The sequence below is a fragment of the Parasteatoda tepidariorum genome, chromosome 1, assembly GCF_982258835.1.
Source record: "Parasteatoda tepidariorum strain Cologne lab strain chromosome 1, Ptep-v5.0, whole genome shotgun sequence".
NCBI lineage: Eukaryota > Metazoa > Arthropoda > Arachnida > Araneae > Theridiidae > Parasteatoda > Parasteatoda tepidariorum.
This window is the reverse complement of record NC_141755.1, coordinates 47605072-47677160: the sequence shown is the minus strand read 5'-3', so window position 1 is coordinate 47677160 and position 72089 is coordinate 47605072. Positions and strand designations below refer to the sequence as shown.

At 29.6% G+C, this 72089-nt stretch overlaps 3 protein-coding genes and 2 long non-coding RNA genes across 8 annotated transcripts in view; all 5 read left to right on the top strand.

The window, feature by feature from the left end:
- LOC107442340 (uncharacterized) overlaps window positions 1–1573 on the top strand; it is an 11821-nt gene extending 10248 nt beyond the window's left edge. For all 4 annotated transcript variants that reach the window (XM_016055881.5, XM_016055882.5, XM_016055883.5 and 1 more), the window contains exon 7: window positions 1375–1573. In XM_016055881.5, the coding sequence (XP_015911367.1) occupies window positions 1375–1449 (75 nt within the window). In that variant the 3' untranslated portion in view covers window positions 1450–1573. The remainder of the gene's footprint in view (window positions 1–1374) is intronic.
- Window positions 1574–19209: 17636 nt separating this feature from the next.
- Window positions 19210–21395, top strand: LOC139425503 (uncharacterized). The gene is made up of 2 exons (XR_011636696.2): window positions 19210–19311; window positions 21248–21395. It is a non-coding gene; the product is annotated as an uncharacterized LOC139425503 (long non-coding RNA).
- A 557-nt stretch (window positions 21396–21952) lies between these two features.
- On the top strand, window positions 21953–32760 carry LOC107442344 (uncharacterized). Its single transcript, XM_087165750.1, has 6 exons — window positions 21953–22018; window positions 22725–22832; window positions 26257–26298; window positions 30592–30609; window positions 31376–31390; window positions 32584–32760. The coding sequence occupies exons 1-6, from the start codon at window positions 21980–21982 to the stop codon at window positions 32665–32667; spliced, it is 306 nt and encodes a 101-aa protein (XP_087021876.1). The 5' UTR covers window positions 21953–21979; the 3' UTR covers window positions 32668–32760.
- Window positions 32761–35390: 2630 nt separating this feature from the next.
- LOC139424792 (uncharacterized) lies at window positions 35391–48092 on the top strand. Its single transcript, XM_016055893.4, has 7 exons — window positions 35391–35547; window positions 39510–39631; window positions 41251–41312; window positions 43101–43208; window positions 44286–44327; window positions 46435–46452; window positions 47901–48092. Exons 2-7 carry the CDS (start codon window positions 39523–39525, stop codon window positions 47973–47975), a joined length of 414 nt encoding a protein of 137 aa, XP_015911379.1. The 5' UTR covers window positions 35391–35547; window positions 39510–39522; the 3' UTR covers window positions 47976–48092.
- Window positions 48093–63651: 15559 nt separating this feature from the next.
- On the top strand, window positions 63652–70929 carry LOC110282532 (uncharacterized). Its single transcript, XR_015433549.1, has 3 exons — window positions 63652–63783; window positions 66675–66739; window positions 70733–70929. It is a non-coding gene; the product is annotated as an uncharacterized LOC110282532 (long non-coding RNA).
- Window positions 70930–72089: the final 1160 nt, after the last annotated feature.

The following is a 72089-nucleotide window of genomic DNA, read 5'->3' as shown; positions in this document are numbered from 1 at the left end:
AAAAACAGCAATAGAACTTTTTGGATTTATTAAATGGAATGTAGAACTGTGACGGAAAAGTTATCATTTGTTTAAAGCTAGTTGATGTGATGAAAGATCTCAGAATTAAATTTACCGGAAAGCCGACCGGATTATGAAGAGGTCAGGGAGCTTATCTTATATCAGATATGTCCTGGGTTCGAATTCTAGACAAGGCATGGTTGTTCTTTCATTGAAATGTCCTAACTGTAGGAGCAACGCTGGCCCTCCTAATATGGTGTCCCTGAAAGAGTGGCCAACAAATCTGAATGCCGAATGACAATCGGGTGAGTTTTGGAAGAAAAAAAAAGGATTCACCAGAAATGCTTGTTCAAGAAACTGGAATGTTAAACAGTTAAACGTCAATACTGTTAAAAATTGCTTGTTGACCAATTTAATATGGCTATGAGCTCCTCTTTTCCAGTGTGGAGATTTTCGTTCCCCTGATCACCATTACTCTTATTTACTAAAAACTGTCACTATCACTGTTACTTTATTATGTTCATTTTATGTTCTGTTCTGTTTTGTCATGCATGATATTTCACAATTCAGTTTGTCTTATCTTTTCCTCCTTATAGGGGAAAATTAGTCATTTTCATTTTTGATATGCATCTCAACTACGTACTTTGCTTACTTTAAAATTTTATTTATTTACAAATCGCTGAGAAACGTGAAGTAAAAAAGAAAAACTGCACAGAATTGCTACTTATAAGCTCAAATCAACACTTAAGAAAGGGAAAACTAAAACTTTTTAAATGTTTGATCATTTATTCAAGTCGATGACTAATGATAAGTTCGGTTGATATCGGGTCGTTGACAAGTCTTATAGATGGCATCTATATCTAAAGATATGTCGACTTTTTATATATACTTGACTCTATATCATTTTTTTTTTTTGAAGCCAATGAAATTTTTTTTATCAAATACATCATTCAGGTCATTAAAGGTAAGCTTTTTGCTGCATCTACAGTTAGTATTTTGATAGTATATTAATATATTTGCTTTTTAAATTTTTTTAGTAGCTCAGTTTTTTTTCTGCATGCAACTAAATTAAATGCTACTAAATTAATCGTGACGCACTTATAAGAGTAAACAAATGCCTCTTCTCACCCATTTGTTATGTTCTTGGTGTAATGAGTAAATATTTATTTCTGCTAGTAGATGAAAACAGCATGTTTTAATGGGACATTCCCGATGCAGGTTCATTGAAAGGTTAACTGATAGTCGGCACTGAACACTTCTTATATCAAAACGTACTGTCGTTACTACTGACAGATATTTCTCTGACATTTCTTATTTTTCTTGTAAATTTTCTTTATTTATATTCCTTTTTAATGTATATTGATTTTTTTTCAGAATTGCTTTGAAAAAGTATTAAAGAAGTACCATTTGAATGAACTTTTAAAGAAGTACTTTTCTCATGTTAACTAAAAAAATTAAAATTTCATTGAATTGTTTTGTCATAGATTATATAATGTTTAAAAGTGTGCTAAATGCAAGATAAAAACTTATTGTAAAAATAAATAAACAAATAAATACTTATTCAACCGGACAATATGCCTTATTTATTTCTGTATTATTGCTTGCCTGATGTAATTTCTTAGATAATTCAACAGCAAACTCAATATTCATGCCTCTATCACTCAGTAGTTAAGGAGTTAAAATGTCATTTTGAAGAACTGTTGTACAGTTCTTCAAAAGGAGTACAGTTTCAGGGAGTACAATTTGGGCTCTACTCCCAACAAGGACTTGAAGCCCAATCAACCTCAGATCAATGGGTACCAGCTTGTCTGGGAAGTAAAAGCGGCATGTGCACAATCCTGGCATCATCGTGACATTCATTCCATTGGACATTCCCTCGGTTCACAACGGATTACCACAGGATTGTTTTTAAACTCATTATGCTTTAAAAATTTACCATCGTAATAATCTGGGAAATCCGTGACTTGTGATTAACATTTATGATGGAATTCACTCATAACTGTTCTTATGGTAGATTCCAGTAATGACCATTTATTTAAAATTCAAATAAAGAATAACAAAAGGAGTGAGGAGTGTATTGCTTTTTGATCGCTCAGCTTAGGAGCCAAATTATTTATCCTCATAAAATTTCTAAGTTGTTACCAAGTTCTTTAAAAGATTATACTGCTAGGAGCAAAAATCCATAATACGATATTTTTAAAATTCCCACTATAAACAGCAACAACTTGGCATAGCCTGAAGACAAAACTAGCAAACACCGGGGCAAAGGTTTTACTTACCATGATCTGACAAACAACAAAAAATATTCTTTTATAGTTTTTCCTATTTGCAACGTGATTTGCTGACAAACTTTGTAACTAATTTTGGAACTTGGAAGGAATAAACCATCTGCTTTCGTAGATATAAGCTTCTAAATGTATTATTTTTAAAATTGTATAGGTTTTATTGGGATTTATTTTACAAATAAGTTTAAATTTTGATTATAAATTGCATCACAACTATTTTAGCTAAAGTAATAAATTTTGTTAAATTCCCACGAATGGTAAAATTATGTATTAGCTGCAGCCAGAGGAGCTAGGACTCGAATCTTTATGTAGCACAGTGAAATTGGGGCTTAAATAGACATTCGAAATAATTCACTAAAACTTATTTGAATTTCACAGCGAATTCGGTTTTTTGTTATGACCGGAATTGGTTTAGTAAGTTTCGTAGTTTAGTAGTTTGTTTAGTAGTTTTTTAAAGTGAGGTTTCGCACGAGGCGAAATAAAGAAAGTAGAATTTTAAAGACTGATATTCAGACAAATACTGAATATATATACTATACTGAATCAGTTGTGATTAAAAATGAGAAAAAAAATCCTAAAAGGTAGCCTAAAAGGTTCTTAAATGCCTATCATATTTTGCCTTTAATTTTGATAATTTAAAGTCTCCGTAATTTTATCTGATATTTCAGAGCGTTGAAGTATGGGGATGCAATGAAGATTAAACTGCATCAATGCAATAAAGATTTTTTTTAAAGTGGTCTCGAATTTTGATATGAATTAACATTATGGGATTTTTGTTTATATTTTTATATATATCAGCTTTTCAATAACTTGAAACTTTTCTGAAATAAATAACTAATTTAAAGCTCAAATCATTATTGTTTTATAATAAACTGTATTTCTACCTAAAAAGAAATATGTAGTGGTCTTAAACTTTTTATACCGCAAACGTTTTTTTATGAAATTTCAACAGTTATAAACTGTATTTTACTTTCTGCATTTTTGAAAGCATATTTTTAATAACAAGTCCAGACATTTTTACTTTAAAGGTAAGGATTATTAAATTGATAAGAAAAATTTGATGTCAGACAGACAGCTCTAAAACAAAATTTGTATAGTTTCCTTGGGAAACTTTTGTTATTAAATTATTCATTCAGACTGATTTTTAAATTATAAATTCACTTTCATTATTTCATTATTTAAGTTACTTTCTCACTGACTGCAGCTGGGGAGAAATACTTATTACAGTGCAAAAAAAAAGAAAAAAGAAAGAGGCCGAGACAGCCGGGTCGGTAGGGCGCTGGGCCCATGTCCGAGAGTTCGTAGGTTCGAACCCCGTCGGCCGAAGACTCCCCGTGTAGTAAAGTAATTGATGCACGTTAAATCTGTCGAGTCGCAAAAGTCCCCCATGTTCCTATAACAAATCAATACCTCTGGGGGTACTGGATTGGAAATCGATCGTTCTCTGATTCAGGTCAAAAATGACGATCTGTGAATGAATGAATGGATGTATGAATGGGTCCGCCCTATAAACGGGTGTGACGTATGGTGTGGCAGAAGTCAAATTCTTGGCCATAGATGGCGCCACTGAAAAACAAGAAACGCGCACTCTGCATTAAATTTGCTCGGTTTTACCAAGCTGGCTTGTCCGTGTGGCAAGTGGCATTACAAACAACAACAGCAACAAAATAATATACACAATCTCCTAGAAATAAAATTCTCACTTTTGATAATTCTGTGCAATGCTTGAGCTGTATTCCGTTTATTTTGAGAAATATTTCGTCACGAAAGCACGTGATTTGTGATGAAACGCGAACTCTCAAGTATGTGCCGAATATGCTTCCTTAACTTCAAACCTCATTGCAGGGCATTATGAGAGATTGCTAACTATTATACCGAAACTAGGATGAAGAATAGATGATCGAAACTAGAATGCAGACATAAGTGACTGGTGTGTATAATAGTCAAGGAACTTATACAAAGAAGATCCTGAGTTTCAATCCCGCTTCGAACATGAATGTAGTTTTTCTCTTTGCTCTATCTGTCCTATTTGCGTTGGTGGGATGACGTTGATCCTAATACGGTGTAAATAAAAAAGTGATCAACCAAACCTTTTCTTGAAAAATAAAGTTGAAAAGTGAAAAATTTCTTTACTTTTGATGAAATAATTTTTTGAAAAGTAATGATAGTTATTTCGTCTCTTTTACAAAGTATTCGCTTGGTGGTATATACGGGGAAATGGTTTCGTCAAAAGCGAGGAAAGTTTCGTGAGATTTGAGTATCCATTTTTTGCCGTGCCTATAAATTTAAATTCTTATTTAACTGTTTTTCTTAAAAAATATCTTGGGTTATAATATTTCTCTTCGATTTATATCAAAACATTAAATTTTAAATTAGTAATTAAAACTAGTTTATCTACTTCCTCTAATATGAGATAAATGTTTTGACTGGAATAAGTAAATTATAAATTACAATTTTATGTTGGAAGTTATCATTAAAAATCCATTTAAACAGATATCGCCGATATTCCCGCAGATTAATTTTATCAAATCATATTAAAATATCGCTTATTAGTTTTAATAAGAGATTGCAATTAACGGAGATGAGGATTCTATTTAAATGTCATGACAAGACATTTTTTTTTTAAATAAAAGCTTTTGATATTTTTGAAACTATTATTTTTGAGAAAATACAAAGCGTTAGAGAAGCAAGAGGTAAATATTAGATTATTTATTATTTCAGTTGTAATAATGCTATAAAGTTTCATTATTTCATGATTTTATTCTATTTTAAAATGAAGTAAACTATTTTAAAATGACCTATCTCAAATAGAATGATGAAGTGATCTATCTTAAATAGAGTGTTTTTAAAATTTTTCTAAAGTGTTGAAGAATTATTTGTTTGACACTAATCCCCACATACGTTAATACTTCATTGCAGAAACTGCAGGAATGAGCAAAAGGAGTGCCGACAACACAGTTAGTCAATCTTGTATTAAATTTAGAAAGATATAAAATATTATCAACACATTTCCCCTAAAAGGATGTTAGTTATGGAATATGTCAATAAGGACACAGAAAAATAATTTGAAACCGTGATCATTGCAAAATCCCATTAGCATTAAAACTTAATAAACAGTTTTGTAGCATGACACTTCAATAGTTAGTTGTAACGAAAAAAGCAAGCATGACAAGAATTGCTAAAGAAAAATCAAATTCAAAATAAAATTTAAGATGACCTACATGTTGGTTCCAGGCAAAAAAAAAATTTAATTTTTAAAATTTTTTTTAAAACAATCCCTTCATTCTGAAATTTAAGATCAGGATTACTTTACTCTGACTGACCATTTGATTACAAAAGTAACATCTGTGTGAAGTAGCCAAATAATTCAAAATGTACTTTGTCTTTTGTGTGCCTATTATATCACTTATCCCAATATCCGAATTTTACGATTTCATTTATTCAAGTATACATTTATTATATACCGCTAGAACGCAGGCATTTCAGTCATTTTCAAGTAGTCAACTTTTCTTATAATTTATCAAGTCTTTCTTCTACCTTTTTTCTTTTAAAGTCACTATCCATGCTTCAAAAAGGTAATTCGAAAAATATGCTGTCATTTTCTAGAAAACTGTAGAATCTAAGAGGAAAAATTATTTTAAATAAATTATTCAGTAGTTCTAAATGAAGAAATAATTGGCTGCATAAATTTTTTTATAATAATTACTTTTAAAGCGCATGGCATTGGTATGTGGATTTTCCGTTTTTATTTTTTGTTAAAAGAAAAAGTAAGCATAAAATATGCTTACATCTAAATACAGTTTCTAATTCATAAACAACTACATTAAAAAAATTTACTTAGCAACAACGCTATTTTTATTCACAATTTTGTTTTATGTCGTAATAATGTTATGTTGTTTCGTTTTATGTCCAAAATTCTGCAGAATATACTGGGTGTCTCTTAAACAACAACAATTAAAAAAAAACTATTTTAAAAGCAACGGTAGGAGACCGAAATGTACAGTTTACTTCATTTTGTTAAGGATGGTATTTTGCTGTCAATGATATTCATCATTAGTTATAAATATTGCCAACAGATGACACAAATAGCTGGCATAATTATTATACAGCATTTTCCACTGCATATCAGACAATCACAAGAGGGACGATATTTGTACAGGTGATTTTCAATTGTAAATAAAGTTTATTTTTGAAACATGATTTTATAGCTTTTCCTATTCAGCGCGAAATATGCTTACTAGTGTTTAAACTTACTAGTGTTTAATATAAATTTTTTAGTTTACTAAGTAAGGAGCAGCACGCCTATAAAAAACTACAGTTCTATAGTTAAAAACCGTAGCAAAAAAACTATAATTCTGGTGATAAAAATCAAAATATACGGTATTTAGATTATTTTTTTGTTCAAACAGTTTACCGAAAATTTCGGTCTTCAAAATTACATTTCTTACCTCCACACATTTAATGAAGCATACAAAACTGAAAAGTAGAATTAACAGAATAAATGGTTTTTATGCCAATTTTTAAGGAATGATAAAATTATCAAATTTTAATTCAGTTGCATATTATCCCAAATTTTAAAGCCATATTTTATTGTTAATTTTACCAAAATCACTATCAAAGCACTAGGATAAAAATTATTGAGCTTTTTGGTGATCCCATAGAGCCTGAAACACGATAAATGTTATCCTATTCAGGTAAATTTGACCATATTTTTATTATTAGTGCAGATGTTCATGCTGGCATTTTTACATTTTAGTTTCTGAACGTTATAAAAAAGTGAGTTGACAGATATGGAGAAAAAGGTGCTATTTTTCCTCATTTTTGTTTTCGTTGTTGTACATGGAGGAGAGGAAGATGACACTGGACCGTATGGGCATTACAACTTATGGAGGAAAACCTTATGTGGCGAGTCATTTTTTTAAGCTCTTTTTGATATTACAGTGCATTTTTAAGGAAGAAATTACTTTTTATTTCAATTACTCTTATTACCAAGTTTACTGATCAATTTTAGTGTCTATTCACCGTATTTATAAAAGGTACACCATGACCTAGTAAATAAAACGATATCTTGGCTACTAATGTGTGAAGTCCATGAGGGAAGAACAATTTATGTCCATAAAAGCTGATTCAAAAATAATATATAAATTATTTTGCTCGTGAAACTGAAGGAATTTATTTTCTACAGTACGGTCTATTTTACCGGTGTAATAACTATCAAGGAGGATTTATTTTTCACGTCATATTAATTTGTCAAAACTTAGTAAACCTCAAAATGCAACAGATTGTGATCCAATCGTTCTTTCATAAAAAAAGGACAAAAAACCGCTCTTACCCCATGTTCTTCATTAAATATAAAGTATTTTATTCGGTAGCACAATACATGTTACTGAGAAACATAGTTCCCATTTTTAATTCCAATAATGTACACAAATCATATAATAATAATGAAACATTAAAATTAGGAGCAGTGAACTGTAGCTAAAGTATATATATATATATAAATATATATATATATATATATATATATATATATATATATATATATATATATATATATATATATATATATATATATATATATATATATATATATATATATATATATATATATATATATATATATATACATATATATATATATATATATATAATTTGAAAAAAATATTCTTCCATATTAAAGAAAATAAGGTTTGACATATTGCGTGGATCTGAAAGAAGATCAATGTAGAATCAAGTGTCCCTTGGTTTGGTGTAAATTTTCATTTTTAACTCTGTTTTAATAAGATCAAGTTTCTGGTTACCATGATATTATTTGCTGTCTTTCGCCTTAATATTGTCACCTTCGATTTACAAAAATTTTTATCTGCAGCTTTATGATTTATTCTTGATTTATTTTCAGGTATATTAGTTAATTATTAAGTCGCCAAATGTAAGAGGGGCCTTCAATTGAAAACTAATTTTTACTAAAGTGCTTCATCCAATACTTCCTCGTTTATACCACAGTTTATCACAGATTCATATTTAAAAATATACAATTAAATTAAAGAAAAACATTCGGAAATGAAAAAAATATAGAAAACATCGAATAAAATACTGAACACAGAAAAAACACTGATAAGCAAATTTTAAAAATTCCTAGGAATTTCTAATATCTTATTCATTTTCAAAGACAGTTAAAAGATACTGATTCTAAATATGGAAGCCATTTGCGTCTACCAACCACCATTTTTAGATATGCATTTTTAATCATTTATCTTTCACTAGCGGTATTACTATTATATAAAGCACTTATTAACTTAGCTAAAAATTAGCTCAGAAAACAGTCAGATTGAATCACATCACATATACACTGTTAAGAAATATCTGCACATATAAAATCCATACACACTGAAAATACATCTTTCATCTAATGTTTAATGCTGTATACCTTGTACGTCTAATTAGTATGGTAAAAAGAAAATTATTATAGGGAGAAAATACCGAAAGAAATCCGAAGAAAGTGTCTGCGAAAAAAAGTTGCGAAAAGAATCAGAAAAAAAAACCTATTTGGAAAAAAACACCAGAAAAAAAATACACTTTAATATTTTTGAATTTACCTCCAACTTGTTTTTACTGTGGGGAGAATTAATTTAGAATTTAAATTACTTAAATATTTATTCGAATAAAATTATATTTTAAATAAAATCAACTTAAGTAAAATGAATAATTTGAATTTCATGAAAGGAAATTTATTCACTTCATACTGTTTAAAAAAAATTTAGGACTTTTTAGCAGTTCCATAATATTTTCTATATATATATATATATATATATATATATATATATATATATATATATATACCAATATTTGGACACGTGTGATTGAAAAACAAACTTTATTCATAATTAATAGTTGGTAGAGCCTCCACGAAAGCAATTACCCCGGGGAATATTTTCCATAAGTCGTTGTGTGATGGCTAGTGGTATTTTCTTCTACTCGGCTTAGAGAAGACATGTAAGTTCCTTCATCGATTTTGGACGGATAGTACACCCCTTAATTCGGCCATCCAACCAGTTCCAAAGGTTCTCGACAATGTTCAGGTCTGGGCACTGGGCAGGCCAGTCCATCCGATTAACCCCATTGGCAACATACCAAGCCTTGGAGATCCTCGCAACATGACAGCTGGCATTGCGTCCTGGAAGTAACAGGAGCCCACCCCGTAAAACTGCCACAACGTGGGAAGCACTTGTCATCCAAAATAGTGCAGTAGGCATCTTGCATGAGACTAATGCCGATGTTGTTCCTTGCAAGACATATACCGGCGTAGGGCGTAACGTATGCAGGACTGCAGACTCGGAAGATCTCAGGACTGCAGATATAATCATTTGCATAGGTGTCCTAATAATTATTGGTAGATAGGGTATATATATATATATATATATATATATATATTATATATATATATATATATATATATATATATATATATATATATATATATATATATATATATATATATATATATATATATATATATATATATATATATATATATATATATATATATATATATATATATATATATATATATATATATATATATATATATATATATATATATATATATATATATATATATATATATATATATATATATATATATATATATATATATATATATATAGTGTTAGACCTATTTTTTATATATATGTTAAAACACTTAAAATATAATAGAATTATTTTAAACATATGTGGTTATTTTTTTAGAAAAAAATAACGACACAATGAATGAAGAACTCCAGAATTGCCTTGAGAGAACGCCTGTAAGTGTGTTGAATCATTAAGTCTATATACTAAGAGTTTGGAACAATATAATGATAAGCAACATTTCAGATTACTAATGAGAAATTCTTATGTATCTCTCAGATTCTGTTCTCTCTCAGATTACTACTGAGAATAATAATGACAAAGTAGTCACTGGACATTTGTATATATTGTGTTGTGTTATGTAATACATAATTTTCGTACTTTTGACGAAGTAATAATTAAATTATTTAAAATTGTCAGCTTGGGAAAAGCGTGGCTTATCACTATTTTGTTCTTAGCCTTTCATTTAGTCAAACTTATATATACAATATGAAAGTTTGAAAGTCGAATATTACAACGGAAAATGACTCAAACATATCTGTAACTTTATAAATAACTGTTGTGGCTGGGAGGTGCAGTTGGTTTGTCGTCGGCCTTCTGAGCCCAAGTCTGCGGGTTTGATCCCCGGCCCAGACACCGGATTTTCGGGATGCAGAAAATCCTCAGCGCCCATGTCGTATGATTATCCGACATGCACCCTGGAGTGCCTTATTGGCCCTTTTGCATTTCCGGCAAAATTAAATTCCTAGTCCTCTTTAGCACCCAAATAGAGTCTCGGTGCTGCCATCTAGTGTGGCAGAAACTAGACGTCCTTATTAACATGGCCAACGGTATCTCACCCATTGTGGTGGTCCTGAAAGAGTGGATACGACTTATGTTGAACGCACTATTTCTGCTCATTGGGAAGACTGATTGTGAAGCTCATTGGAAATGAAAAAATTTTAAAAAAATAACAGTTTCTTTGCAAATTTCACATGAAATAGCAACGTTAAATAAAAAAATTGTTGTTGAGAAACAAAATATAGCATCATCATAATCATCATTAAATAAGTAAAAATATTATATTTTACTATCATTTTTATTTTAATGTGTATATTAATAAAAAGATACTTTATAGATCATATTGTTCTGCTCTTGCAACCGATTTAAATTGGTTGATTTACAATAAACTATAGATAGCTTTCTCCTATTAAGTATTACCATACTAAACTAACCTATACATGAGAACTCAATCGTCAAAAAAATGTGTCGAAAATAAAATGGATTATCAATAATAAAATTTTTCTTCTTGTGTCACTAGCATCATAATGCATTCAAGAAGTGTTTAAATGAGGTCGTGCCAGCCACCAAAGGTTCATTCGTACTTTTTCAAAGAGAGGCGTGCAAGAATAAAGCAATTTACCACAAGGTAAAATAATATTCATTTTTACTATTCACCTTGGTAAAATAAACGTTAAATGCGTTTTAGACTTTATGAACTTTTTATTGTATTTTTAAGTAACGCGATAATAGTTTTTTTCTTTTAAATTTTAAAAATTCGCTTACAGGTATTTCCATTACCATTATTTAGCGCATTATAAGATAAGAATTTTATCACCATGTACTAAAGGTAACCCAAATGAAAAGTAAACACACGTGACAACACTATGAATGCAGAAGTGTTGGAAGAGTAACCATTCAGTGTTATACAATAAAGTTAGAAGAATATACTGCTAACTGTTCTCGTTGTAGTTCATTTATGTTACACTATAGCTGCACAATGGGCTATTAGCGACGGTCTGGGAAACATTCCTGAGGATGATCCGAAGAGATGCCATCCCAGACACCGCCCACCCTCGACCCCTACGCAGACTAATCCAAGTGGTCACCCACCCTCACACTAACCGCAGCCAGTGATGGTTGACTTCTGTAACCTGCTGGAAACCGTGTCTTAACGATCAGTCCACTGCAATACACGCACCGCTAACTGAGAATAACTGTAACACGGCCTATTGCATCAGTACGGATAAATCTTTTACTCGTATCAGTCAAAGTGCTCCATTGATTTCTCAAATTGAAATTCGTTAATTGCCTCGAATCATTTCATTTGCAGCAGCTTGTATTTCTATTTTCTCAAATTTAATATTATCTTAAGTTCTTTAGATATACTTTTTCGAAAGTAGCCAAGAGTGTAAAAAAAATTCTAGGTCAAATTATAGTAAAAATTACTAATATCCTGTGAGTGACCGTATTCCGTATATTCATTTAATTTCGTATATTCATTCTGAATCCTGCCGTATATTCATACAGAACTTTATGATACTCCTATTAAGAAACCGATTCAGAAATTTTTCAGTCTGCTAAATTGCTGATTATATTACAATGCATTGTGAAGGAAAGTAATCGTCTCAATAAACTATAAGAACCTTCAGACTGAAACTTTCCTTAATAGCATCCAAACTTTCAAATTTGTTTCCTACGTTTGTTCTTTAAACGTTTAAACTTAAAACAAGTAATTTATTATTTGCTTTAAAATAAGAAGATTTGTTAATTGAATGTTAATTTTAAGAAAAGTGTACTAAAATCGTCTGAAATACGCAAAAAAATAATTGTATTTCCAAACAAATACAAATGTAATTATTTAATTTTTTTTAGCGCAAAAGCCAGGGGAAAAAGAACGGATACTAAACAATTAACAAAGTGGACTTTTTAACTATGCCTGGCACAGAAGCTAAGTAAACTAAGGTGACAACAAACACAAAAAATACTGTATATAGTAAAAATTATTTGTTTACGAAACCTGGCGTAAAAGCTAATTACGTAAAAAGAGGGGGGGGGGATAAAAATAAAAGACAAATAAAAATATCGAAAAAAGAAAATTGATCTCAAGTATGACTTCAGTGTTTTCCAGATTACCCAATAAAAAACTATACACTGTTAGAAATTCCAGATGCGTACGGGCACTTTCGTACGGGCACTTGGGATGCATTATTCATAAAATCTAATTTTACCATAAAGTATTTAACCGTAATTTTCACAGTAATATTTATTTAACTACAGTGATTCATGAGTTTTAGGGAAAATATTGTTGTAAAAATTATGGAATATCAGACATTGCGTTCCCTAACATGTTTTGGTAAAAATGGATAGTATGGTAAAAATACCAGCACCCTAAGGGCCGGTACTTTTTACTGTAACTTGATACGGAATTTTTCACAGTTTGTCGAGTCTACAAAATGAGAAGAATAAAAAAGCCACGATTGATTCCGATATTTAATTGATTTTGGTAATGAAAAATAAACTTTACTCTTTGCATTTTAGATGGACGAATGCGCCGAAAAATACAAAGATGAACCTGATACGGTAAGATGAAAGTTTTAACTTTTATAAAAGAAGAAATTTTAAGTTCACTGACTTGTTAAAAAAGTAAAAATAAATTCCTCTTATTGCAGAATTTTATTTATAAATGACGAACAAGTCGATATTGTCTAAATAATACGCCAAAAGTAGCTTTCAGTACGAGAGCTGTTAGAATAAATTAAAGTTCAAAAAGGGGACTAAACCATAGTCATTTTTAATTGACACACATAAAAAAAGAATTAGATTCTTTGAAAAGATCATGCGTAAGCTTAATGAAATTCAGAAAAACTGTAATAAACAAAACTCAAAAAAAATTCACAATTTTCTTCTATAGTATTTTCGTGTAGTTACGTAACACGGTGCGAAATATTTGAAACCATAAGGTCTTATACGGTTTGATAAGGTTCAACATAACAAAATATTACGGTTGCAAAAATTTTTACATCATAATTCTGCACGCTGTAAAATTACATACAGTATACCACACTATAAATGTACCATTACCACACTACAAGTGCAAACCATACCAAAAACAATAAATAATGAACTAATTATAAAGATGAAAAATCTTAAGCTTTGTTTGTTGTAAATAACTGCGATTTTTAAAATATTACATTTCTGAATTAGAATAAAGATTTTTATTAGTCATTATGAGCACACTTACTATATAATTTTACTGTTCCATAAACGTTTTTAAACTGTTTTAAAAAACTTTTTCGAATTAAGACTTCTATAACTATATTTAAAAGTAAAAAAGAAAAGCAAAAAAAATTTTTTACTTACACAATTTTGTATTGTTTCGAACTTAAAGTGCTGCTATTAAGTTGCAAGTAGGATTTTGTTTTCAACCAATTTTAATAAAAATTCGGGTCTCACTAAAATCAGCATTGATTACAGTTACTTTTGACAAAATTTATGACTTTCATTAATAATGAATATTTTAATGTATGTAGAGATTTCATTCTAAGCATAATTAAAGCTACAGCAGTAATATGTAATCTCTTGAAAATAATAAATAAGTCAAATGAAAATTAAATACTTTACTAGTGACTCAGCTCCTGTGTGCTGCGCTCGATAACATCTGCAAAAATTAGGTTAAAATTACTGCACATTTCTGATAAAAAAAAATTATTTTGGTTATAAAATCCAAATATAGAATATTTTTGTTTTACTTTATAACCATCGTTGAACAGCCGACCCAACTTTTGGGTTTACGACCACTAATGCTCAAGTATATCAGAAAATTATTTCTTCAGTAATATGTTCTCATCATTTACATAATTGAATTTTTTTCCCTTTTCAGGAGGATCACAATTCTTCCGTAAGTAAATATAATTTTTTGTGATTTTACTAAAAATATGCACAATAAATTAGTAACATTTTGAATAGGATAATTGATGCTCTTGACAACTTAACGAAAAAAACAAAAGTGAAGTTTCAGAGTTAAGAGGACCATGTGATGTTCTGAAAACCGCACGAAACGCGTGTTTCAAAATCATGTTGCGTTCAATTGTAAAAACTATACAATCTGATAACATCAATATTATTTTAATAAAAATATTTTTCTGACAACCTATTGCACAAATCGGGGAATATCTTTATAGTAAAATGATATTCTTTGGATTTTGAAATTTTAAAATTTCTCTCTTAAAATATTTATTTTGACATACAACCATTTTCCATACGTAGCTCAAGTAATACACACTATAAAGAATCCCTTATTAAATAACGGTAAAAAGTACCGGCACCCATGATGCCGGTACTTTTCACCGTAAAATAAATTTTTACTGGAACACGTAACAGGCCAAAAATCTCATATAACGTAATTTTTACCGTAAAATAACTGAATCACTCTGAATAAATAAATATCACTGTAAAAATTAGTATATGTAATTTGTAATCGTAAAATGGATTACACCATTTAAGCACCCAAAGTGCCAGTACTTTATACCTTAATTTTACCAGGAATTTTTTACAGTGCGATAAGAAATAGTGTAATCTATTGCATAGTTAAGATTACATTCAATTAAGAATATTTGTAATTCTTTTTATAAAGTTAATCCAAAACTATAACTACACTTTGTGTTATCTATATATTACGGCAAATGTCTTAATATACATGACGGTCAGCAATGACTCCTTTATATATTTTTAAAATCCTTGTCAAAATGAAATCAAAAGTAAAGGGTTGTATATGAGTAAGGTATAAATAAAAACGTTATCAAAACTGAACTTATTTCATCTGATTTGAAAACATCAACCTCTATTTGAATGTCGATAAAAACAGAGAGGAGATTAAAATCGAATATTATAAACATCTCCAAATTAAATCAGACCATCAAAACTGATTTCGGAATTTTTCACCACACCTTGCTCACAATCGATTTCAATGGTATTGAAAAAGCACAAACTATCAACAATAGTAAAAAAGATTTCTTCGCCTATGAAAATATTACCTTTGTTTCTTGGAAACTTTTTTATTTATTTATCAATTATCTTCACATTTTGTATTGATAATAATTTTGTAATGCATTTTTCTTCTGGGACTGTTTTGTGAATGTGTTGAAGAAGCACAATTTGCCAGAACTATTAAAGAAGTATTTTTTAACTAATTTCACATATCGGGATCACTACTAACTTTTTGAAATCTATTCCGTTTGATATAAAATAATGTTGAAAATTGTCAATGATTAAAAGTTTGTATGAAATCAAAATAAACTCTTAAATATGTATTTCATTTTTCTCTTTTCTGCTTGAATATAAATGCACTGAAAAAACTAGGCTTAAGTTATGAAATCAATAATATTTCCTTCTCAAATCCATGGAAAGAAAGATTTTAATTTGGTAATATAATGAATCATTTTTATTATAAAAGATTCAATTCGAGAGATTTATTATTTGACATTTACTGTCCATAAAAACTGTCGATGAATTTCTAAAATTTTAAAATTTTAAAGTTCGATTAATTTCTAAATTTTAAATGCACTTCCAATTTTCAATGCCAAAATTATTTCTACCCCAGACATATCAGTTCATCTTGATGCCCTGGAATCTTGCTTTATTCATATGAAGGCTGATTTCCTTGATATAACACTAGTTCCTCACCACTTTTACAAAGCGCGTGGAAATGCAGTTTACGCTGCTTTGTTCCTCTCGACTACTGTGGATTTTTTTGTTCTGATATCTATCTTTTTCCTCTCTCAGCTACTGCGGTATTTCGAGTTTTGTTTCGCATCTTTATTTTTCCTTTTACTCGTTGGCAAATTTATGTTTTATGTGTCAGATCACTTCAGTTTCTTCTCTTCACGTCTGGCAAGTCTTGAAAATGGAAAGCAGTTTTTGAGAGCTTGAAACATATCGACTGTCCAATTCGCATACTTTTTAATTGAATGAAGTTTTAAATCAAGAAATATCCTTCCGCTTTAGTTTTTGGATAAAATTTATTTAAATCAGATTAATATATCGTATCTAATGAGTTTTAATAAAATAATGCAATTAATAAAGATGACTTTTTCTTTTAACTATCATGATAAGAACTTTTATTTTAAAAAAAAAAGAAATATATTGATGTTTTTAAATGTGTCAGTATTGAAGAAAATAGGGAGCTCTTGAGCAGTTATGAAGCAAATATTAGGTTGTTCATAAAAATAATATTATAATAATATTATTTTTTATTTATTTATTTCATAAAGTATATTTCATTTTTATTATATATTTCCATTATTTCATTTATTTCTATTTTAAAATGTGAGTCTAGTAAAAACTTGATTACGTAGTGATTTTGTAATGAGCTAGAACTAATTATATGATACATTTTCCCTGAAGGTTTGTTGCTCATAGGTATAGGTATCGAAAGACACAGAAAAAAATTTAAAATATTTTGCTACAAAACATAATTATCACTAAATTACAATGAAATGGTTTGTATCAGTATGGTTTGTACTTCAGTAGGCGTGATGAAAAAAGGTTTGACATTTCGTCAATACGGGTATCTGAAGGGCTGATTTGTTGGTCACTCTTTAAGGGGCACCATATGAGGTGGGCCAACGTTGCTCCCACAGTAAGGACAGATAGTACAGAAAATGAATAAACAGCCTTGCCTTACCCGGGTTTAGGATCTAGAACTTTTCTGTTGCCTTGTGATGATTCCTTGTTACTTCCCTGACCCCTACATAGATCGGACCTCAAAATGAGAAAGTTGGACTCATAACAAAGAGCGTAAACAGAGTTTTATCTACTAACAGTATATATTTTGACCAGAACCTATTTACTCAAATGTATAAGTCAAATTGAATGATACCAAACTTGACTAAATTAGATAATAAGATTCAAAACTAAAAAGTTTCAAAGATTTTTATACATAAAAATTATTTTCGTTATGTAATAGCAAGGGTGAAAGCGAGACGTAAAAGAAGAAACACTGGTAATAAAACTATATCGGTTTTAACTAATTATCGGGAGGAGCAACTGTTTCCTCTTTTTTAAATTAGTCATCAATATCTAGGTTTTCATGAGAAAAAACAGTTCTATATATATGCTATAATTGTGAAAAAATCCTCGGTAGTTTCAGAAATTAAACTTTTCTCGAAAAAAATGCTATAAAGAAGTGTCTTTCGTATCAGTTCTTACTCTTTTCCGTCTTGATATATATACCCTTTCAGCCCTGTCTAATAGCTGTCTGGACAATTTACGTATAGATTCCAACGCATTGTTTCAGATTGAATTGTTTGAGATGAATCCTGAGTTTATTAGAATAAAATAACTGCTTAGAAGTTATAAGGATTTAGCTAATGCCAAGTAAATATCAAAACTGGTACTTTTTATACGCAAAATTCCTTGCAGTTTCTATAATATTTGTCTTTTTGCCTCAAGTTTGATCCTATTCAATTTAGTCTAAAATTTAAATTAGAGATGGAGCTTTTCTTATGTAGATAACAACGTCAAATGCACAAAAAGGAACAACTCAAACAATGTATTTTTATATCATAAAAACATGTTGCTTCAACTTTTTTGTGGATTGAAGAATTTTCTTGCAACAAAATTGGATTTTAGTCCATCTGTTCATCGTTTATTGGGTTGAAGTGTTTGATAACTAGATCGTAATAAACCACTGAATTCATTATAGTATTTATGAAGACTATATATAAATCTCAGTTCTCGCATTGAAACACCCTCATATCAAAACAAAATAACCTCTTTGAATGCGTTTTGATAGTTATGAAGTTTCTTGTTTTAAATAATGCCTGTAGTAACTTAAGTCATCCAAAAAGTCTAGATTTTTTTTCATCAGTAAATTTAAGCTTACCATAAAAATACCGTTCCTAAAAGGTAGCCTAAACATGGACGAAGAGCATGACGTCGAACATGGACGTAGTTTATCTCTTTGTTCTATCTGTCCTACTTGTGTTGGTGGGATGACGTTGATCCTAATACGGTGTAAACAAAAAAGTGATCAACCAAGCCTTTCTTTGAAAAATAAAAAAAAATAGTGAAAAATTTCTTTACTTTTGATGAAATTCATTTCCTCGAAGATGATGATAGTTATTTCGTCACTTTGACAAAATATTCACTTGGTGTATATACAGGAAAATGGTTTCGTCAATGACGAGGAAAGTTTCGTGAGATTTGAGTATCCATTTTTTAACGTGCATATAAATTTGAATTTTTATTTTACTGTTTTTCATAAAAAATATTTTGAATTATAATATTAGTCTACAAGTTATATCAAAACATTATAATTAAAATTAGCCATTAAAATGAGCTTATCTACTTCCTCCAATATGAGATAAATGTTTTGACGGGAATAAATAAATTATAGATGACAATTTATGATGGGAGTTATCATTAAAAATCCATTTAAACAGATATCGCTGCTTTTCACTTAGATTAATTTTAACCAATCATATTAAAATATCGTATAGTTGTTTTAATAAAAGATTGCAATTATCGGAGATGACGATTTTCTTTGAATGTCATGACAAGGCATTTTTTTGAATAAAAGCTATAGATGTTTTTGAAACTATTATTTTTGAGCAAATACAAAGCGTTAGAGAAGCAGGAGGTAAATATTAGGTTATTTATTATTTCAGTTATAATAATGTTATAAAGTTTTATTATTTCATTATTTTATTCTATTTTAAAATGAAGCTTTATATCTTAAATAGGGAGTTTTTAAGATTTTTCTAAAGCGTGGAAGAATTATTTGTCTGTCACTAATCGCGATGTACGATAATACTACATTGTAGAAACTGCAGGACTGAGCAAAAGGAGTGTCGACAACACAATTTGTTAATCTTTCATCAAATTCTGAAAAAATAGCAAATATTATCCATACATTTCCCCTAAAAGGATGTTAGCTATGGAATATGTCAATAAGGACACGGAAAATATTTTAAAAACATGATCATTGTAAAATGCCATTAGCATTAAAACATAATAAACGGTTTTGTAGCATTATACTTCAGTAGTTGTAATGAAAAATGCAAGCATGACGAGAATTGCTAAAGAAGAATTAAATTCAAGATAGAATATAAGATTACTTATATGTTGGTTCCAGCCAAAACATTTTTGTTATTTTTTTAAACTTTAACTTTATTCTGTAATTTAAGATCAGGATTACTTTACTCTGATTGGTCCACTGAATACAAAAGTGATATTTGTGTTAAGTGGCGAAAAAAATTCCAAATGTGCTTCGTCTTTTGTGTGCCTATTATATAGCTTATCCCAAAAGCCGAATTTAACGGTTCCATTTATTCAAGCATTCATTTATTATATACAGCTAGAACACAGGCATTTTAGTCATTTTCAAGTTCAAGTAGTCAACATTTCTTATCATTTATCAACTCTTTCTTTTGTCTTTTTCACTTAAAGTCACTATCCAAGTTTCAAAAAGGTAATTCGAAAAATATGTTGTCATTAAGAGGAAATTTTTATTTAAAATAATTATTCATTAGTTCTAAACAAAAAATAATGGGCGGTAAAAACATTTTTATAATAGTTACTTCTTAAGTTCATGGCATTGATATGTGGATTTTACGTTTTTATTGTTTACTTACAAAAAAGTAAGCATAAAATATGCTTACATCTAAATACAGTTTCTAATTCATAAGCAAATGTATTAAAATATAAACCTAGCAACGACACTATTTTTATTCACGATTTAGTTTGATGTTGTAAATATACTGGGTGCCTCTAAAACACTAACAATTCGAAAAACTATTGTAAAAGCAACGGTAGGAGACCTAAATGTACGGTTTGCTCCATTTTATTAAGGATAGTATTTGTTCTCAATGATATTCATTATTAGCTATAAGTATTGCCAACAGAGGGCACAAATAACTGGCATAATTATTATACAACATTTTCCACTGCATATTAGAACATCACAACAGTGACGATATTTGTACAGGTGTTTGCTATTTACAAATAAAGTTTATTTCGGAAATTTGATTTTATAGCTTTCCCTATTCAGCGCGAAATATGCTTACTAGTTTTAAACTTGGAAAATATGATTTTTTTAGTTTACTAAGTTAGGGGCAGCAAACCCATAATAAACTACAGAGCAATCGTTGAAAACTATAGCAAAACAACTTTAATTCTGGTAATAAAATAAAAATATGCGGTATTTAGATAATTTTTCTGTTCCAACAGTTTACCGGAAATTTTGGTTTTCAAAATTATTTTTCTTACCTTCACACATTTAATAAAGCATACAAATCTGAAAAATAAATTTAATAGAATAAATGGTTTTTACGCCATTTCTTAAGGTATGATAAAATTGACAAATTTTACCACATTTACATATTATCACATATTTTAAGGCCATATTTTACTGTTAATTTTACGAAAATCACTACCAAAGCACTTTGATAAAAATTATTGAGCTTTTTGGTGATCCCATAGAGCCTGAAACACGATAAATGTTATCCTATTCTGGAAATTTTGACCATATTTTTCCTCTTAGTGCAGATGTTCATGCTGGCATTTTTATATTTTAGGATTTAAATGTTATAAAAAGTTAGTCGACAAATATGGAGAAAAAGGTGCTATTTTTCATCATTTTTGCTTTCGTTGTTGTACATGGAAAAGAAGAAGATGACTATGGACCTTATGGGCATTCAAATTTATGGAGGAAAACCTTATGTGGCGAGTAGTTTTTTTAACTCTTTGCGATATTATAGCACATATTTAAGGAAGAAATTTTCTAATCAATTTTACTATCTATTCACCGTTATATATATATATATATATATATATATATATATATATATATATATATATATATATATATATATATATATATATATATATATATATATATATATATATATATATATATATATATATATATATACATATATATATATATATACATATATATATATATATATATATATATATATAAGGTATATATATATATATATATATATATATATATATATATATATATATATATATATATATATATATATATATATATATATATATCTGTGTACGTCACCGCTTCAGGATATTTGTATATATATATATATATATATATATATATATATATATATATATATATATATATAATATTTCAAAGGTATTAATGACATTCTAATAATAATTTTTGTTGCTCATTCAATTTATTTCGTATTAAGACTGTTTTTTATTTATGTTAAAACACTTGAAATATAATAGAATTATTTTACTCATATATGAATATCTTTTTAGAAAAAAATAACGAAACAATGAATGAAGAGCTGCAGAATTGCCTTGAGAGGTCGCCTGTAAGTGCTTTGAATCCTTAATTTCATATACTAAGGGTTTTGAACGATATAATGATAAGCGACATTTTCAGTCGAAAATCTTATGCATGAAAAATAAAAATGATAGGAAAGACACTGGGCATTTGCATATATTGTGTTGTGTTATGCAATGCATAATTCTCGTACTTTTGACGAAGTAATAATTAAATAAAAGAAGATAAGATAAGCTTATTTTAAAACTGTCAGCTTGGGTAAAGTGTCGCTTATCACTATATTGTTCTTAGCCTTTCATATAGTCAAACTTATATACAATATGAAAGTTTGAAAGTCGAATATTACTACGGAAAATGACTCAAACATATCTGTAACTTTATAAAAAACAGTTTCTTTGCAAATTTCACATCAAATAGCAACATAAAATAAAAATAATATTGTTGAGAAACAAGATATAACATCATCATAATCATCATTAAATAAGTAAAAATATTATATTTTACTATCATTTTTATTTTTACGTGTATATTAATAAAAAGATACTTTATAGATCATATTGTTTTGCTTTTTCAACCGATTTTCATTGGTTGATTTACTATAAATTATAGATAGTCTTCTCCCTTTAAGTATTACTATACTAAACTGACCTATACATGAGAACTCTTCCATTAAAAATATTTGTCAAAAATAAATTGGGTTATCAATAATAAAATTTGTCTTCTTTGTTCCCTAGTATCATAATGCATTCAAGATGTGCTTAAATGAGATTCTGCCAGCCATCAAAGGTTCATTCGTACTTTTTCAAAGAGAGGCGTGCAAGAATAAAACCATTTATCACAAGGTAAAATAATATTAATTTTTAATATTCACCTTGATTAAATAAACGTTAAATGCGTTTTTGACTTTATGAACTTCTTATTGTATTTTTAAGTAACGCTAGAAGAGTTTTTTTTTTAAATTTAGGAATTCGTTTACGCGTATTTCCATTAACATTATTTAGCTCATTAAAAATGAGAATTTTATCCCCATGTACTAAAGGTAACCCAAATGAAAAGTAAACACACGTGACAACGTTAAGAATGCAGAAGTGTTGGAAGCGCCACCATTCAGTGTTATAAAACAAAGTAAGTAGAATGCACCGCGAGCTGTTGTTGCTGTTGCAGTTCATTTAAGCCCCACTAGAGCTGCACAATGGGCTATTAGTTACGGTTTGGGAAACAGACCTGAGGATGCTCCGAACACATGCCATCACAATTTTGATCCTTTGCTGAGGGGATGGCACACCCGCTTCGGTAGCCCGACCTGCAAGCGAAGTCGAGAACTTTACGGTAGAACAATTTAACTCGGTCCCTACGCAGACTGATCCAAGTGGTCACCCCCCGCACACGCACCGCTAACTGAGAATAACTGTAACATGGCCTAATGCGTCAGTACGGATAAATCTTTTCCTCGTATCAGTCAAAGTGCTGCACTGATTTTTCAAATTGAAAGTCTTCAATTGCCTCGAATCATTTTATTTGCAGCAGCTTGTACTTCTATTATGAGACACGGTCTATTGTATCAGTACGGATAATTCTTTTCCTCGTATCAGTCAAAGTGCTGCACTGATTTTTCAAATTGAAAGTCTTCAATTGCCTCGAATCATTTTATTTGCAGCAGCTTGTACTTCTATTATGAGACACGGTCTATTGCATCAGTACGGATAATTCTTTTCCTCGTATCAGTCAAAGTGCTGCACTGATTTTTCAAATTGAAAGTCTTCAATTGCCTCGAATCATTTTATTTGCAGCAGCTTGTACTTCTATTATGAGACACGGTCTATTGTATCAGTACGGATAATTCTTTCACTCGTATCAGTCAAAGTGCTGCACTGATTTCTCAAATTGAAACTCGTAAATTGCCTCGAATCATTTTATTTGCAGCAGATTGTATTTCTATTATGAGACAAGGTGTATTCCATCAGTACGGATAATTCTTTTACTCGTATCAGTCGAAGTGTTGCTCTGATTTCTCAGATGGAAACTCGTCAATTGCCTCGAATCATTTTATTTGCAGCAGCTTGAATTTCTATTTTGTCAAATTCAATATTAACTTAAGTTCTTTATATATACTTTCTCGAAATTAGCCAAGAGTGTAAAAAAGTTCCAGGTCAAATTATAGTAAAAATTACTAACACACTGTGGGTGACCGTATTACGTATATTCATCCTGTATATTCATTTAATTTCGTATATTCATTCTGAATCCTGCCGTATATTCATACAGAACTTTATGATATTCCTATTAAGAATCCGATTCAGAAATTTTTCAGTCTGTTAAATTACTGATTATATTACAATGCATTGTGAAGGAAAGTAATCGTCTCAATAAACTATAAGAACCTTCAGACTGAAACTTTCCTTAATAGCATCCGAAATTTTCAAATTTGTTGCATACGTTTGTTCTTTACACGTTTGAACTTAAAACAAGTAATTTTTTATTTGTTTTAAAATAGAAAGAGTTATAGATTGAATGTTACTTTTAAGAAAAGTGCACTGAAAACAGCTAATATACGCAAAAATAATTGTATTTCCAAACAAATTCAAATGTAATTATTTGATTTAATTTGGCGCAAAAGGCAAGTGAAAAAGAAAGGATACGAAACAATTAACAAAAGTGGACTTTTTAACTTCGCCTTGCACAGAAGCTATAAGGAAACTAAGGTGACAAAAAGCACAAAAAAATACTGTAAGCAGTAAAAATTACTTCTTTTGCGAAGCCTCGCGTAAAAGCTCGCAGTGTATCTACCACTTCAAAAATATAATTCCAATTCACTAGTACAGTGTTTCCCAAAGTGTGGTACGCGTACCCCCAGGGGTACGGGAATAGTTTAACGGGGGTACGCGTTCTTATGCGAAATATCTTGCAACAAATTAAAATTTAAATTTTTTTTATTTAAAAGCAAAGCTAGCCGCGAAAATTTACAATTACGTATTTTTCTATTGGCTATTTTTTGCAGATTTTACAGTTAATAATTAGTGGTGTCGACAGCCAGTCGTGATTTTTAACTTTTGTGGAAATTTTTATAGTAAAAAATACATTCATTTTTCTTAGTGGTACACAGCTTTTCGAAAAATTTAGAAAGGGTACACAAAAGTGATATGTTTGGGAAACACTGCACTAGTATATAAGACATGTTAACTAGATTCTATGGTGGGGTACCTTTTCATAGATGAAGGTTGACATAGTCAATAACTCCCCCTCCACATTGGTGACCCGGACGTGATGTGAACACCCCTACCATGACAGTAACTCCCACTTCAATTTGAACACTCCTGCATCGATGGATGGTCCACATTGAACAGTTGACTTGCTGCTTGTGACTGCGATATTATCCACCTCCTCATGCTGTTGCTACTCAGTCTCGATCAAACACAACGCCGGCCTGCATACACTCGACTGCTAATGGCAACACAGGAGCCACCACGGCAGTGAACTTAATACAGCTCTCACGATTGGCAAAAGTACGGTGATCTTAATACAGCTCTCCCGGCTTCTCACAAAACAGCAATGAATTACTAGTGGAATTTGTTCATCAAATTCTATCACAGATATAATTCTGGTGGGGGAGTACTGTAGTGTATCTACCACTACAAAAATATAATTCCATTTCACTAATATATAAGACATGTTTACTAGATTCTATGGTGGGGTACCTTTTCATAGATGAAGGTTGACATAGTCGATAACTTCACCCCCACAAGCTAAATACGTAAAAACGGGGGAGAAAAATAAAAAACAAATAAAAATATCGAAAAAAGAAAAATGATCTCAAGTATGCCTGCAGTGTTTCCCAGATTACCCAATAAAAAACTGCACTGTAAAAAATCCCAGATTACATAACGTTAATTCCAGTTTATATAACCGTAACGTCAAGTACGGGCACTTTAGATGCATTATCCATAAAATCCAATTTTATCATATAATATTAAACCGTAATTTTTATAGTAATTATTAAATTACAGTGATTCAGAAGTTTTAGGGTAAATATTATTGTAAAAATCATAGAATATCAGACTTTATATTCCGTAACACGTTTTGGTGAAAATGGTTAGTATGGTAAAAATGTCAGCACCCTAAGTGCCGGTACTTTTCACTGTAACTTGAAACGGAATTTTTCACAGTGTGGCGAGTCTGCAAAATTAAAAGAAAAAAAAACTATGATTGCTTCTGACATTTAATTATGTTTTTTGTAATTAAAAATAAACTTTACTCTTTGCGTTTTAGATGGACGAATGTGCCGAAAAACAAGAAGATGCTCCTGTTACGGTAAGATTCAAGTTTTAACTTTTATAAAAGTACGGTTAAGTTTAAGTTCACTGACATACTAAAAAATAAAAATAAATTCCTCTTATTACCGAATTTTATTAACTAATACGCCAAGAGTAGCTACCAACACGAGAGCTGTTAGACATTCTAATTCAAAAAGGCACTGAACCATAGTCATTTCTGATTGACTTACACGAAAAAAATTTGATTCTTTGAACAGATCATGAGTAAATTTCAGCAAAATTCAGCAAAAAACTGTGATAAACAAAACTAAAAAAAAAATTCACGATTCAATCTCATAATATCTTCTTGCAGAGCCATAACATGGTGCGAAATACGCTGAAGAGTAAAAAAAACTGGTACAGGCATGAGTATGCAAATAAAGGGGTATGGTGCCAATCAAACTACAGTGCTGTGATCGGCAACACGTATATTAGACAGCGAGCGCCTGGCACAGTTCTTAGATCGGTTACTGCTGCTACAATGCCAGGTTATACAGATTTAAGTGAGTTTGAACGTGGTGTTATAGTCGGAGCACGGGAGATGGGACATAGCATCTCCGAGATAGCAATGAAATTTGGATTTTCGCGTATGACCATTTCACGAGTATACCGTGAGTATCGGAAATCCACCAAAATCCCCAGACATGAAGATTATTGAACATATTTGGAATGCTTTGCAACGTGATGTTCAGAAGATCTCCCCCACCCCCTCTTACTCCCACTGGTTTAGGGACAGCCCTGCAGGATCCATGGTGTCAATTATCTCCAGCACTACTTCACACATTGATCGAATCCATGCCACGTCGCGTTGCGGCACTTCTGCGTGCTCGCGGAGGCCCTACACGATATTAAGCAGGTATACCAGTTTTTTTGGCTCTTCAGTGTATTTGAAACCATGAGGTCTTACAAAGATTGATATGGTTCAACATAAAACCAGATTACGGTTTCATAAAATTTGTACATTATGATTCTGCACGCTTTAAAATTACATATAGTATACCTCACTATAAAATTATCATAAAAGTGCAAACTATACAAAAACACTTAATAATGAATTGACTATAAAATGAAAAATTTTAAGCTTTGTTTGCTTTAAATAGCTGTGATTTTTAAAATATTACATTTCTGAATTGGAATAAAGCTTTTTAGTAGTCATTATGCGCACTTATATAATTTCACTGTTCCATAAACGCTTTCAAACTGTTTTAAAATCTTTGTCGTATTGAAACTTCAAAAACTATATTTTTAAGATAAAAAGAGGAACAAAAAAAATCAACTGAAATATATTTTGTGCTGTTTTGAACTTAAAGTGTTGCTATTAGGTTTGTTTAGAACTTAATAGTTTTAGTTTACCACTAATTTCAATAGAAATTCAGGTCTCATTAAAATCAGGATTGATTACAGCTACTTTTGACAAAATTTTTGACCTTCATTACTAATGATTTTTTAATAGGTATGTATAAAATTCATTCTATGCATTATTAAAGCTACAACAGTAAAATGCAATCTCTTAAAAATTATAAATAAGTCAAACGAAAATTAAATACTTTACCAGTGACTCAGCTCCTCTGTGTGCTGCTCTCGCTAACATCTGCATAACTTTGTTAAAATTACTCCACATTTCTGATAGGAAAAATTATTTTGGTTATGAAATCAAAATATAGAATATTTTTGTTTCATTTTATAACTGTCGCTGAACAGCCGACCCAATTTTTTGGTTTGCGACTACTAGTATTCAACTCCGTAGCCTTGTCAATTTGAACCTAATCTAGAAGACAAGGGAACTCCTGGATCAAGTATTGGGAAAAATTCCCCTTCGTAGCGTAATTTTTGATGGAACTAACCAGCATTTGCCTTACATGGCAAAGAAGACCACGAGAACCCCCCACGGTTAGCCCGACGGTAAGGGGACTCAAACCCATGATCAGTTTATCACTGAGGATGTTTCACTCCAGCACTTTGGTTTTTGCAAGCTGAAGCGGAATTCGTATCTACCAGCCATCGCTGGGATTCGAACTCGGGTCACCTCATTAGCCTTTCACTTGGTAATGCTTAGGTTCATATGGTAGCAGCTTAAAGGAAATTCTGGTTTTAAGAATTATAGCTCTTATTTCCACACATTCAGTAAAATATTAATTGAGATTAAAATTTTACCGAATAATGGTTACCACGTTAAAATTGCAAAATTTTAATAAATTTCAAAATTGCATCGCATGCAATAAAATATTATTGTATTATTAATTTTACCAAAATCATTACCATAGCATTTTGATAAATAAAAAAACTACTGAGCTTTTTGGTGTTCCCGTAGAGTCAGAAACAGCGCAAATTTTTCCATATTCTAGTAGTTTTGACCATAGTTTTTTTTAAAGTTTGAATCTGCACTCGTATTACTATCAGAAATCATTACGTATGGTCATTGAATGCAGACTCATCGTAGTATACTTGATATGAATCGTGATAATTTTTTGAAAATAATGTTCTAAAACCACGCAACGTTTAACTCATAACTCTAAACTGTCATGTAACGAGGCAGAACAGTTTTAGGCCCTTTACTCTTATATAAACTTGTAAAATGATTAAAATCAAAAAAAAAAAAAAAAAAAAAAAAAAAAAAAAAAAAAAAACTGTGTAAAAAATAGTCAAAATTAATTTACTATAGTATTTCTGAATCAAAATAAATATTTACAAATGCACAATATTTACATATGCAATATATAAATATGCACAACATTAATCAATAAAAATAGCTTATTCTAAAGATTTATAAATATTTTCTTACAAATATTATTGCGAATTTGTGCGTTAGAGAACATAATGGAGTCAGAATAAAAGAATCTCGTTCTAGAATGCTATAATATTAATACGAATACAAACCAATATCCATTGATTTTGGACTTCATTACTCATTAAAGTTTCATTAAAAACATGAAATTCTATTAAAACATGCTTTTTTCAGAACTATTACATTACACTTATTATGTGATCGACTTTAAGGGTTCTACGGTTCTAAAAAATCCAAACAGTGTAATTCGTACTTAACTACTTTAAAAATAGAACTTTATTAAAAGTGTATATATATTTTGTTAAGAACTTTTTTAAAAGTGTATATATGTATATTTTTCTTATACATATATTTAAAATGTTGAGAAAAAAATTAAACTATTGGGCTAAGTCTATGGTTTCTCCAAATAGAAGAAGAAAACTTTCCCCTCTTAAAATAAGTATATTATAACTGGATACAATTATGGGGAAAGTTTCTATTAATATTTCTAAAAAATCAGTCAAAATGTGCGATCGTGCAAATAAATTTTAACTATAAGACTTGGTACATTCGAGCAGAAAAATCTGCCAATTTGGGGTGGCTAATTAATATTAAAAAAAAAATTAAATTTAAAAAAGGTTCATTACTAATGTCGGTAAAAGCAAAAAAGGGATTAAAATCATCGGTAAACAGTTTATTTGTCCAGTGAAACTGTAAGGCGTTCGTTTCTTGTTAGGAATGATAGAAAAGATTCCTTCTTAAAAAGTTTAAAGATGCATCGAAATAAATTATTATCTACCTTCTTTGATTTTTATTGATCTCATCAATGATTGGTTACTGTTCGAAAACATTTTTGATGCATAAAACTTCTAAATATAATTTGTGACCAACGAAAATGTGTGTAAAATTTTGTATTTCTTTATTTAAAAAAAATGAGATTTAAACATACAATTTAAGCAGAAAAAGAAAATATTAATGTTATGTAGACTGTAAAAAATTTCGGTTCAAATTACAATTAAAAGTACCTGTACTTTTTACCGTAAAATCAATTTTTACCGAAACATGATCCGGAACAAAAAAAAACCGCATTTACCGTAATACAGTTTAGTAAAAAAATATTTATTATTGCAGTAAAATTTAATATCCTTTATTGCAGTAATAATACCGCATTGCCGGAGCACGCATGTGGCAGTAATAATTATTGTAGAATCACTCTGTTTCTATAAATATGACTGTAAAAATTACGGTAAAGTATTTGACAGTAAAAATGGATGTTATATATGGATGATGTAAGTGCCGGTACTTTATACCGTAATTCGATATGGCACTTTTTACAGAGCACCACCGTTGCTTTTTATAAGTTTATCTTAGTTATTTTATTCTCCGCGCTCTATTTTTTGTTACTTCTCTGATAAAATATTTGTCCGGTTTTGATTTTACAAACCAAAGTGCAAAAATGGCAGAAAATTATTTACTTCATTAATATGTTCTCATCATTTACATAATTGAATTTTTTTCCCTTTTCAGGAGGATCAAAATTCTTCTGTAAGTAAATATAACTTTTTTGTGATTTTACTAAAAATATGCACAATAAATTAATAACATTTTGAATAGGATAATTGGCGCTTTTGACACTTTAACGAATAAAGCAAAAGTGGAGTTTCAGAGTTAAGAGGACCATGCAATGTTTTGAAAACTGTACGAAACGCGTGTTTCAAAATCATGTTGTGGTCAATTGTAAAAACTATACAATCTAATAGCATCAACATTATTTTAATAAAATATTTCCTAACAACCTATAGCTCAAATCTGGGCATATCTTTATAGTGTTATTCTTTGGATTTTAAAATATTTAATTTGTCATACAACCATTTTCCATACGTGGCTCAAGTAAGGCATACTGTAAAGAATACCGCATTAAATTACGGTAAAAAGTACCGGCACCCATGATGGTGTAATTTTTACCGTAAAATAACTGAATCACTCTGATTCAATAAATATTACTGTAAAAATTACGGTATAATATTTGACAGTAAAAATGGATGTTATATATGGATGATGCAATAGCCGGTGCTTTATACTGTAATTCAATATAGCATTTTTTTCCAGAGTACCACCGTTGCTTTTTATAAATTTATCTTAGTTATTTTATTCTCTGGTTCTCCTTTTTTTTGTTACTTCTCTGATCAAATATTTGTCCGGTTCTGATTTTAAAAACCAAAGTGTGGATTATTGCAAAAGTGGCAGAAAATTATTTACTTCAATAATATGTTCTCACCATTTACATAATTGAATTTTTCTCCCTTTTCAGGTGGATCACGATTCTGTAAGTAAATATAATTTTTTTGTGATTTTACCAAAAACATGCACAATAAATTAGTAACAATTTGAATAAGATAATTGGTGCTCTTGATAATTTAACGAATAAAACAAAAGTGGTGTTTCAGAGTTAATAGGACCATGTGTTGTTCTGAAAACCGTACGAAACGCGTGTTTCTAAATCTTGTTGTCAATTGTAAAATCTATGCAATCTAATAACATCAACATTATTTTAATAAAATATTCCCTGACAATCTATAGCTCAAATCCTGGCATACCTTTATAATGTTATTCTTTGGATTTTAAAATATTTATTTTGTCATGCAACCATTTTCCATACGTGGCTCAAGTAATGCATACTGTAAAGAATCCCGCATTAGATTACGATAAAAAGTACCGGCACCCATGATGTCGTAATTTTTACCGTAAAATAAATGAATCACTCTGATTAAATGAATACTACTGTAAAATTTAGGATACATAATTTGTAATCCTGAAACCGATATTACGATTGATGCACCGAAAGTGCCTGTACTTTATCACATAATTTTAACAGGAATTGTTTGCAGTTCGATGAGAAATAGTGTATTCTATTGCAATAGTTAAAATTACATTCAATTATGAATAATTGCAATTCTTATTATAAATTTAATCCAAAACTAGAACTGCACTATGTGTGATCTATGTATCACAACAAATTTCTTGATATGCATGATATTCAACAATGACCCCCTTAATATATATTTTTAAAAATCTTGTCAAAATGAAATCAAAAGAAAAGTGTTGTATTTACGTAAGGGAAAAGCAAAAACGTTATCAAAACTTAACTTATTTCATCTAAGAAAATCAGGATTGAAAGCATCAACTTCTATTTGAATGTCGATAAAAACAAAGAGGAGATTAAAATCGAATACGATTTTTATCTCATATCTAAATCATTCACGTCGAACAAATCGGAACATCTTCAAATTAAATCAGACCATCAAAACAGATTTTGGTATTTTTTACCAGGCCTTGCTCACAATCGATTTCAATAGTGTTGAAAAAACGCAAACTATCAACACTGGTAAAAAAGATTTCATCGCACATGAAACTAGCACCTCTGCTTTTCGGAAACTTTTTCCATTTATTTTTAATTTATTTTATCATTTATTTCAAATTTATCATTAATAATAATTTTGCAATCTATATTTCTTCTAGGACTGTTTTGTGAATGTGTTGAATAAATACAATTTGCCAGAACTATCAAAAGAGTATTTTTCAGTTAAGCAATCATATCATTAAAACTACTAACTTCTTGAAATCTGTTCCATTTGATATAAAATTATGTTGAAAATTGTCAAATGAATAAAAGTTTGTATGAAATCAAAATAAACTCTTAAATATGTATTTGTTTTTATCTCGTTTGCTTGAATATAAATGCCCTAAAAAATCTATGTTTAAGTTATAAAATCAATAATATTTTTTTTAAATCCACGGAAAGAAAGATTTTAATTCGGCAATATAATTAATATTTTTTATTATAAAAGTTTCAATTCGGAGGATTTATTATTTGACATTTACTATCGATGAAAACTGTCGATGAATTTCTGAAATTGCAAAATTGTAAAGTTCGATTAATTTCTCAATTTTAAATGCACTTCCAATTTTCAATGCCAAAATTATTTTTACCCCAGTCATATCAGATCATCTTGATGCCCTGGAATCTTGCCTTATTCATATGAAGGCTGATTTCCTTGCTAATAGCATTAGTTCCTCACCACTTTTACAAAGCGTGTGAAAATACAGTTTACTCTGCTTTGTCCCTTTCGACCATTGTGGATTTTTTGTTCTGATTTTTATATTTTTTCTCTCTCGGCTACTGCGGTATTTCTAGTTATGTTTCGTGTCATTATTTTTTCTTTTCTCTTTGGAAAATTTACGCTTTATGTGTCAAATCACTTTAGTTTCTTCTTTTCACGTCTGGTAAGTCTTGAAAATGGAAGCCTGTTTTTGAGAGCTTGAAACATGTCGACTGTCCAATTTGAATAATTTTGAATTGAATGAGGTTTTAAATCAAGTAATATCCTACCGCTTTAGTTTTTTGGGATTATTTATTTAAATCATATTAATATATCGTATCTAATGAGTTTTAATAAAATATTGCAATTAACAGAGATGATTTTTTCTTTTAACTATCATGACAAGGACTTTTATTAAAAAAAAGAGAAATACATTGATGTTTTTAAGAATGTCAATATAGAAGAAAATAGAGAGCGCTTGAGCAGCAATGAGATAAGTATTAGGTTGTTCATAAAAATAATATCATAATAATATTATTGTATTTATTTCATGAAGTATATTTCATTATATATATATATATATATATATATATATATATATATATATATATATATATATATATATATATATATATATATATATATATATATATATATATATATATATATATATATATATATATATATATATATATATATATTTTTATTTCATTTATTTCTATTTTAAAATGCGAGTAAAAACGTGCTTTCATAGCGAGTTTGTAATGATCTAGAACAATTTATCTGATACAATTTCCCTGAAGGTCTGTTTCTCTTAAAGTATATAGATATACACAGAAAAAAAATTCAAAAAATTTCATTGTGAAGCATCATCCTCATTAGAATACAATAAAACGGTTTGTATTATCTCCCTTTAGTGGGCATGATGGAAAAAGAAGGTTCGACAAGAATTGTTGAAGAAAAATTAAATTTAATAAAAAATTTAGAATAAACTAAGTGCTCGTTCCAGGCAAAATTTGTTGTTATATGATTTTTTCGTTTACTTTAGCTTTATTCGCAATCAATTTAAAGCCAAATTTCCTTTATTCTTATTGGTGCATTGATCACAAAAGTGATACTTGTGTGAAAAAGGTCCAAAATTTTAAAATGTGTTTTATCTTTCTTTCTTTTTGCCTAAAATGTCACTTTACGTAAAATCCAAATTTCATTTCTTAAGCTACGCATTTATTATTTCACCAAGATCTGAGGTATTTTAGTAGTTTTCGAGTATTCAACTTTTATTAATAATTAATTTTTTTTAAATTTTAAAGTCTCTATTTCAGGTTTAAAAAAACATTCAGAATAAGAAAAAACATGTTGAAATATTTTTAAGAATTAAAGAGAAAAAAATAAAATTATTCAGTAGTTCCAAACGAAAATAATGAACTATATTAATATAGGATTTAAAATAATTACTTTATTAGTTCATGATATCGGTAAGCGGATTTATATTACTTTACCCGTTTCCATTTTTTGCTAAACGAAAAAGTAAGCATGAAATATGCTTATGTACGGTTGGATCATTTTTTTTGGACAGTTTTGCTTTTTCAATGATTTTGATTAGTAATTCAAAATTTTATCAACAGATGGCACAATTATATTACAGTAACTGGCACAATTATATTACTATACTTTCCACTGCAAGCCCATCCATTAAAACTGACGATATTTATACAGATGTTGGTTAATTGAAATTGAAAATTATTTTGAAAACTTGGTTTCTATCGCAACTTCCTCTATTCAATATGGACACATACTTACGATTTTTGCAAATAGTTTTTAAATTCGGAGAATATAAATTCTTTAGTTTAAGAGATCAGCAAAGCGTATATTTTTATCTCCTTTTGCAATTCTTTAATTGAGTTTTAAATCCCCGATGTGGACGCCCATTAAATTTCAATTCACATATCGCTTTGTATCAATTTTCAATTAATAAATTCATTGAACTAAATATATTTTCTAATACTTATATACTCCAGTCTAAATAATGTCAAGAGACATTTAATATGAAACAATAAGGAAAGGCCCTTTCTACGGTTATGACTGAGATTAGATTTCAGAACAGAATGATAACATGATTACAAATAAATTGCTTTTAAGGATTATGCTTAATATTCAATTTAAGGATTATGCTTGCACACGAAAGTAATTTTTATATGCTATTTGCGGCAACCAATGAGACATTTTGATTTCTACATTGATTATGAACTCTGATTCGTTTTTGGATCATACTTAAACATGTGGTAGAAACTTCATGCTTTGCATTTGCGTATATATTTAAAAGGGTGAACACAATCAAGAAAAATAGTTGATGTTATAGAAAAAAATCTCAAACATTCTAAAGGTATGTTTTTTTTTTAAAATAGGTATTAGTGTAATAAAAGAACGTAATTAAACGAGTTTTTTTAATAGCGTAATAAAAAAGAGTTATTGATAAATTTATTTTATATATTGATACATATTTTCAAATTTTATTGTTATTTCCCACATTTCATTAAAAAATCTGTGCAATACCGACTTTTATAACATTTTTATTTCATAGAATAGACTTCTAATTGAAATCTTCTTTGAAAGAACCTGAAAAGAATATTTTTTGGATATATTTTCTTTATATACATTCACGTTTTCATTTTCATTCCTCAATTAAATCCAAACCATTTTTCTTATTTTAAACACTGTCTATTATAAATCTTTAATTTACTTCGTATTCATATGAAAAACCTATAAGAATCCTTTCTGTGAATAAGAATTAATTTACATGGTGGATATTGATTTACATTTGACTGTTGTTTATACGAAGAAAAATATTCTGATAAAATTGTCGTATTTTATAATGATGACAGTTCTAGGAAAAGGAAGGAAAAAAACTCAACATAATGCTGATTACTAAACCAAAATATATGGTATTTACGCCATTTGCTTGGTAAATTTTCCCTTTATATGGTAACGGTTCCCCAGAAATTCTATTTTTTAAAGTTATGGTTAGTATTACCATGCATTTATTAAAAAATGCAAAACTGATCAGTAATTTTAACCGAATTAATAGTTTTTAATCTATGCTCTAAAGTATCAATATGAATTGAACGAATTTCACTAGATTTACCTAATTTTTTCACTTAATATAAAACATTTTATTATTGTTAATTTTACCACAATCATTACTAAAGCGCTTTGGTAAAAACAATATTGCTTTTTGTCATTCTCATAGAGGTGAAATCATGGTACATTTTACCATGTTCGATTAATTTTTACCACATTTTTCTTCTCAGTGCAGATATTAATGCTATACTTTTTATATTTTTGTACGTATAGACATTAATTACGAGAGTTAATTGACAAATATGGAAAAAATGAGGTTATTGTTTTTCCTTTGTGCCTTTATTTACAATTAAGAGCCATTTGTAAAGATTCCTTACTTGAAGAGAACCGTCTTTATCACTAAATATTCAAACGATAAATCACATTCAAAAAACCTCTCTATGCATTGCAACCTAACAAAAACAAACAAACAAAAATCCACTTATTTTATAGAAACAAAACTTCCAAATAATTTAAAAAGGAGAACTAGTTTAAAGCACATTTTTTTAGTTAAATGCTGAGTTACTGTATTTTAAATTTATGTTCTTTTAATTGCTTCATAATACAAATTAATAGGTAAGATCTTAAATTTGATTTTTTTTATTTGCAACCGGTTATATATACCAAGTGTTCTTTAGTCACCATCCTTAATATAAATATTTCTAATCCAAGTCAAAATTCAAGTGAAAACGTTTACATGCTAAGTATAGCAAACAAATATACTAGCAAGATATAAGAAAAAGTCTAACGAGTTCTGATTAATCACTACATTGGATATCGGTATTAAAAAAAACAAAAGCTGTTTGATGTTTGATGGACAGCGAATGATTTAAATGAGATATTTAGAAGACCTCAAAATTATGACATAATGTTAGTTCAAACTGATTTATTAGATAATCTGCCTCAAACTGTCTTTCATCTTAATGTTTTCCATAGTTATCTGTTTGATATAGAAGGCATTTTTTCTTTAGTTTAAATATTATTTTTTTAATCTAATACATTTCCTTTCCATACTTCATTTTCAATAAATTTCTAAACACAAATGTAATTGTCGATAGCTGTGGAAAATCCCGTATATATTATTTAATGAAAAATTGCCTTTTATTCTTTTTTTTTTCAATAGTAAATCGTATAACTTCGTTTCCAATTAAGTTTATTGATGAAAACCTACTTTTATAGCTTTTAATTAGTTTCTTATTTGAATTAATTTCGAGAAAAAATTTCTAAGATTTATTAACTATATTACAAAGATTAATTTTCTATAATTAGCGCCGAAGCTAGGAAACGACTGCTAATATTCTAAGCTGTTATTTCTTATATCTGTCGTTGAACAGCCGACCCAATTTTGGGTTTACGACTACTAATGTTCAACTCCGTAGCCTTGTATTTTTGAACCAATCCAGAAGACAAGGGAACTCCTGGATCAGTACCCCCAGAGGTATGGATTTGTTATAAGCTGCTATTTCAAAATTTTGGTACTTTTTGATATATATTATCAAATTATTCTAATTAGACTAATTAGAATAATTACACAATACTGTAGGAAGTTTATTGACTTATTAATATGCCTTTGTTCTGAAGCTGAAAGTAATATATACACTATTATTATTTTCCATCTAAAATTATGGTAAAAAAATCAGCAGCAGTTTTTCCATTCGATTAACCGTAAAGCTTACTGTAAAGAACATTTTTTGCCTGTTCTAATTTGAAACAATTTACAACTTGTATGGTTATAAAACCATGAATACCTAAATTTGGTGACTTCTAATGGCGTGATAATATTCTGGTTGCATAACCGTATTAAGTGAAATTTTTAAGTTTCGTCACATAAAAATTTTATTAAATCCTAACCAGTCATAATAATATTGTTTTTATGTTGGTATATGCAGCAGTTTTTGAAGTTATACTTCTTATGCGACTTCCAACAAGGTTGCGTTAAACGTTTAACGCTACATTTTTATTGGCCGGGAAATCACGGGGTAGGATCCAGTTTTCCCTCATTCATTTCCATATTGTTTTGGTTCTCACTAGCATAAAAATAATAAAAGTCATAAAAGTATTGCTTTTCTATAAATATTTTTTTTTGTTTGATTTGATACACATATAATTTAATAGGATAGTATTTTTTATTTTCAAATTTAGTGGATAACAATTGTAAAAAATGAGTGGAAATAATCCCACGGACAATGCGACTGATTTAAGGTTATGTTAAGCTCCGTCTCTTGTGAATATCAATTGATTGTTAGGTTTTCTCTTTCGAAATTACATTATGACGCATTCACATACATTATTAATACAAATACATTTTCCACGGCGAGACGATGAGGCAACCACAAGCACTTCCACTGGTTCAAGAGGTCCACGAGGGAAAAATGCACAATATTACCGTTATTACAGGGCACGGAAACGAGAGGATCAGGAAAAAGTGTCGTTGAATAAAACTAGTGATCCTTCTACGACTGCTGAGTCTTCTACAATTAACGTCGCAGGTTACGAAGTTTAACTTCTTCCGCGTGGAGGGACTCCACGCACTATTTTTTTTAATGTTTTACTTTTTATTCAGAATTAAATGCAATATTTTTCAAATTAAAAAAGAAATGCACAGTTTGTATCATTAGAAAAAGAATATTTATTTAACACAAAAGCAGACTTATATATTACATTTTATTTTTCACATGAATATATTACAAATTATTCAAAAAGAAATACAATTTACGCAAATGCTTATTTTTTGCTTAGATAAATTTTATATAAATTTTTAATTGAATATAAACCAGGAATATGAAAAGATTTTGATCTGTGGTTTTATTTTGCCTACATAATCAGCTGTTGTGCATACGTGTTAAAAATCTCTTAAGTTTTTTTCAGAAGATTTAGGAAGTTTAATTTGTGCAAAGTATTTTCACGCATATGGCTTATGAATTCAATGGCTTATAAATTCCTCAAACAACTGAACTAGTTTTGTACTTATTCTAAAGAGTTGACATTTAAATGTGGGAATTCATTTTAAAATATTAAATATAATTCATCGAAATAATGTTCTAAAGCTCAAAGAAAATAACTGCTGATGGTCTGAAATATAAATGGATTTTGATAAATTTTAAATATTACTCTCACTTATGGCTTATAAAAAAATGTATGATGCAAAAGTTTCTTATTTATAATTAAATTAGATAATTTTTTGAAACAAAATATTTTATCTTGCATTTTAAACTTGTCTCTTTTAAGGAAAGAATCAAAAATGATGAAAATAGGAATTATTATTTTCATTTCTGCATTAACTCTTGTGATTTCTGAAAAGGACCAAGGAAAATATGGGAATATCAATTTGTGGAGAAAAACGTTGTGCGGTGAGTTTATAAATAGTATACTTTTACAAAATATCCATTTATTGCTAATCAAAAATCCAAAGCAATAATTCAATTTTTCAAATTTAGAAATTTTATATTTTCAACCCATTAATGCATAGAAAATGTTTTGTACTAATTTTTTGTTTGTAAATGCTTTGTAAAAGACTAAATCCTGTAGGTTATTTTTATGTCGATGCGTCCGCATAACACAAATAATCACACAAAATGTAACTGAATAATAGTTTCAGTTCTTTTCTCTTTTATAAAATATATAAAATTTTATATTTTTTCTCTTTGAGTTTTTAAAAACGAAAAATATTAATTAATTTTAAGATTTAATTTGCACTAAAATCATATATTTTCAAAGCTATTTAACGTAGTCATTTCTTAAAGCAATCCTAAGTTCCTTCTAAATCCTTGCGCTGTTATAATATTGTTGAAGCATAAACTAGATTGGTCTTTCTATTTAGTGAAAAATTTTGAAATTTCATGAAGTATAAAGGAAGTTCCGTTATAAATATGTATTTTCAGAATCCTCATTAATAATAAAATTAAGAATGTATATATTGGAAGTCCTAAATTGCTAGTTAAATATTCACCTTTTTGTCAATTATGTGTACACATTTTTTGTCTTGTTTTCACGTTTCACAAGGACGTAAGACGCATTTGTTAAGAGTGGTAATTACGAAACACCCTCAATGTCAAAGTGAATTTTCTTCCTTTTTAAGTTTAGAAACCTGTTCTTCGAAGCTATTAATATTTGCGGAAGTGGTCCAAATTGCTAGAGGGCATGAAAATAAGTTCTAAGTAAGTAATCGCTATAAATTAAAAGTATCAAGGGCGATCCAGATGCTCAATCCAAGCTTACTTTGAAGCTAATTAAATTTCATGTTTTTTTTTTCTAAAAAAAATACTGTTAAATAAGTTTTTTTTAAACTGACTAGCCACAAATGCAACAAAAGACCAATCATGAATGAAAGGAAAAATTCTTTTCCTCCACAACACTAGAAGAGGTTGAGCTATACCCGCAAATGTTGCTTTTTATTTTATATTTAGGAGTCATGCAAACCCTTGGAGAACCGACTTACATTACGTCTATGGAAGCTATTCTTCTTTCCTTATCTTTGACCCGATGATCTGGGCGTGATGTAGAGCACATTGCGGTAAAAAAGTTCAATGCAGACCGATAATGTGTACCATGGTATCCTTCACTAGCTGATCAAAGTGGCAACCCACCCGCTCACTGACTGCAGCCAAAGATGCTTGACTGCTGTGATCTACTGTGCTCTGCAATCAGACCACTGTGGGACAAAATCAAAATAGGCTAGTTAAAAAAATGATCAAAATATCGTAATGATCAAAAGAAGTTGGGAATTAAAGTTAAAAATGGGTTTTCAAAATGAGTTTGGAATCAAAGATCAAGATAGGCTGGGAACCACTTATTTAGAATAAGATATTTTAAAATGGACTGAAAGTGAAGATTTGGTCCTCCGTGAATTACAAAAATTTAAATAAGATCTTAAAATAAAACTTTTTGTAAATTTTATTATAATATTTATAGGTTTAAAATAAAATTGGTAAAGGTAATATCATTTTAATACTCGATTATTTTTTTAAAGAAAAGCACGGTACTAACCTTGACCGGGACCTTCAACGTTGCATGGCATATGATGAACCATTTGTAAGTAAAAGCTTAAGTTTGCCATTTCATATTATCTGAAAGATGTATTTATTATGTAATAGTATTATCTATTAGTATTATTATCTAAAAGTATATATATTTTCCTGGATGCTAACCATAATTCAAAATGGTGCTTGAAAAATTAAGTTCAAGCGTAAGTAATTGTGTTTTTCCTTTTTGAAAGGAGTTTTTTTTATGTTCATCCTAGGGGATCCCAGGATTATTGGGACAAAGTTAAAGGAGAGGTAAAGGGAAATCATAAGGATTCTAAACTGCATAGCGACCCTTGATCAAAACCGTCGTGGGAAAGTATCATGACAGATATAAGAAGAAAAAGAGAAGCAAGACTTAGATAGTCTGAAAAATTACATGTCAAAGATTATATGACAAAGATTGTGCTGTGGTAGATGACACGTGAAAATGTCACAAATATGTTCAAAATTCCCACCATTGATAGTGATGCATTTTTCACACCCATGGGCCACGGATTCTCTCAAATATGCCTGCATTTTGTCATGTATCCTCAGCAGTACAGACGATTTTTGCAACCAGATCTATTTTCAAATCCACTGATGTTTCATGAGCGAAACATTTCAGTGCACCCCCAACAAAAAAGAAATCCATGCTGTTTAAATCCGGAGAACGTAGGGGCTAAGGAGTCGGTCTACCACCCAAAATTCAGCTTGTGAACAACAAAAGATAGCGGTGGACAAAGACTTTTCTGAACAAGGGTTGTTGAATTGTTGTGATCCCTCCCCCTACCTCCCCTTAAAGTTTGTCCCAATAATCCTGGGACAAATTATCCTGTAGATTATTCTGTAGATTATTCATATTGAACCAAGAAGAAACGTCATTCCGAACAATATGATCACTAAATATAAACTTTGTATGCGAGCAAAGGAATAAAATAACAAGTATGTTGTGGTCACTTACAAAAAAAAGTTGGGCAAATATTAGTTAATATTAAAACATAGTACATTGTAAATAGTTAATATGGGGAATGAATAAAGAAACTAACGTCAATTAGTAATTCAGTAAATTGTAAATGTAAAATATTTCAGCATTCTATACGTTTTACATGAAACAAAACATTCGCATTTTCACATAGGATGTAATTTAAAATATTTTAATTTACTTCTATTTAATCTACAGTAGTGAAGACCATATTAAAAATGTTTAAAGCGATTGCATAAGTTTTTACAATTTATATATAAAAAATGTATTACACAAATTGTCGAACGTTCAAAGCTTATTGATAAGCTTATGTAAATAGCTAAATACCTTACGTTATATTTATTTTTCATAATTTTGAAAGTTTAATAATTATTAAAGTTTACATGGCTGTTGAAGTTTATTAGATTTTTAACAATTAATCACGCATGGAAAAGTAACCGGAACACATTATTAAACTAAGAAGAAATACTTCGTAAGCGTCATTTCACTGCCTTTTGAAAATAAATATAAGGGGGACCAGAAAGTAATGTCGCTTTGGCTCATTTGATATATGTTATCAAGATTTTATTTTTAATCAATAACGCATTCACCCTGGTAACCTTTCATTGACGGATCAAAAATGAATCGAAACGGATCGAAAAAAGTGTATTGGTTATTATGACTAACGAACATTTACAGCGCAAAAACGAAATTACCTTACGGTCCCCCTAACATTTTGAATGCATATTTTGCAATATTTATATGGAAAGAGTCAAATTTATTTTAGTGACAATTATTTCGATGCATTTTTTCATTGTTTGATTTTACCATGATATTTTGCCTCCTTTTTTCTAGTTTAATGCTAATTGGAGAAACTGCTTTAGAAAAATACAGCCGAAGGCCATGGGATCATTTCAAATTTATCAAGAAATGGCCTGCAAGGACCCGTCTATTTACCATAAAGTAAAGTTAATCCTTTTTGATATTTTAACATTCATTTACTCAAAATAATAAAATAAAGTTCTAGTATTACCAATGGAGGGTTCAATGCTTTTCCTTCTAAATATATTAAAACAACTATTTTAATTTAAATCTGAGAAATAAAATGACTAAAGTAAAATCATGTGTGTTGTGTTGAATAATTTTTAAAACTTATGAACATATTTTAAAATAAATTATCATAATGAAAAACATATAAAATATTAAATGCCTAACATTAAACTTTTTCTGAATTATTTCAAACTAATTCTGCTTGTGCTCAATATTTTTTTCACTTCAATGATCTTTTCTTTCACTGAAACTAAAGTAAGGTACAAACTTAATCATGTGCTTTTTCATTTAAACAATAAATATAAAGTGAATAAGTGTAAGTAGAATTAACTAAAGCATGTTAAATTCTCACTAAAAAAATAATAAATGGTAAAACATGTATATATGGTAAAACACGCATCCAAGCTGCAGTATATGTGTAATTTTCTCTATTATGTATTTTCCTCTACTTTTTTATTAAAACATAAGGATAAAACAAGACACATTTTGCCTAATCGACTTCCAAGTTTTATGTTTTGCAATGTGTGCTAAATATATATGTAAATAATTTTTTTAAAAAAATAATAAGGAAAATCATAAATTAATAAAAACAGGATAAAATTAAAACAATATAGCAGTTTAGATTTTTACTTGGTTTTGAAATTAAAATTTATGTTAAAATTAAAATAATATAATTATATTTTTTTGATGTTTTTTGTAACGCCACAAAAATTTTTTTTGCTAGGGACCAGGGAATCTTACTAAACTCATAACAAAATTCTTTACATTCAAAAATGTTTACATTTGAAAGTTCTTTTTAAGTACACAAAAAAAAAATTGAATTCCCTAGTTGCTTAGTTTCTTACAAATCACATTGTTTAAAAATGCAGTTTTTATTGCATATTTATGTTAAACAATTTTTAAAGAAATTTCTGAAAATTTCATCTTTAGTAAAGAAAGATTTAGTGCTTATATGTTTCATAAACATTACTTATTTTATTGATGGCATAGGTTGATGAATGCACAAAAAAACATAAACCTGCACGCTCTGTGGTAAGTATATATTGGTATTTTGATATTATATTTAGAGTAATGTTGCAATGATTGGGTCACTTAATTTTGGCAACTGGTTTTTGTGACAAATTTGCATATGTTAATGTACTTATTACCTTACATATTACGCATACGTAGACATAGATGCTGGCAGATTTTATAAATAGGCAGGTGACTGTTTTATTCTTTAATAAAGTTTTACCTTAATGAAAGTCAGTAAAATACATGCAAATATTGGGAGTCTGTTTAACTAGCGAATAAGAGCTTAAATACACCACTTTTACGAGTGCTTTCTTGTACTTCTGGAAATTTTTCATGTTTGTAAATTGATTTTGAAAGAATAAATTAGACATCTGGATATAATTATGCCTGATACCTTTCCCTTACTTAATTTAACACAATGGTATTTTCTTGTACAACCCGCAACATTTTGGCCACAAGTCCGGATTTACGTATAAAGTAGATAGGTAGCAGTTAAGGGTCCCAAGAACTGTAAAGACCTCGCCAAAATCAATTTATTTTTAGTTCACTATTTGCTTTAGTATTGAACAAAGCTGTTCTCTGAAAAAAATTTCAGATAAAATTCCGGTGAAATTTACCGTCATTTTGAGTGCCAGAACTTCTATTTATTAGATGCTAACCGTAGTTTGACTGCTATTTTACTAACTAAATTTAAAGGGATTTTTCTTAGGTACCTCATACCACTTTCTAACTATTTGTAGAACGAATTTCACCACTGTTGTTTTGTTGAAGAACACAGAAGCAATGCCGGCAAATAAAGAGTTTATTAAAATGCAACTTGAGGAAATAACATCTCGCACACACAGTGCTATGCAAAAGAAAATACATCTTAATCAGTCATCATAGCTTATGATGTGATAGAAAGAACGAACCACCTCTCAGGCAGCTGCTTCAACTACTTTATACGGATTTCCCCTATCGGGAAGTCGTTACACTAACTTACGCAACTCGCGCAACTTACCTGAGAGAGAGAGAAAGGAAAAATGGGGTTTTGTTCGCATATTAACAGCAACCACCTACTTTAACTTAGAATAAGTCAATTTGTTAACATTGCCACGCAAAACAATAAAATGAATAAGCTTAAATTTTGTTTCTGTAGTAATTATTTTCTCCTTCAAAGAATCCAAAAATGATATAATCTGCAATAAATGAAAATTCTACATTATAGCCTTAAGTATATTTAAGTTTTTATATGAACAATACATTCAGCAACCAAGTGATTTTATAAAAGGCTATTAATTCAATGCTTAATAACCAACAATGTTAAGCTGTTCTACCGTAAAGTGCTCGACTTCGCTCTCAAATCCTCAAACTACCAAAACAAGAGTGCTATCCTCTCTGCAGAGGATCAAAATTGCGATGGCATTTCTTCGGATTATAATCAGGGAGGTTTCCCAGACCGTCTCCAATAACCCATTGTGCAGCTCTAGGGCGATGTAAATAAAGTATCTACCTAAATAAAATAGAGGTTATCAAAATGAACATTTTTGCGTCTTGTCAAACATAGCTAAAATTATACTTCGCTTAAAATTAAATTAATTTCACCGCACTTACTACCAAACATCATGGTAAGAAAACTTATCTTATATCTAATTTTACTAAAAAGTTGTTACCAAAGCTCTTCAGTGGAAATAACCTTGCTTTTTAGTGTTCCCATAGGACCGGAAACACAGTTAATTCTTGTCGTTTTGAATTTTTTTTAGTGTGCCAAGTTTCATAAAAAAAGAAAAAAAATTAAAATTCAAATAAAATACCCACATTCAATTAATTACAAAACTTAAAATATGTCTTTTTTTCAAAAACTATAAGCATTTTGAACACAAATGAGGTCTAGAAGTTATATTAAAAATTGTTAGTTATATTTAAGAGTTTCTTGATTATCTTTATTTAAAATATCGAAAATATTTTTTGCTCATTTATTGTCAGAAAATATTTTTATGCACAATTTATACACAGAAACCTATTTCATCATATAGATTTCTACATTTTAGCCATAACATTAACTAAGCCTCAAAAAAACTTTGTGATTTCTTTCAAATAGCGGCATTTTTTGTGTTTTATTTATTTATCTATCTTTTCTTTGCAGATGAATAAACCTGCATTAGTAAGTACACAATTATTTTTCATATTTTTGTTTTAAAAATTCTTATCATTAAGAAATTTAGTCATTTTGAAAAAACAGAAATATAACTTTTTTAATTTATTAAATGGAAGGTAGAACAGTGAAGGAAAAGTTATCATTTGTTTAAAGACAGTTGATGTGATGAACGATCACAGAATTAAATTTACCGGAAAGCCGACCGGACTATGAAGAAGTCAGAGAGCTTACCTTAGATCAGATAAGTCAAGGATTCGAATACCAAACAAGTCATGGATGTTCTTTCATTGCGCTGTCCTTACTGTGGGAACAACGCTGGCCTTCCTAATATGGTGCCCCTGAAAGAGTGGCCAACAAATCTGCCCTATTGATACCTGAAAGTCGAATAACAATCGAGTGAGTTTTGGAAGAAAAAGAAAGTATTTACCAGAAATGCTTGTTCAAGAAACTGGATTTTTAAGCAGTTAAACGTCATTACCGTTAAAGTAATTGCTTGTGCACAAATTTAATATAACTACAAGCTCCTCTTTTCCGGAGTGGGGATTTTTGCACCCCTGATCACCATTACCCTCACTTACTGAAAACTGTCACCATAACTATTACTTCATTATGTTCATTTTATGTTCTGTTCTGTTGTCATGTATGATATTTCACAATTCAGTTTGTCTTATCTTTTCCTTAGAGGGGAAAATTAGTCAGTTTCAATTTTGGTATTTATCTCAACTACGTACTTCACTTACTTTAAGCTTTTATTTATTTACAAATCCTTGTGAAACTTGAAGTAAGAAAAAAACTGCACATAAGAGGTATTTATAAGTTCAAATCAATACTTAAAAAAGGGAAAACTCAAACTTTTTTAATGTCTGATCATTTATTCATTTCGATGACTGACGATAAGTTCGGTTGATATCACGCCGTTGACAAGTCTTATAGATGGCATCTATATCTAAAGATGTCGACTATTTATCCATACTTAACTCTATATAATTTTTTTTTGAAGCCAATGAAATTTTTTATCAAGTACATCATTCAAGTCATTAAAGGTAAGTTTTCTGCTTCATCTACAGTTAGTATTTTGATAGTATATTAGTATATTTTCTTTTAAAAAATTTTTAGTAGTTCAGATTTTTTTCTACATGCAACTAAATTAAATGCTACTAAATTAATCGTGACGCACTTATAAGAGTAAACAAATGCCTCTTCTCACCCATTTGTTATGTTCTTGGTGTAATGAGTAAATATTTATTTCTGCTAGTAGATGAAAACAGCATGTTTTAATGGGACATTCCCGATGCAGGTTCATTGAAAGGTTAACTGATAGTCGGAACTGAACACTTCCTATATCAAATCTTACTGTTGTTACTACTGACAAATATTTCTCTGACATTTCTTATTTTTCTTGTAAATTTTCTTTATTTTTATTCCTTTTTAATGTATATTGATTTTTTTTTCAGAATTGCTTTGAAAAAGTATTAAAGAAGTACCATTTGAATGAACTCTTAAAGAAGTACTTTTCTCATGTTAACTAAAAAAAATTAAAATTCCATTGAATTGTTTTGTCATAGATTATATAATGTTTAAAAGTGTGCTAAATGCAAGATAAAAACTTATTGTAAAAATAAATAAATACTTATTCTACCGGACAATATGCCTTATTTATTTCTGTATTATTGCTTGCCTGATGTAATTTCTTAGATAATTCAACTGCAAACTCAATATTCATGCCACTATCACTCAGTAGTTAAGGAGTTAAAATGTCATTTTGAAGAACTGTTGTACAGTTCTTCAAAAGGAGTACAGTTTCAGGGAGTACAATTTGGGCTTTACTCCCAACAAGGACTTGAAGCTCAATCAGCCTCTGATCAATGGGTACCAGCTTGTCTTGGAAGTAAAAGCGGCATGTGCGCAATGCTGGAATCGTCGTGACATTCATTCCATTGGACCTTCCCTCGGTTCACAACGGATTGCCACTGGATCGTTTTTAAACTCATTATGCTTTTAAAAATTTACCATCGTAATAATCTGGGAAATCCGTGACTTGTGATTAACATTTATGATGGAATTCAATCATAACTGTTCTTATGGTAGATTCCAGTAATTACCATTAATTTAAAATTCAAATAAAGAATAACAAAAGGAGTAAGGAGTGTATTTTTTTTTGCTCGTTCAGCTTAGGAGCCAAATTATTTATCCTCATAAAGTTTCTAAGTAATTACAAAATTCTTTAAAAGATTATACTGCTAGGAGCAAAAATCCATAATACGATATTTTTAAAATTCCTACTATAAACAGCAACAACTTGGCATAGCCTGAAGACAAAACTAGCTAACACCGGGGCAAAAGTTTTACTTACCATGATCTGACAAACAACAAAAAATATTATTTTATAGTTTTTCCTATTTGCAACGTGATTTGCTGACAAACTTTGTAACTAATTTTGGAACTTGGAAGGAATAAACCATCTGCTTTCGTAGATATAAGCTTCTAAATGTATTATTTTTAAAATTGTATATATTTTATTAGGATTTATTTCACAAATAAGTTTAAATTTTGATTATAAACTGCATCACAACTATTTTAGCTAAAGTAATAAATTTTGTTAAATTCCCACGAATGGTAAAATTATGTATTAGCTGCAGCCAGAGGAGCTAGGACTCGAATCTCCATGTAGCACAGTGAAATTGGGGCTTAAAGTAGACATTCGAAATAATTCTCTAAAACTTATTTGAATTTCACAGCGAATTTAGTTTTTTGTTATGACCGGAATTCGTTTAGTAAGTTTCGATTGGCCCCATTTGAAATTTTCAGAAATTTTTACAGTGAGGTTTCGCACGAAGCGAAATAAAGAAAGTAGAATTTTAAAGACAGATATTCAGACAAATACTTTTCTATACTGAATCAATAGTGATTAAAAATGAGAAAAAAATTCCTAAAAGGTAGCCTAAAAAGTTCTTAAATGCCTATCATATTTTGTCTTTAATTTTGATAATTTAAAGTCTCCGTAATTTTATCTGATATTTCAGAGCGTTGTAGCATGGGGATGCAATGAAGATTAAACTGCATCAATGCAATGAAGATTTTTTAAAAGTGATCTCGAATTTTGATATAAATTAACATTATGGGATTTTTGTTTACATTTTTAATTTTAAAAAAAATCAGTTTTTCAATAATTTAGCACTTTTCTGAAATGAATAACTAATTTAAAGATCAAATCATTATTGTTTTTTAATATACTGTATTTCTACCTAAAAAGAAATATGTAGTGGTCTTAAACATTTTATACCACAAACGTTTTTTTATGAAATTTCAGCAATTATAAACTGTATTATTTTACTTTTTGTATTTTTGAAAGCATATTTTTCAACTAAAGCCCAGACATTTTTACCTGAAAGGTAAGGATTATTAAATCGATAAGAATAATTAGATGTCAGACAGACCGCTCTAAAACAAAATTTGTATAATTTCTTAGGGAAACTTTTGTTATTAAATTATTCATTCAGACTGATTTTTAAATTATAAATTCACTTTCATTATTTCTTTATCCAAGTTATTTTCTCACTGGCTGCAGCTTGGGAGAAGTACTTATTACAGTGCAGAAAAAAATATATACACACTCTCCTAAAAATGAAATTCTCACTTTTGTATTTCTTCTGCGCAATGCTTGAGCTGTATTCTGTTTATCTTGAGAAATATTTCGTCACGGAAGCACGCAATTTGTGAGGAAACGTGAACACACAAATATGGGCCAAAAATGTTTCCTTAACTTGGATCCTCATTGCAGGGCATTATGTGAGATTGTTAACTATTATAAGGAAACTAGAATGAAGAATAAATGATCGAAACTAGAATGCCGACATAGGTGACCGGTGTGTATAATAGTCAAGGAGTTAACCTTATACAAAGAAGATCCTGAGTTTGAATTCCACTTCGAACATGGATGCAGTTTTTCTCTTTGTTCTATCTGTCCTACTTTGTGTTGGTGGGATGACGTTGATCCTAATACGGTGTAAACGAAAGAGTGATCAACCAAGCCTTTTTTAGAAAAATAAAATAGAATAGTGAAAAATAGAATAGTGAAAAATAAAATGGAATAATCTTTACTTTGATGAAATCATTTTTTGAAGAGTGAGGATTGTCATTTCGTCACTTTTACAAAATATTCGCTTGGTGTATATACAGGGAAATGGTTTCGTCAAAAACGAGGAAAATTTCGTTAGATTTGAGTATCCATTTTTTGCCGTACATATAAATTAAAATTTTTATTTAACTTTTATCTTAAAAATTATCTTGAGTTTTAATATTTCTCCTCGATTTATATCAAATCATTAAATTTTAAATTAGTAATTAAAACGAGTTTATCTACTTCCTCCAATATGATATAAATGTTTTGACTGGAATAAGCAAATTATAAATGACAATTTCATGTTGGGAGTTATCATTAAAAATCCATTTAAGCAGATATCGCCGCTTTCCACTTAGATTAATTTTAACAAATCATATTAAAATATCGCTTATTAGTTTTAATAAGAGATTGTAATGACGTGATTGTAATAAGAGATTGCATTTAACGGAGATGATGATTCTATTTGAATGTCATGACAAATTTTTTTTTTTTAAATAAAAGCTTTTGATATTTTTGAAGAAATACAAAGCGTTAGAGAAGCAGGAGGTAAATATTAGATTATTTATTATTTCAGTTGTAATAATGTTATAAAGTTTTATTATTTCATGATTTTATTCTATTTTGAATTGAAGTAAACTATTTTAAAATGATCTATTTCAAATAGAATGATGAAGCTATATATTTTAAATAGAGTGTTTTTAAAATTTTTCTAAATTGTTGAAGAATTATTTGTCTGACACTAATCCCCACATACGTTAATACTACATTGTAGAAACTACAGGACAGAGTAAAAGGAGTGTTGATAACACAATTAGTCAATCTTGCATTAAATTAAGAAAAAATATCAAATATTGTCAATTCATTTCCCCCAAAAGGATGTGGGTTATGGAATATGTCAATAAGGACACAGAAAAATAATTTAAAAATATGATCATTGTAAAATACCTTTAGCATTAAAACATAATAAACAGTTTTGTAGCATGACACTTCAATAGCTAGTTGTAACGAAAAAAGCAAGTAAGACAAGAATTGCTAAAGAAAAATTAAATTCAAAATAAAATTTTAGATGACCTATATGTTGGTTCCAGGCATAAAAAATTTGTAATTTTTTAAAAAATTTTTTAAAACAATGCCCTCATTCTGAAATTTAAGAACAGGATTACTTTACTCTAACTGACCAATTGATTACAAAAGTAATATTTGAGTGAGGTAACCAAATAATTCAAAATGTGTTTTGTCTTTTGTGTGCCTATTATATCGCTTATCCCAAAATCCAAATTTAACGATTCCATTTATTCAAGTATTCAAAGTATTCATTTATTATATACCACTAGAATACAGGCATTTCAGTCATTTTCAAGTAGTCAAGTTTTCATATCATTTATCAAGTCGTCATATCATTTATCAGTCGTATTTATCATATATATATATATATATATATATATATATATATATATATATATATATATATATATATATATATATATATATATATATATATATATATATATATATATATATATATATATATATATATATATATATATATATATATATATATATACACTATATACCAATATTTGGACACGTGTGAGTGAAAAGAAAAACAAACTTTATTCATAATGAATAGTTGGTAGAGCCTCCACGAGAGGCAATTACTCCGGGGAATACTTTCCATAAGTCCTTGTGTGATGGCTAGTGGTATTTTCCTCCACACGGCTAAGAGAAGACATGTAAGTTCCTTCTACGATTTTGGACGGATAGTACACCCCTTAATTCGGCCATCCGACTCGTTCCAGAGGTTCTCGACAGGGTTCAGGTCTCGGCAGTGGGCAGGCCAGTCCATCCGATTAACCCCATTAGCAACATACCAAGCCTTGGAGACAACATGACAGCTCGCAACATGACAGCTGGCATTGCGTCCTGGAAGTAACAGGGGCCCACCCCGTAAAACTGCCACAACGTAGGAAGCACTTGTCATCCAAAATAGTGCAGTATGCATCTTGCATGAGACTAATGCCGATGTTGTTCCTTGCAAGACATATACCGGCGTAGGGCGTAAAGTCTGTAGGACTGCAGACTCAGAAGATCTCAGGACTGCAAATATAATCATTTGCATAGGTGTCCTAATACTTATTGTTAGATAGGGTATATATATATATATATATATATATATATATATATATATATATATATATATATATATATATATATAATGTCTATAACTTTTCTTTGTTTTATTCTTCATATATATATATATATATATATATATATATATATATATATATATATATATATATATATATATATATATATATATATATATATATATATATATATATATATATATATATATAGTGTTTGACCTATATTTTATATATATGTTAAAACACTTAAAATATAATAGAATTATTTTAATCATATGTGGTTATTTTTTTGGAAAAAAATAACGAAACAATGAATGAAGAACTCCAGAATTGCCTTGAGAGAACGCCTGTAAGTGTCTTGAATCATTAAATCTATATACTAAGGGTTTGGAACAATATAATGATAAGCAACATTTCAGATTACTAATGAGAAATTCTTATGTATCTCTCATATTCTGTTCTCTCTCAGATTACTAATGAGAATAATAATGACGAAGTAGACACTGGACATTTGTATATATTGTGTTGTGTTATGTAATGCATAATTCACGTACTTTTGACGAAGTAATAATTAAAATAAAGATAGTAAGATACGTTTATTTTAACATTGTCAGCTTGGGAAAAGCGTGGCTTATCACTATTTTGTTCTTAGCCTTTCATTTAGTCAAACTTATATATACAATATGAAAGTTTGAAAGTCGAATATTACAACGGAAAATGACTCAAACATATCTGTAACTTTATAAATAACTGTTGTGGCTGGGAGGTGCAGTTGGTTTGTCATTGGCCTTCTGAGTCTGCGGGTTTGATCCCTGGCCCAGACACCGGATTTTCGGGATGCCGAAAATCCTCAGCGCCCATGTCGTATGATTATCCGGCATGCACCCTGGAGTGCCTTATTGGCCCCTTTGCATTTCCGGCAAAATTAAATTCCTAGTCCACTTTAGCACCCAAATAGAGTCTTGGTGCTGCCATCTAGTGTGACAGAAGCTAGACGTCCTAATTAACATGACCAACGGTATCTCACCCATTGTGGTGGTCCTGAAAGAGTGGATACCACTTATGGAGAACGCACTAGGTCTGCTCATCGGGAAGACTGATTGTGCAGCTGATGGAAATGAAAAAAAATAAAAATAAATAAATAACAGTTTCTTTGCAAATTTCACATGAAATAGCAACGTTAGATAAAAAAAATTGTTGTTGAGAAACAAAATATAACATCATCATAATCATCATTAAATAAGTAAAAATATTATATTTTACTATCATTTTTATTTTAAATTGTATATTAATAAAAAGATACTTCATAGATCTTATTGTTCTGCTTTTCATTGGTTGATTTACAATAAACTACAGATAGCCTTCTCCCTTCAAATATTCCCATACTAAACTAACCTATACATGAGAACTCAATCGTCAAAAAAATGTGTCGATAATAAAATAGATTACCAATAATAAAATTTTTCTTCTTGTGTCACTAGCATCATAATGCATTCAAGAAATGTGTAAATGAGGTTGTAGCAGCCACCAAAGATTCATTCGTTCTTTTTCAAAGAGAGGCGTGCAAGAATAAAGCCATTTATCACAAGGTTAAATAACATTCCTTTTTAATATTCACCTAGGTTAAATAAACGTTAAATGCGCTTTCGACTTTATGAACTTTTTATTGTATTTTTAAATAACACTAAAATAGTTTTTTTTTTTAATTTTAAAAATTCGTTTACACGTATTTCCATTACTATTATTCAGCTCATTATAAAATAAGAATTTTATCACCATGTACTAAAGGTAAGCCAAATGAAAAGTAAACACACGTGACAACACTAAGAATGCAGAAGTGTTGGAAGAGCAACCATTCAGTATTATACAATAAAGTAAGAAGAATGCACTGCTAACTGTTCTCGTTGTATTTCATTTATGTCACACTATAGCTGCACAATGGGATATTAGCGAAGGTCTGGGAAACATTCCTGAGGATGATCCGAGGACATGCCATCACAGACACCGCCCACCCTCGGCCCCTACGCAGACTAATCCAAGTGGTCACCCACCCTCACACTAACCGCAGCCAGCGACGGTTGACTTCTGTAACCTGCTGGGAACCGTGTCTTAACGATCAGTCCACTGCAGTACAGGCACCGCTAACTGAGAATAACTGTAACACGGCCTATTGCATCAGTACGGATAAATCTTTTACTCGTATCAGTCAAAGTGCTCCACTGATTTCTCAAATTGGAATTCGTCAATTGCCTCGAATCATTTTATTTGCAGCAGCTTGTATTTCTATTTTCTAAAATTTAATATTATCTTAAGTTCTTAATATATACTTTTTCGAAATTAGCCAAGAGTGTAAAAAAAATTCTAGGTCAAATTATAGTAAAAATTACTAATATCCTGTGAGTGGCCGTATTCCGTATATTCATCCAGTATATTCATTAAATTCCGTATATTCATTCTTAAACCCACCATATATTCAGACAGAAATTTATGATACTGTTCTTAAGAATCCGAATCAGGAATTTTTCAATGTGTTAAATTTCATATAACATTTCAACGCGTTGTAAAGGAAAGGAATCGTCTCAATAAACTGCAAAAATCTTTAGACTGAAACTTTCCTTAATAGCATCCAAACTTTCAAATTTGTTTCCTACGTTTGTTCTCTAAATGTTTAAACTTAAAACAAGTAATTTGTTATTTGCTTTAAAATAAGAAGTGTTGTTAATAGAATGTTAATTTTAAGAAAAGTGTACTAAAATCGGCTGAAATACGCAAAAAATAATTGTATTTCCAAACAAATTCAAATGTAATTATTTGATTTTTTTAGCGCAAAAGCCAGGGGAAAAAGAAAGGATACTAAAAAATTAACAAAGTGGACTTTTTAACTATGCCTGGCACAGAATCTAAGTAAACTAAGGAGGCAACAAACACAAAAAATACTGTAAACAGTAAAAATTATTTTTTTACGAAACCTGGCGTAAAAGCTAATTACGTAAAAAGAGGGGGGGGGGATAAAAATAAAAGACAAATAAAAATATCGAAAAAAGAAAATTGATCTCAAGTATGACTTCAGTGTTTTCCAGATTACCCAATAAAAAACTACACTGTTAGAAATTCCAGATACGTACGGGCACTTTCGTACGGGCACTTGGGATGCATTATTCATAAAATCCAATTTTACCATTAAGTATTTAGCCGTAATTTTCACAGTAATATTTATTTAATTACAGTGATTCAGGAGTTTTAGGTAAAATATTGTTGCAAAATTATGGAATATCAGATACTGCGTTCCCTAACATGTTTTGGTAAAAATGGATAGTATGGTAAAAATACCAGCACCCTAAGTGCCGGTACTTTTTACTGTAACTTGATACGGAATTTTTCACAATGTGCCGAGTCTACAAAATGAGAAGAATAAAAAAAGCCACGATTGCTTCCGATATTTAACTGATTTTGGTAATGAAAAAAAAAACTTTACTCTTTGCATTTTAGATGGACGAATGCGCCGACAAATACAAAGATGAACCTGATACGGTAAGATGAAAGTTTTAACTTTTATAAAAGAAGAAAGTTTAAGTTCACTGACTTGTTAAAAAAATAAAAAAATAAACTAGTGGGCTGTGCCCCCTGCTCGCTAACGCTCGCCAACCCCCGAAAATTGCTACGCACTCTTATATGGTTTGCTTCGCTCGCTACTAACTTAGGTACATTGCAAATGCACAGAATTCTAAGAATTCAAAACAATCATTCAAATCCATATAACAACTTTTTTTTAAAAAAAAATTGAAAACAGGAGTTGTAATGAGGCTTTTTTTGTCGCCGTGTAAGAGAAATATATATATAGATTCCTCTTATTGCAGAATTTTATTTATAAATGGCTAAGAAGCTGATATTGTGTAACTAATATGCCAAAAGTAGCTACGAACACTAGTGCTGTCAGAAATTAAAATTCAAAAAGGGGACTAAACAATAGTCATTTTTAATTGGCACACATAAAAAAAAATTAGATTCTTTGAAAAGATTATGCGTAAACTTAACGAAATTCTGAAAAACTGCAATAAACAAAACTCAAGAAAAATTCACAATTCACTTCTATAATGTCTTCATGTTGTTACATAACACGGTGCGAAATATTTGAAACCACAAGGTCTTATACGGTTTGATAAGGTTCAACGTAACAAAATATTACGGTTGCAAAAATTTGTACACTATAATTCTGCACGCTTTAAAATTACATACAGTATACCACACTATAAATGTACCATTGAAGTGCAAACCATACCAAAAACAATAAGTAATGTACTAATTATAAAGATGAAAAATCTTAAGCTTTGTTTGCAACAAATAACTGCGATTTTTAAAATACTACATTTCTGAGTTAGAATAAAGATTTTTATTAGTCATTATGCGCAGTTTATTTTTTAAAGAAAAATATTTAATTTGAATAGTATATTATATAGATATCGTGATTATAATTAAAGTTGCTTCTAAAATGCCTGAAAAGGGATCTACAAGTCAAAATAATTATTCGATTTTTCACCTATATATACATAAAATAATAGGAGTTTATTTTACGAAATAAAAAATAGTGAAAAGAGCAATCATTTTTAAAATATTATAAAAATTATTAACTATTTTTTTATAATATTTTAAAAGCGATTGCTTTGAAAAGAGTTGTGTCAATTTTAAGATGTCTGTTAAGAAACGTGACATGCACATTTTAAACCTAATTTATAATAAAAATATTTTATCCGAAACATAATGATTGAAAAACAGTTCATACTATAATTAACCACAAGTTGTTGCGCAATGAATTAATATCATAAGATCACGTGATAATAAAGTTTTAAGAATTAGATATAAGGATCAAAATTGAAAGTGTAATATTAGCAGAGTAGAACACCAGAAATAAATTAGGTTTATCTTACGTTAACGGTAACGATGATATTATTATTTTTTTTTCAAATTAGCGATACAGCGCATGCTCAGAAATATCGTTTTGCATCTTATTATAGTCGACGAAATAATTTTAGTTGTCTATTTTAAAAATGGAGACAAAAGAACGTTTAAGGCGGGTTATAAATAACGAGATATTTCTTATCAGAGATGCTTTAGTTTCGGATCCTTATAAAGATCCGGAGTGTTGGAAGCATTTGCATAAAAATGTAGTCAAGACAAATGAATAAAATTTTCAATGCAAACTGTACGAGAGCATGTACTACTTTTGAAGCATTTTATAAGAGAATTCAAATTGAATCTGGGAAAGAAGTGCTTATTGAAAATGTAAATATAAATCTTAAATGATGAAGCTTATTCTAACTGCATTATGCAAATTCTATAAGTACTCTTATATTTACTTGGCTTAATATTGCAAGTTGTAATGTATGATATACAAAATCCTTATATACAAACTACTATTTTTACTCTGACTGACAAAGTGCAGTAACTTTTAAAGAAGAGTGTAAGAGTTGAAAAATTTATTTCAGAATAAAAATATTGTTAAACTTTTATTAAGCCAGAAATGATGGTGGAAGGATGCATAAACGCTTTTTGTTTACAGAGAAAAATGTCGATTCGTCCTTGAGTCGGCATTCTTTACTAACTATTTGTAAGCAGTCAAATGTTTCAAGGGCGAGCATAAGTATGACTTGTTGCAACGTGCGTAAATGTTGTTTTTGGAATTCGCGATCGCAACGAACTATAGGGGGCGTTGTTGTATGAGACGCATACCTGCGATTTCTATATGAACCGTCATTCAGTTACTCTGGAGACGTCGTTAATGTAGCGTGTAGCATTGCAACGTTCCTTCTTTAATGTGGCTTATTAAATTTAAAAAAGAAAAATGCTTGATCTTCTTTCTTGTACAACCGAAAACAAAATGATACAGTGAAACCTCGATTTTACGTCCCCCGAATTTACGTTTTTCCCGCATTTTACGTTTTTTTCATCAGGACCCAGTTTTTCCGTATACCTCCAATGTTAATTTTACCCGGATTGTAAGTTTTTAATTTACGGAATTTCCCGCATTTTACGTTTTTTGTAGAAAAAAAAACGTTTTAATAAGCAATATTTAAGGTTTTTTACAGAAAGCAACTTGTCCGGAAAGCTGTAGCTGAACTAGAGAACGGAAACCTAAATGACGCCTGCAAACTAAAGTTAAGTGTTCTGGAGGCTATGCATTTTATTTCTGCTGCTTGGAGAAGCGTTACACAAAAGTGCATTTCCCACTGTTTTGAAGAAAGCGGAGTCGTAGCTTCTAATGAACCGTTAGCAGATGCAGGATTAGCTAGACTAGACCCGGAGAATGACAATGAAACAGTTAGCTATGACTTCGACGAATACATCCGAGAAAACTTAGCAACATGCGAAGCTGAGAGAACCACTGCTCCATCCGTGGACGATGTTATGGACTTTTCATCCGCCGATTAAGATGAACAAGAAGGAACAGAAGCACAGCCCGTTCCTTCTTTCAACACAGCATTGAGAAGTTTGCTAATAGTGAAAGACTATTTTCTATCATACAAAGACCAGGAAAAAAATTTGCAAAAGATTTCAGTCCTGGAAGATGAGGCATTTACTTGGAACTCAATGTCTAAAAAACAATCTACTATTACGCACTATTTTGCACCTAAATTACATGATTCTTAACAAAAATTGTAAAAGTGATCTTAGACTGGTATGCTTTTTTCTTTAAATACTAATATTCTTTTCGTAAAATATAGATTTTAATAGTACCTTTTGAAAGAGTCATCTTTACTACCTTTCGTTTGTTTTATTTTCCCATTATTATTATATGATTTTTTGCTATCTAAGTATTTCCCGTATTTTACGTTTTCCCTGATTTTACGTTTTTTTTACCCAGTCCCCTGAGAAACGTAAAATCGGGGTTTCACTGTATCTCTTTTTATTAGAGAAGGAACATCCAAAACACATCGGAAAAATATTTGTACATTAACAGAAAAAAATATGTATCTTCTCTATAAGAGTTAAAACCTAATGCCCGAGAAATAGTATTACTAAATTTAATGATATAACATGAAAGGCCCGTTTAAACTTTACATTCTATAGTTTTAAGAATCATATTAGTTCAAAAATTAAAATGAACAAAAAGTATACATAAGCCTCATAATTTTATGAAATTTACAATTTTTATCAAAAAATTTCAAGTTTCAATAAAAATCATTATTTAGAAACTAAGAAACGTAAAATAAAGAATGCTGACGAAACAAAAACAAAAAACAATTCTTTTTTGTCGCCATTTTTAGTGCTACGAATATTCGTCTTTGGGATTTGCCAAAAACAAAACAAGATGCAATTTTATTTCTTCAGGAGGGAAATATTTTACCGAAAAAACGAAAATGTACCAATTCCCACAACATAAAACTTTATCTTGGTAAACGTACGTTTTGGAAATGTTATTTCATTTGGAATCTTATTCATCAGAGTTCATATGGCGATATGATTGTTTTGAATCTATGCTAAACTCTATATCGGCTCATTTTCCACCGAAATCCGATTAGCTATTTTGATTTTAAATAAAGTGTTTTATTTTATGAATTGTCGCAAAAATTTTAAGTGTAGATTGGCGGCACTTAAAAACCGCCAAATCTGTAGCGGCGGTGGCGTTAATACGTAAGTACCGAATTTTTATTCCATACTTTTCTGAATCATATTATTTCAAACATTGGAATATACAAGAAGTATACATAAACACATAATGTTATACCATTTAATTTTTCAAAAGTATTTTGAGAACAATTTTTATCAAAAAATTATAAACTAAAAAACGGAAAATAAAGAATTCTTAGGATAAAAAAAACGATTTTAAGAATTCTTAACATTTAAATAAAAACTTTCATATTGTTTCTTTTTTTATTATTCTTATAGTTCTTAATCAGACGTAAAAAACCATTCTGTAGAGAACCATCATCAAATGAAAAAAAAATATTTACAAGCAAATTTTTTATTGTAAAAATCATTGCACTTACCTGATTTATGATTCCCGGAGAATTCCAAAATGATAAGTTCCTTGTTTGAAAACTTTATTCTCAAATAATAGATACATAGTTTATACCTTCATTACTTTTAGATAACATACTACACAGCAAAATTTTATAATTGATATGAATTTGAATATGTAGCTAAAAACAGAATAGCTGAATTCTAGTTGAACTTATTCTTTCAAAATTAAAAAAACTTACCAAGAAAACGTTTTAAATTAATTAAGAATCAGCACAAATGGCACTATTCCAAGTAACTTGGATAATTTTTTATTGTTGTTTTCCGAATTATATGGATACAGAAATATATACTATTCTATAACGAAGAAGAATATGCTATAACTATTACAATTCTGTATGTTCTGAATTCATATTTATTCACTGGAATGACGAAAGCAATGTTGACTTCACTTTAATTCGTAATGAATTGAAGACAGAAGAAATGCATTTTACCTTAATACACACATCTGTAACAGTATCCGAAATTGGAAGTCATCGGTTGCAAGTTTGTTGATAATAGAAATTAAAAATTATTGAGGAATTTTTCTTCAAATGTTTGGCGTGTTCTGTTCCTGAAAGATTTACTAATATTCTGGAGATTTTTTTCAAGTTCTTCGGCCTTTTCCTTAGGGAAATTTTGTTTCTTATTTGCTGCTAAAAAATGGCGTCTGATTCAGTCAATGACTTTGATGGAACTAAATGAAAACGTGATAAATTAATGTCCGATATTTACAGGCTCCCGCTAGACGGCGTACTCGAGCGTTGCGATCGCGAATTATTATGTTTTTATGTCGAGTTTAGATTCGAATACGATTGAATAAAGATATATTTAAAATATACGTTAAATATCTCTTACATATTAGTAAGATTAACACTGTTTGTCAAAACTTTGGTGTTCATCAGTCAAAGGTAATGCCAAGTGCCAGGTAACTTTATTTATGCTCGCTATTAGTTCCTCGCTGAGCAGAGTATAGATATACTATTTTAATTATGACGTTAATGTTTTCACATAATTGCACTCTTCTTCTAAAGTTGCTACACTCTTCAATCTACCAAAGTAAATACAGGAGTACACACAGTAGGCATATATTGTATTTAGAATAAACTTCGTTTGAGTTTTATATTTACATTTCAACAAAATTAAAAATTTATGAAGGATAAAGCACTTACGTTTTCAGATTTGACCTGTGTTCTCTTCTAAAATGCTTTAGAAGTAATTCATTAATAGTATGGCGACTTTTTAGATTTCTCTTACGCGAATTAGTGCCGTTAATCCACTAAATTTGCTTTTTAGTACGTTATTAATATTTTTTGTACAAATTTGTGTGCAGTGGCTTACATTGAAAAATTTTAAGATTATTTTTTCTGCAACAATTCTTCTATTTCAAAGGATATTATTAACGACATCTGGATAAATTGTTTTGTTCATGAATCAGTACAGTCTATACTGAGAAGAACTGCTAAAAATAATTTTTTTTGTATATTTTGTATTAAAAACTACTTTTTATACTAATACATTTATAAATATTTAATCATTTTAAAAATATAACATTATTTTTAATATATGTTTTTTTTTAGAAAAAAATTGCGAAACGCTGAATAAAAAGCTGCATCTTTGCATGACACTTGAAACGACGCATGTAAGTGCTTTGAAGTATTAATTTTAGGTAGGATGGATTTGGGACATTATAATCATAAGCCACATTTACAAGTTGATAATGAGAACGTTGTGTGCATAAATAATAATAATAATGTAGCAACTGGATATTTGTATATTCTGTGCTGTTTATGTAATGAATAACAGTAGTAATAATGCAGCCACTGGATATTAATCAGTATTGTGTGATATGTAATAAATCATTCCGACACTTATGAGAAAACGGTTGTAATTTTATCTTAATAAGAGAATTTTATTATAAAAATGTTACCTTTAGAAAAAGTGTGGCACATCACTTAATAGTTCCAAGTCTTTCATTTAGTCACACTTGCATAAAATATGGACGTGCTACTTGAAAGAGGAATTTTAATACTGAAAAGTAGTTGAAACATATCTGTAACTTTATAAATAACAGTTTCTCCTCAAATTTCGCATAAAAATAGCAACATTAAATTAACAAAATTATTGATGAGCAACAAAATATAACTACATCACTATCATTGCTAATTGAAAGAAAGATGATATTTTATTAACAAATTTATTACAAAAAAAGGATGCTTAAACATTACGAAACTTTATCTGTTTTGTCGAAACCATTTCCCTGTATATGCTCTGAGTAAAAATTTCGTCGAAAATAAAAAAATATTTCGTCATTCTACTTTTTTTCAGAAAAAAAACTCGTATCCCATAATGTATTAAATATTCATAATGATCAATTATAATGGGCACCATATCGATGGCGCTATATAAGAAGGTCAGATAATACAGAGAGACAAATTACACGCACACCCAGAGCGGGATTCGAACTCCGGATCTTCCTCGTACGAGGCCAACTGCTTACCTACTATACAAGCCGATCAGCTTATTCGTCACACTCTTTTCGATTGTCTAGTCTTTATTCTAGTTTCGTCATTCTAGTTAACAATATCCCGCAATGCACTATGATGATCTTTTGAGTTGAGGAAACACTTTTGTCATACATTTGAGAGTTCACGTTTCGTCACATACCACGAGATTTCGTTACGAAATGATTCTCAAAAATTAACGAAATATTGCTCAGGGATTTCTAAATCGTCAAAAGTGAGAGTTTTACTTCTGAGAGTGTTATTTTGATTTATATATGAATAAATTGATATTTTACAAATTATATTGCGTTTTTGAAACTGATGTTCATTGGTTGATTTTCATTAAACTACAGATTACCATCTCCTTTCAAGTATTAACTTACTAAATTAACTTCTGAAAATAATATGCCAAAAATAAAACAGATTGTCAATAATAATATTTTTCTTTTTGTTTCCGTAGTTTCACGATACATTCAAGAAGTGTTTAAATGAGATTCTGCCAGCCATTAAAGGTTCATACGTACTTTTTCAACGGAAGGCGTGCAAGGATAAAACCATTTATCACAAGGTAAAATATTATTTTTTTTTTAATATTCACAGTTTCACTTTTGATCTTGAGAACTTTTTTATTGAAATTTTTAAGGAATACTAAAAAAGTTTCTTGCGTTGCCTCTTATTATCTTACTGAAAATATATCAAAACATAATTTAGTACACTTAAAAATAACACTTTCATCACCGTGTATTAAGGGTTATCTAAATAAAATGTGAAGAAATATAATATCGTTAAAAATGCAGAAATTTTAGATAAGCCATTTAGGGTTATAAAAGGAAAAACTACCGCAAAGAATACCAGAAGAATACCTCAAAAACTGAGAATAACCGTTGCATGGTCTACTGTGCAAGAACGAATCATTCTTTTATTCATATCAATCAAACTAAGTTTACTCATGCTGTACAAATACACAAATTAAAATTCCTCTATTGCCATCCACCACAGCTCTATAAATTTCTATTTTGACCGATCCTTGATATACACCGAAGAGCCATTACATTATGACCACCCTGCTAATAACATGTAGGACCACCTTTAGCCCTCAAAACTGCTAGCACCCGCCGTGGCATTGATTCCACAAGGTGCTGATAGGTAGTCTGAGGTATCTGGTACCTAGCGCTCACCAACTGGTCCTGCAATTCCTCCACATTGCGAGGGGGTAGCGTGACAGCACGAATTTGGTTTTCCATGTAGGACCACAAATGCTCTATTGGATTAAGGTCAGGAGAATTTGGGGGCCAAGACATGAGTTGAAAGTCACTGGAATGCTCCTCGAACCAATCCATGAGGATTCGACCCTTATGACATTTTGCATTATCCTGTTGGTAAACACCATCCCCCGCAAGAAAAACTGTTGCGATGAGTGGGTGAACCTGTTCACTGTGTTCAAGCTTACAGAAGTCAGGGATTATTCTATGAGGATTATGGGTCCTAATGTGCTCCATGAAAACCTGGGCGATCCCATTGTTATAGATGGAGGGTTGTCATAATGTTATGGCTCTTCGGTGTACGTTCTTATTGTAAACTTTATCTCTATTTGCCCCCACTGTAAGAAATTCTAAATCAAATGTCAGTAAAAAGTACTGCAGCCCTGCGGGCAGCATTCGTAAAACTCCTTTTTACTGCAAAATTTGAGACCGTAATTTTTACAGTAGTTTTTATTTAATTGCAGTGATTTTACAGTAAATATTATCATAAAAATTATGGTATTTCAGATTTTTCAGATTTTTTTTTTGCTTCGTAAAATTTTACTGTAAAAATTTCAGTAAAAAGTAGTGGCACTCTGAGTGCCGATGCTAATTTGATCCAGAATTTTTTTAGAGTGCAAAGCCGTTTGCCTAGGAAAATATTTCTCATAAACTGTAAACATGAGCATTTCATTCATATTTTCTGACTAAAAATCGTACTATTAATAGGTCGTATACACTGACAGATGATACGGAAATCTATTAGCATATAAAAATATAGTTTTCTAATAGTCCAGGTTTACGAATCAGGGAGTGTGAGAAACTAGAAACTCTTCATTTGCTGAAGAGAAAGGAAGAAATATTGTTGTGTCAACGCAGGGACTCGTGCCCCGTTCTGTCGGTCATGAGATTAAAAGAATAGCCCTCTCTCCTGTAACATACACCCTACTGCTAGGAACTAAGTGACCTAGTTGGTGCAATAAGATTCTGGTATACAATAAGCAAAACAACGATTCGTTTTCCATGCTAAAATCAAAAATAACTTTTTTTTATTTAATTTGACGCAAATGTTGAAGTATAAAAGAAGGGGATAATAAACAAAAAAAACGAAAGATACGAGATACCATCACCAGAAGCTATAAGGAAAAGAAGGGGACCAACAAGCAAGAATAATAAAGAAAGAATTTTTTACTAAGCTAGCGCAATAACTAAATGTTTAAAGAACATGTGGGGAAATACGGAGATAACAAACAAAGTACAAAAAAAAGATCACTCATAAAGAAAAAAAAGTTCTAATAAAAATTGCTGTACTCTACGGCAATGGCATTTCTAATAATAATAAATATAATTCTGGGTAATAAAATAAAAATATGCGTGACCTAAATCATTCATTTTGGTAATTTTTTCCATTCAAATGGTAACGGTTTAATAGAAATACTGGTTTTTAAAATCATGGTTCTATTCTTGATGTTTCGTAACAAATAACGAAATCAAAAAAAAAAGTCCACCAGATAAATGATTTTATGCCATGCTCTAAGGAATCATGATGAAATTAATAAATTTTGACATAATTACATCATATTTTATTTTATAACAGTCGCAGAATAGCCGATCCAATTTTTTGGGTTTACGACTACTTATGTAGTAGCCTTGCAGTTTAGAACCCAATACAGAAGACAAGAGAACTCTTTGATCAAGTATTGGGAGAAATTTGCCTTCGTGGATAATTTTTTGATAGAACAAACCCCCATTTGCGTTACACAGAGAGGAAAACCTCCCAAGGTTAGCCTGACGACAAGTGAACTCTAACCCATGATCCACGGAGGCTATTTTACGTCAGCACTGTGGTCGATGCGAGCCGGGTGTGGAATTCGTGCTGACCAGCCTTTGCTGGGATTCGAACCTGGTTCACCTCATTTGAAGGCGAACGCTCTGTCCCCTGAGACACCTGTCAATTCCCCAAAATTATTCCCAAAGTGCTTCGGTAAAAGCTACTGAAGTGCTCTGTTAAAAAAAAGCTGGTTCTTATAGGGCCAGCAATATGGTAAATTTTACTTCAGGTATGTAGTTTTGACCACTTTTTTCCTCAGTGCAAGAATGCCTTCAAGTATTTATCAGATTACGGAATCAAAAAGTACCGGGTCAACAAAATTTTAAAAAAATATAGAGCGATATTTCAATTTATTATTCTAATGAAGAATTACTCTTTGTGTTTCAGATAGACGAATGCATAAGCGAACACAAAGCTGTGTATACTACGGTAAGATGCAAGTTTTAGCTTTTGTAAAAGTACTTTTGAGCAAGTTTAAGTTCACTGAAAAAAATAAAATCAAAAATTGCTCTTACTAAGAATTATATTTATGAATGGTTAACAAGACAATACTGGCTAACTAATGAGCCAAAACTGGCAATAGTGCATAAAAGCAAGAGTGAGGTTTAAAATTAAAATCAAAAAAAAAAGTTTTAACTATAATCACGCTTAATTGACTCACCTAAAAATCTAGATTCTTTGAAAAGACTTTGAGTAAGCAATTTAAAATTCATATTAAAAGAAATAAAACTCTAAAAAACCCACTGCACTCTAAACCCAAAATATCCCATAATATTTTGGGATATATATGAAAGCATATTACGGGGCAAAATTGTTGCAACCCTAACAAGCTCTTAAATTTCTCAACTTAAACCATTTTATGTAGTAATATGATAGTTCGCATTATGATTCTATATGTTTCAACATAGCACCATATTATAGTTGCAGCAAATTTGTGCTTTATTATAACTCTACACGATTTAAAATTTCACGTTATACAACACTATAAATGTACCATAAATCCACGAACTATAATACCAAAATACTCTAATAAATAAACTAACTATAAATATGAAAAACGTTAAAACTTGATTTTGTTTGAATAACGGCATCACGTTTATGAGTATAATAAATATTTTTATTAGTCACCATGCATATTTACTCAATTTTACTAGCGCATGAATTTTTTTGAACTGTTTTAAAAAGCTTTGCCTTATTGAAAATTTAAATAAAAATTTAGTTTTTTTAATAATGTTTCTAAGATAAATAAAAAAAATTATTTACCTTTGCAGTGTTATATATTGTTTTTGACTTATAGTGGTGTATTTATGTTTGAAGTAAAATTTTGTTTTTAACTAAATTACGGGGCTCATTAAACTAAGGGTTCCTGAAATTTGCTACCTCTAAATTCTAAATCTTCATTAAAAACTAGCAAAATCTATGAATAATGGAAACTACAGTAGTAATAAACAATCTCCAAAAATTATAAATATAAAAAAAGAGCATTAAATAACTGACTAGAGGCGCAGCAGCAGTTTGCTATTCTTGCCAAGTTTTGGAACTTCTTTCACTACTCTCGCTTATCGAATACAAACATATTTTAGTACAGTTTCGCACGATTTGTACTAAATAAAGTTCTAAAAATATGCGCCATTAATTCGTAACTCTAAATTTTAGAATACAGAGTAAGAAAGAGAGACCAAATGAAATGTTAAGGAAATTGAAAAAAAGGGGGAAAAAACGGAATAAAATTAAATTAAAATAGTTGTAGTTAGTACTACAGAGCTAAAACAAAAGCTTTAATTCATGAGCAACATCATTTATAAATGTGGGTTATTCCGAAAATTCACTGATATTTTCGTATAATTGCAAATTTTTGTGATGGCATTTATAACGGTGACAAAATTAAAGAATTTCGTTCTAAAAGGTGTATCTATTACTGGCACTTTTTCTGCAACATTTTTCTTCATTGATCTCTGCTGATTCTACGCCTCTGAAATTTAATTAAAGACATACTGAAATCATGAATATAAACTATGGACTGACTGTATTCAGGTTGCAATACTTGAAAGGCACTTTTGTTTCAAAAAATCTAAAATAGATGCAAATACGTTTTCATTACAAAACTTGGTATATTTCAGGTTTAAACAAATTTGTATATTCGGGTTGACTAAGCAATATTTAAAAATATTTCAAAAACAAATCATTACTGATTTTGAAGGAAATCTAAGCAAGATTTACAATTGTCGAAAAACAGTTTATTTTTCCAGAGATTGTAATGCGTTTATCTTTAGTTAGAAATAACCGATAAGATTATCATTCTTAGAAAAATGTAAGAATGCATGTTAATAAATTATTATTCAACTGCTTCGACTTTTACTGATATCATCACTTATTGACTACTGTTAGAAAATATTTTTGTTCTTTTCAACTTCTTAGTATAATTTGTGACCAACCAATATTTGCGTAAATTTTTTGAATTTCTTTTTCAAAAAAAATCTAAATCAAACACACAATTCAAATAAAGAAGGAAAATATTAACGTCATGTACCATCATTGCTCTTTATGTCTCTCGACTTTGTCAATTTATTCTCTATGCTATATTTTTGTTATTTCTCATTTGAAATAATTTAATCTATATACCCGGTACTGAACTTACTAACTAAAGTGCGAAGCATTGCAGAAATAGCTGAAATTCAAGTACATGAGAAATATGTTACTTAATTATATTATCGTCATTTACATAAATGATTTTTTTGCAGATAAATCAAGAAGCTGCTGTAAGTAAATATAACAATTGTTCTAATTTAATTATAAATATTTACCATAAATCAGGGAAGTTTACAAAGCTTTTTAAATATGATAATTGGCGCACCTGAGAAGTTCCAGCGGAAACAGTTTCTGAGTTTAAGGTTGGACAATGTGATATTCTGATGAGACTCGCAAAATATGTGTTTCGAAACCATATGGCGACCAGTTGTTGAAAATATGCCATCTGATAACATTAAAATTACTATATTTAAAATATTTTTCAACATTTGTAACTCAACACGAGACATATCTGTATAGTTTAATGTTCTTTTTGGGGTTTTAAAAGGCCAAAGTTCATGTTTAGATGCATTTATTTTGACATACAACCATGTTTCATATGCAGCTTAAGCAAAGGAATCATGAGAAATAGGGAATTATATTGAAGTAGTTAAGATTACATTCAATTAATCGGGGAGAAAGATTTTGGTAAAATTACCTTACTGTTCGGTAAATTTCTATTAAAAATTATAATTCTGATTAATAAAACCAAACTGTACGTTATTTAAAAGGGTAATTTAGTAATTCTTCTGTTCATATGAAAACGGTTTTCCAGAGAGTCTGGCTTTCAAAATTATAGTTCTTCAGTAAACTATACGAAACTAGAAATTAAATTTAACTGAATAAATGGCTTTTATGACATGATCAAAGTTATCATGATAAAATTACGGAATTTTGTCAAATATTATATGAGCATACTTTATTCTTAATTTTACCAAAATCATTGCAATCATAGAATCATCAAAATCAATCATCAAAGTTCTTCGGCAAAACTGACAGAGCTTTTTGGTTTTCCCATAAAACCAGAAACATGGTAAATTTTACCATATTCTGGTAGTTTTGACCATACTTTTTATCTAATTGTATGATTGTACTATGTGTAACTGTACTATGTTTGAACTGATGACGACAATTTTTTTAAAATATATAGTGTTCATTAATGACCCCCCTTGACGTATGTTTTTAAATTCCTTGTCATAAAGGACATTAGAAATTAAGGGTTGCGTTCAAGTTCAAAAAAATTAATATAAAAATGCTATCAGAACATAACAACTAATAAAGACAATATTAAAAGATCAATTTCTATTTAATTGTCTATAAAAAAAGAGAACTAGAGGGTAAAGAATCAGTTATTATAAGCATATCCGAATTTCATCTGACCATCAAAACTGATTTTGGTATTTTTTTTACTCCGCTTTCCTTACAATTAATTTCAATAGCTTTCTTGTTTAATCCAGGCTTGAGTAGTAAAATGTAATACTTTTAATGTCCATGCTTTCTTCACTTTATTTATGACTGAGATTTTGGATAGTCTTACAGAACATACATGCCTTTGATTATTGCAGCTTGAAGTTCCACTGAAAATTAAATATGCTTCAACCATGTGTACCATCGTGTCCTGATACTTCTAATCATAAAAACATAAAGAGGTTTACGATTCAAAAAAATAATGCGATGCAGTTTAGAAATCTTGTGTTCAGAAAAACAACAAATCTTCAGAACTAGTAGTAAAAACTGTTTTTCGTACATAAAAGTGACACACAAATAATGTCTTACGTTTTCCGAAAACTTTTTCATTTATTTTCATGTGAATTTTTTAAATTTTTAATAATATAATTGAAGGTTTTTTTACGATTTTGTAATGCACTTTTTTTCAGGACTGTTTCTTGAATGTGTTGAAGAAATACAATTTGCCAGAATTAATAAAAAAGTATTTTTCGTTTGTGAAATGTGAAAAGAAATAATTTATTCAGCTTTCTGAAATCTATTTCATTTGATATAAAAAGATTGTCGAATGAGTTAAAGCTTGTATGAAATCAAAATAAACTTTTGAATACCTATTTTTTTCCTCTTATTTGCTTGTTAATAAATGAACTGAGAAAAAGCTAAGTTTAAATTATAAGCTTGACAAAAAAAATTTCCAACTCCACGAAAAGGAAGATTTTGTCTGATCTACATTCTCTTTTCAATTATATTTTCAACACTACTTTTGTGTTATAAATGCTTTGGGGCATACTATCTCTGAACTAAATAATAAATATTTATATTTATTTAATTACTAGCACTTCTTCGCACAGGATTAATAATACATAAGTAAAAAATCAATAACTCAGGGTAGAGAAACACTACGAAATCATGCTCACAACTGAAAGGCATATACCGACACAATTAAAGAGCTTGATGGAAGAACCAAGTAAGTGACTATTTCAGGGGAATGAATGAATTACTGCTTTTGCCTTCTCTTAAATTTTAGCATAACTTATTACACAAATTTTTAGTAAGCTGGCATGATTTTTATTGCAAATTAGGCAATAAGGTTTTATTTTTTAGGTAATTTGGTTTTATTTAAAATTAGGAACAATGAAGCAAAGAATTATTTGCTCCACCTTCTTCTAAATTGGTAATAAAATAGTTCGAATACAACATTTTTTTCATTCTGGAAACCTGTTTCATCCACTAAGTGTTTCAATTAATTTTTTCCTTTATTATTATTTGTTACCAATTTTGATGGCTTTAAGTTGCTGAAGTAAGTAAAACTTTTTCTGTAGTTTATCCCATTACAATAAAGATAAATTATATTTAGAATCACTTGGCATGATGCTATTACTCGCGTCCAAGCCATAATAGTCAAAATTTACCACTATCAGACATTTTTTGGGGGTACATATCCCTCTCGAGGGACCGTAAAACACTTCTTTCTTAAATTATGGGTATTTAAATTGTTTAGTATTGGTTCTGTTTTATTCATGTGAGAAATATATTTGTCAGTTTTGTGAAAATATATTTGTCAGTGACAGCCAACAAAAGCCAAACCATTTTTTAAAAGAAATAGAATTCCCTTAGAACTTGTTAAGGTTTTTTGGAGCATGGCCAGTTCTCTATCTGAATTATAATTTACTGTTAAAATATTTATAAGTAGTGGAGAAACAAAGTTCTTTATACTCTATTCCATTAAACTTATATTGATATTAATATTAATACACTATCTTTACCACTGAAAAAAATATATTCGCA

Excerpts from the sequence above, each read along its gene's own strand:
- LOC107442344 (XM_087165750.1), top strand. The coding sequence starts at position 21,980 with ATGAATGAAGAGCTGCAGAATTGCCTTGAGAGGTCGCCT. Across the intron at positions 22,019-22,724 it reads ATTGCCTTGAGAGGTCGCCT|TATCATAATGCATTCAAGAT; the intron begins GTAAGTGCTTTG and ends TTTGTTCCCTAG. Across the intron at positions 22,833-26,256 it reads ATAAAACCATTTATCACAAG|ATGGACGAATGTGCCGAAAA; the intron begins GTAAAATAATAT and ends TTTGCGTTTTAG.
- LOC139424792 (XM_016055893.4), top strand. The coding sequence starts at position 39,523 with ATGATGAAAATAGGAATTATTATTTTCATTTCTGCATTAACTCTTGTG. Across the intron at positions 39,632-41,250 it reads GTGGAGAAAAACGTTGTGCG|AAAAGCACGGTACTAACCTT; the intron begins GTGAGTTTATAA and ends ATTTTTTTAAAG. Across the intron at positions 43,209-44,285 it reads ACCCGTCTATTTACCATAAA|GTTGATGAATGCACAAAAAA; the intron begins GTAAAGTTAATC and ends TTGATGGCATAG.